Genomic DNA, 63,597 nt, shown 5'->3' with positions numbered 1-63,597 from the left:
AACAGGGGTCTCATACAATATTTGTCCTTTTGTGATTGACTTATTTCACTCAGCATAATGTCCTCCAGTTTCATCCATATTATGAGATGGTTCACAGATTCATTGCTGTTCTTTCTCATTGCATAATACTCCATTGTGTGTATGTACCATAGTTTGTTTATCCGGAAAAAGGGATTTTTAAGAGAAGGAGGACACTCACCTAGGAAACACTGTCAGCCCTAGAAGGAGAAGCAGGTGTCACCTGAGAACTCTAGGAAGGAACAGAAGGGATGTCTGCATGTCATGCCCTCCAGGACTTGGCCATTCTCCTGATTCCGGTCCAGGTATTGCATCAGCCCATATCATATAGTTCATTCCTGTAGGCACTTGTTAGCTGTTCCCTCTGCTGGAAATTTCCTTTTTGTCCCAACCCACTTCATCTAAGTCAATGTTTACTCATTTAAAAAAAAAAGAATGCCTGTGCCCCATTATCAAAATCTTCTCAAAATCTTTGTCAAAATCTTCCCAATCCTCTAAGGCCAACTGCCAACTTCTCTGTGTCATCTTTCATAGAAAGATGCTCATGATAATACAAGTAGAAAACAAAAAGCAAGTTATAAAACTGCGTATTACATCTCATTTGTCTACTAGGCAGCGAGTTTTTCTCAGCCTCTCTCATTCTCCCACATTTCTGCCTCTTCAAATTTTAACTGTATGCATTTAAAAAATTGGGGATGGTGAATACTCACTGAACTCTGCCTAGCTGTTATTACTAGAGTCTAGAGATATCTTGAATTATCTCTAGAGTATATGGATGAGGTTCAGGGGAACTTTCATGTGCTATGATTTATATCTGTAATATTTTTTATAATGGGCACATATTTTATAATCAGAAAAAAATAATAATGAAGAAACTGCAATGTTTTGGGGAGCTCTGAATAGCAAGGGGTTGAATACTTTCCTCACACACATTCTTTCCTTGATTCATTCAACAAATGCTCTCTAAGACCTTCTCTGCACCAGACTCCACGCTGGGCCTTGGGCTCATAGTGCTTAGTGAGGCATGGCCCCAGTTGTGAGGAGCTCCCAGGCGTCCGAGAAAACCTAGCATGATAAATGGTAGAACATAGGTAAGCCCAGGGGTGTGGAATCATAGCAAAGGGGCTTTCTGGAATCTTGAAGTAGAGTAGTGTCTGTCAGGCATAAAGGGCTTTCAGGTGTTTGAGAGCGGCCTGTGCAAAGGCCCAAAGGCAGGTGAAAGCTATTCTCTCTTCTGTCCACTCCTCCACCCTATTCTACCCTAGTCTAAGCTATCACTCCCTCACTGGTCCCCTGCTGCATTTGGCCTCTCCAATCTATTCTCCATGCAGCAGCCAGACTGATCTTTCAAAAACACAAATCCAACCATGTCACTCCCCTGTTTAAAACCCTGCTGTGGCTTCCTCTTTCTCATAGAATAAAGTCCAAAAATTCTTCACGTGACCCATCAGATCTTGCATCAGGAAGAAAATCCTATTGGCTGTGTCTTCAAAATATACCCAGAATCTGATCACCTCTCATTGTCTCCAGTGTTACCACACTGGTGCATGCCGCCTTCATTTCTCCCCAGGATTTTTGCAGAAGCCTCCTCATTGTCTCTCTGCTTCTGCTCCCCTGCATCCCATCTACCCTCACCCACTCCCAGGTGTTCACCTTTGTAATCTCTGACTCACATGCTTCACCCCAAATGGTAAATGTAGTTCATTGGATCTCTCAGTAAAAAAACAAGAGAAAGATAAACAAGATGCTTTAGATTACCCCGATGCACAGCCAGAGTGATCACGTCAATCCTGTGGTCAAAAACCTCCAGTGGCTCCCACCTCACCCAGAGTCAAAGCCAAAGGCCTTACAGTGGCCACAAAGCCTTGCACAGTCTGGCTCTTCATTGACTGTCTGACATCACCTCCTTCTGCTCTCTCGTGCCCACCCATCACCAGGTATACTGGCCTCCTTCTTGTCCCTCCAACACATCAGGCTTGCTCTGTCTCAAGGCCTGTTTCTCTGCCTGTAATGCTCCTCCCCCAGATTATCACATGGCTCTTTCCCTCACTTCCTTCAAAGTCACCTTCTCATTCTCTATCTACATATTCTCTGTTCTCTGTGTTCTCATCTCATCTGTCATTACTCTGAGTCTTTCTCTACTTGTGTCTCTCTCTTGTTCTATGGCAAGATGTGACTCACTAGGGCTTCTCACATTTGCCGCAGGTACAAAGCTGAAGCTTCCTGGGCCATTTGGGATGGTAGAAGGTGGCAAGAGTGTGAGGACTGGGGCTGTGGGTGTCACCTCTCAGGTTTCCTGAAGCAGAGGCTGTTGTTGGAAGTCCCATGAGGCAAGCTCAGGCGAGTGGAGATTGGAAACTGGGGCTATGCATAGCCTGGGTCAGGCCCAAGTCAAGGTCTAGCAATGAGGACACTGACCTAGATCCTGGGACAAGGTAGTGGAGGCTCAGACTGATGGGAAGGACACTTCAGAGGTTTGTATCTCTGGGGTTTGAATTCAAATTAAAAGCTACAGCATAAGTCAGATCAATGACCTGTGAGACCCTACATCATGTGCCATTTCCCCCCACTCTGCCCACACCTCTCTGGCCTCAACTCCTACCACTCCCATCCTTATTGTGTGCCAGCCACCCTGGCCTCCTTGATGTTCTTGGAACACTCCAGGCACACTGCTGCCTCAGGGCGTTTGTACTTGCTATTCTCTCTGCCTAAAACACTCTTTCTAGATATCTGCATGCTTATTTCTCACTTCATTCAGGCCTTTACTTCAAAGTCACCTTCTCAGTAAGGCTTTCACTGGCCACAAAGTCTAAAGTTTCAATTACACACATACACACTCAGATATCATACTTCCTAGCCTCCACCCCTCCAGACTTAATTCTCTCTCCTTGGCATCTATCCCTAACCAACAAATGATTGATCTTGTTTATTGCTGTCTCTCCCCAGTAGTATGTCAGCTCCGTTGACGGATTTTTGTCTGTTGTGTTCACTGCTGTATCTCCAGTGCCTAGCACGGTGAGCATCTATAACATGCCGGATATTTTTCAGTCTTTATCTCTTACTAGAAATAAATGGGATGATATCACTTTTGTAAAAATATATATACACATATACCAAAAAAAACAAAAACAAAACAAAACTCATTGCCATTGAGTCCATTCCAACTCATAACAACCCTATAGGGCAGAGTAGAACTGCCCCATAGGGTTTCCAAGGAGTTGCTGGTGGATTTGAACTGTCGACCTTTTGGTTAGCAGCCAAGCTCTTAACCACTGCGACACCAGGGCTCCATATAAATGTATACATACATACAAACGTATGCACTGCTCCACATGGGGTGGGGGCAATGGGGTGCTCCATGGAATTGAGTGTGAGGTGGTGGCCCTGCACACATATGAAGGAAAATGTCTTAAATACTATATGCTAAGGTGTCAATAGTACTACTTCTCTTTGGGACATGGATTTCAAGTGATTTTAACTTTCCTCCATTTTACTAAGCTGTATTTTGTAATTTTCCTACTGTGACTACAGACCACTTTTGTAGTAAGAAAAAAAATTACAGAAGATTGAACCCTAAAGGGTATTGTTATAACTCTAAATCATTATCATGATGGAAAAACAAAACACGGCTAGCCTCACTGCTTTTGCTGTGGGTGGAAAACCAACAAAAGGCCAGTACGTGGATCACGTTATTCTTTAAAACCTCACTCCTCTTTCTTCTCCTTGGCCTGCTTCCCCAGCCCCACCCCGGGGTTTTTAAACTTTGTAATCTCTGGCCCACATGCTTCACCCCCAAACGGTAAACATAGTTCAATGGATCTCTCAGTGAAAAACAAGCGGAAAGATAAACAGGATGCTTTGTATGCTCCTGCTGCATAGTCACTAGGATGCCCCTCTAGCAGTGGGCCAGGTGGATCGAATCGCTAGCACAAGTGCACATGAATTTGTCCTTCTGAACCCAGTGGGTTCATCACGGGCCTAGCAGTTATTACCACACAAATTGCTAGGGAAACAAAAGCGACCAAAACAAAGCAGCCCCTGCCCTGTGGAGCTTACGGACTAGTGGGCAGACAGATAGTCCGTGACATTATCACATGATTAAAGAAGTATAAATTGTGCTAAGTGTTAAGAGGGAAGGTCTAAAGAACTAAGAGAGCGTATAACCAGACGCACCTGATCTAATCACTTCTTAGTTGAGGTGATTACTGACATAATTCAGTGTTTTTGCTTTCTTCCTTAGCGATATGAGGATCCTTTACAAGTACAAATACGCTGAACATTTCGCAAAGAACTTTTCATGGGATTTCCATATGATCCTTAAACCAGATATAAGCAGAGGTTATGACACTCACTTTACAAAAGTGAAAACGAAGGTGCAGAGAGGTTAAACAGCTTCCTCAAGATCAGATAATCACTGCCACCAGACTCAGAGGTCAAACCTAGGTCTTAGCTTCCATATATATTTTTACTATATTATTTTTTCTTTTTTTAAAACAATTCTGAAATACAGCATACTTTCTTTTCTTAATGTTGAAATATCAGATACTTAACAAAAAGAATGTGGGGAAAATATATATGTACAGTTTAAAGAACAATAACCGTGTACCCACCACCTAGCCCAAGGAACAAATTTTAACATAGCCCCAAAGCCCCCTCTCCCCAGAAGTAATCACTATGCTAAATTTTGTACTAATCATTCTCTCTCTTTTTTTTTATATATAATTTATGTATCTCTTAACAATATGCTATTAAGTTTTGCCTTGTTTTGAATTTTCTATAAATGGAATCTCGGTTTATGTATTCTTCTAATTTACTTCTTATTCCCAACATTTTGTTTTTGAGATTATCCATACTGATAATGCCAATAGCTTTAATTCATTCATTTTCACAGATAAAGAATATTTCATTGTGTGATTATACTACAAGTTATTTATGCATTCCTCTGTTAATAGACATCTAGTTTGTTTCCAGTATTTTGATGTTACAGTCATTCTTGTACATATTTCCTGGGGCATGTGCAAGAGTTTCCCTAGGGCATTTTCTACAAGTGGAGTTGCTGGGTCGTTGGGTTTGTACCTGTTCAACTTGCTTAGCTAATGCCAAACTCTTTCCCAAAATGGTTGCACCAATTTACACTTCCATAAGCAATTACTTTTTAAGTAGGTAATGCATTCAAATGTTTAAAAATATTTTTTAAAAGTTCCCAAAGGGTAATACAATGAGAAATCTCCTGTCCTTCAACTATCTCATTCCCCTCCCCACAGGCAACCAGTATTACCACTTTCTGGTGATTATCTTTCCAGAAACATGCTAGGCATATATTTTTCCCTTTTACAACAAATGTTAGCATTCTATACATACTGCTCTGCAGCTTGCTTGTTTCACTTGATAAACATCATAGGTAGTATAACCTAGTGAGTAAGAATTTGGTCTCTGGAGAAGGTTGTTTGGGTTCATATCCCAGCTCCACTCTAAACTGACTGTGACTTAAACAGGTCATTTATACTCTCTGTGTCTCATATTCCTTATTTGTAAAATGGGGGGAAGAACTCTAACTCAAGGTTTTTATAAGAATTAAATTAGTTACTATATATAAAGTATTTACAACTGTGCCTGTTAAAACCATAACTACAATCATTAATATAATTTTGATAATAATGTTTTTTCATTATTTCTTACAGTTGCATGGTAGTCTGTATTATGTAGATGTATCACAAGTCTAATTTTAATCATAATTGATAAACATTTAAATTGTTTCCAGGATGTTGATATTACAAACAACACTGCAATAAATAACCTTGACATGTATCATTTCCCACACTGGTGATCACATCTGTAGCATAAAGACCTAGAATTGGAACTGCTGAGTCAAACATATTACGTGCGGTTGTAATTTTGATACACCACAGACTCTCATATATATTCATTTAGAGAGACATAGAAACTTTATAATAAAAGAGACTAGGGAAGCTACTCTGTTGTACAGATGAGTCAACTGATGCCCTGAGAGAGATAGTGACACAGTGGCAGAAACGGCAGCGGAACCCATGCAGGTGTCTGGACTTTGAGTCCTAAAGTTCTTTGAAGTCCATTTTAGAATTTCATTATTTTGATGCGGCAGTTTGCTTTCCTAACAGTAGCAACGTAATTTCTAATTTCTCATTGTTCCATCCGATTTTTCCATAGGCTGTTTTCCTACCCTAGATCGATCATGTGCGCTGTAAAATGACCCTTGGACAATTATAACCTTCATGAGTTTTGCCTTGGGCTGGGAGAATGCTGGACTTGGTAAACCGACTAGGTGAGGCGGGTTCTGCCAGCCAATCCCAAAACATCATTTAAATTAGAAGGGGAAACGAATCCCACAGCACGTGACGTTCCGCAGTATCGCTTGCACTAATTTTGCAAGCAGATAGTTGATTTGTAAGGTACCTTTTAGACTAAAGGAAGCCCGCCTCCCGGTGGCAAAGTGGTCATTGGATGGTTTGGCTGCCAATCATCAGGCTAGAAATTTAAGGGAGGCCGGCAGCTCCTGGCTCAGGAAGGCACAGAGTGGTGTGGCTTGTGCTGGCGAGAATCTGCGGGTAATTTCTGACTGTTACTTCATATTAACTTGAGCAGAAAATCAAAGAGGCCTCTCCTCTTATCGCTGCTCCTCCCTGTGGGACAGGCGTGATGGCAGAAGCCGCGGTCACGGGCGCCAGCGGAGAGGCTATGGCGGTGGCGGAAGGTTCCTCGGGCCCGGGGGGCTTGTCTCTGGTTCGCGGCTTCTCGGGCTACCGGCCCTTCGAACCGCAGGCGTTGGGCCTGAATCCGAGCTGGCGGCTGACGGGCTTCTCGGGCATGAAGGGCTGAGGCTGCAAGGTCCCCCGGGAGACGCTGCTCAAACTCCTGGCGGGACTGACGCGGCCCGACGTGCGGCCCCCACTGGGCCCGCCCCTGGTCGGAGGCCATGAGGAGGCCGCCCAGGAAGGGGGCCTGCCAGCTGGCGCGGGACCCAGCCCAACCTTTCCAGCCCTGGGCATTGGGATGGACTCCTGTGTTATACCTCTGAGGCACGGAGGTCTGTCGCTGGTGCAGACCACGGACTTCTTTTACCCCCTGGTGGAAGATCCTTACATGATGGGGCGCATAGCGTGTGCCAACGTGCTGAGTGACCTTTACGCCATGGGCATTACGGAATGTGACAACATGTTGATGTTACTCAGTGTCAGCCAGAATATGACTGAGGAGGAACGAGAAAAGGTAACACCACTCATGATCAAAGGCTTTCGAGATACTGCTGAGGAAGGAGGCACTGCAGTGACCGGTGGACAAACGGTGGTAAACCCTTGGATTATCATAGGTGGAGTTGCCACCGTAGTATGTCAGCCAAATGAGTTCATAATGCCTGACAGTGCAGTTGTTGGGGATGTGCTTGTGCTAACCAAACCCTTAGGAACCCAAGTTGCTGTCAATGCCCACCAATGGCTAGATAATCCTGAAAGATGGAACAAGATAAAGATGGTGGTCTCCAGAGAAGAGGTAGAGCTGGCCTATCAGGAAGCCATGTTCAATATGGCTACCCTAAACAGAACTGCTGCTGGATTAATGCACACATTTAACGCCCATGCGGCCACAGATATCACAGGCTTTGGCATTCTAGGACACTCTCAGAACCTTGCAAAACAGCAAAGAAATGAGGTGTCTTTTGTCATTCATAATCTGCCGATCATTGCCAAGATGGCTGCCATCAGTAAGGCCAGCGGAAGATTTGGGCTCCTTCAAGGAACTTCATCAGAAACCTCCGGAGGACTACTGATTTGTCTGCCAAGAGAACAGGCGGCTCGCTTTTGTTCCGAAATCAAATCTTCCAAGTACGGAGAGGGTCATCAAGCCTGGATCGTCGGCATTGTAGAAAAGGGAAACCGAACGGCGCGGATCATTGACAAGCCTCGAGTTATTGAGGTCCTACCTCGGGGAACCACTGCAACTACTCTTGTTCCTGACAGTTTCAATGCCTCCTCTGAGCCTACTTTATGAGATGGAATAGCAGAAGTTGTTTGGACCTTAGAGCCTTTATATACAATCATGGACGATTCTCAAGAGTTGATTTTAAGAAGAAAAAATTTCCAAAGAAGGCTGCCTGCATAGTAGTTCCAGCTGCCCTTTCTAAGTGATTTGAATCAGCTCATCAAAGGCTGCCTTTATGCACATTCCAAGGCCAGAAGTAACATTTTGGACTTTGGAGGGAGATTTGTTCATCTCTTGGGTAGAAGAGGAGCAGAAATAATCTGTTCCTTCTTTTCCAAGAACAAGATAAGGCTATTTAGTTTGAGGGACGTTTCTTTGCACTGGGTTGATTGATTTCTGCACAGGGAGTAAGATGATTTATTAAAAGTATATTACATGCACACAAAAAAAGTAAATTGCAAAGTGAAAAGAACATTTACATTAGAAGCAAATAAGTTTGGACCAATACTTTTGATAAAGTTAAATTGTTAAGTAGGAGATCTCATAATGCAATGTCAAATTCTTTATTAGATTCTCTGAAGAATGGTTCTTTCCAGCTCTGGACAAGAATTGAGCAGCTTGCCCAGAAAGGAGGATCTGTAACCATCTGACTTGGTCTCTGTTAATGACGTTTCTCCCTCTAAACCCCATTAGAGGTCTGGGAGAGACAGAGCAAGCCCCAGAGCCCAGGCCTTGGTGGTCATTGAGATGTTAAATCTTGTGTTGAAAATTAATTCCTGGTGATTTAATCAGTAAAGAGTAATTTCTGGCAAAAATAAATAAAACTTTGTTGCAAAATTCTTCTGGCTAATGTTTGGTTTCTTAGAGTGCTGAATCTTTCTTTTACAGTCTTATAAAATGAACCAATGGATACATGTAGAATCTGGTAAAGTGCAGTGTGAAAGTGTTTTTCCTGATCCTGGACCGGGCAATTTAACAAACATAGGTTTAGGTTTGCACCTTTCTCCTAAGGTGACAGCAAAGTACTCAAAACAGGTATAAACCCAAGGACTAGAGGGTTGACAACTCTCGGGTGGAAGATGATAACTGACTTAGCAGAATAGAGGAAGCCAAAAATGTAAATGCCTTCATTGTCAGAAGCAAGGTGCTATGCTCTGAAGGTACTAAGGAAGGTGGGGAGTGAGGGGTGGAGATAAAAAAAAAAAAAAAAACTGGTTCAGAGTTCATAACAGGGTGATTAGATCTTTGAAATCAGCCTTCCCGCGCTGCTACCGCCCTCCCTGCCCACCCGCTGCTACCGCCCTCCCTGCCCACCCGCCCCCCACCCACTGCCACCACATGTAGCCAGATGACTGCCTCTCACCGCTGCAGATAAAGGGAGGTTTTTTATTATCTAGAAAATGTGAATTATCACCAGGGGGTCCCAGGCAGAGCTGGAGAAAAATGTAGAACAAAATTCTAACAAAACAAAGCAAAACAAAAAAACAGACTTACTGGTCTGACAAGATACTGGAGAAACCCCGAGAGTATGGCCCCTGGACACCCTTACAGCTCAATAATGAAGTCACTATTGAGGGTCAACCTTCAGCCAAAGATTAGACAAGCCCATAAAACAAAGTGAGACTAAATGGGCACACCAGCCCAGGGGCAAGGACAAGAAGGCAGGAGGGGACAGGAAAGCTGGTAACAGGGAACCCAAGGTTGAGAAGGGGAGTGTGTTGACATGTTGTGGCGTTGGCAACTAATGTCACAAAACAATATGTGTATTAATTGTGTAGTGAGAAACTAGTTTGCTCTGTAAACCTTCATCTAAAGTACAATAAAAAAAAAAATGTGAATTAAAAATGACTTCAAAGTCAGGAACAGCAGGCCTAAGGAGCCTGACTGAAAACAGAAGAATAAAAACTGAAAAGAGACTGCCCTGGCTCCCTTCCTCAGCTTAGCTATTGAAAAAAACTGGCTGAAGCTTACACCTGCCCCTTCCTCACGCAGGAGAAGGATTGGAGAGTACAAATGTCCAGAAACAAAGACCTATAAATATGAACATTTAGGGGGGTCCAGTGTAACAGCCTGCTCACTACCTCTACTGTGAAGACTCTCAATTGAAAAGAGCATTAAGCTTTTCAATGCTTCCTTCTTACATATGAGCAGTGAAGGATCCAACTTGAAAGAAGCCAAATCAAAGAGAAAAAAGAAACTCAGGAAAGAGACAATACAGGGGGCAGAAGAAAACTTAAAAAAAAGAAATCTGTAAATATCCTAAAGAAGATAAGATAGCTATAAAAAGATAATAAAAGAACGAAACACTAAAAACCATAAAGAGATAGCTAACGTTAAATTCAGTAGAAGATTTAGAGGATAAAGTTGAGGAAATTTATCAGAAAGAACAGAGATACATACTAGAAGGAAAACAATGTGTGAAAATCAGACATGAGCCAGGAACTCTTTAAGAGGAGTTCCGGAAAGAGGGAATAAAGCAGATGGAAGAAAGAAAATTATTAAAAATAATAGAAGAAAGTTTTCTAAAACTTGAAGTTGTAATTCTCATGTACTTCTTGAATTCCCAGTGTAGTGAATGAAAAAAGACACTAATTTTAGTATGAAATTTCAAAATTCCAAGGATAAAGAGATGCAGATAATAATAAAAGCAAATGTGTGTATAGTGCTTACTCTTTGCCAGGCACTGTTCTAAGTGCTTTATATGGATCAACCCATTTAATCTAACTACCCTATTTTGCAAATGAGGAAACTGAGGTACAGTGAGATTAACAAATTCGTCCAAGGTCACACAAACTCCAGAATCCATGTTTCTAACCATTAGACTATCCTAAAATCTTCCAGAAAGGGGAGGAAATCCCCTGTAAAGATTTGTGGATAAGAATGGTAACATACTTCTCAACAGTAAATTGGAAGCTAAAAGACCATGAAGCAATGCCTCCAAAATTCTGAGGGGAAATTCTTTTCTTCATAGAATTCGTTAATCAGCCACAACTTTCAAACAAGTAGAATAAAGATATTTTTAGATATGCAAGGTAACAAAATGGTTTTATCCCATGCACTCTTTCTCATGAAACTAATGGAAGATGTGCTCCAGCAAAACAAGTAAAACAAGAAAGATAAAATCTAAGATCCAGGAAACAGGTGGCCCAGCCCAAGAGAGAGGTGAAGGGAGGTCTCAAGATAGCAGCTGTACAGAAGCTCTAAAGGACAACCAGTTCATACTGGAGCGGGAACCTAGAAGGCTTCCAGGAAAAAAAAAAAAAAAAAGGAATTGCTAGAGTACTGATACATTAAATTGTGAGGAAAATTGCACTGGAAGGTTAACGGAAGTTGTAAAAAGAATTAATGGTAACTATACAAAAAACTAGCAAAGGAAAATAAAATGAGGCAGTTATCAATTCCAGCCCAAAACCAAACCTTGCATAGCGAATGAAATGTAATCATGCCACAGTTAATACTGTAAAGAGTACTGATTTAACAATAATAGAAGTAAATTCAATCAGTTTTTCTCCTGCTCAAAGCTGTTTTGGCTTTCCATAACATCCCTACTCTTTCTCATGGCCTGTAAGACTCTGCATATTCCCACTCCGGCTACATATCTCTAACATTCTCTCATTGCACTCTCCCTAATCCTCTCATTAAACTCTAGTTCAATAGCTTTTCGTGGTGCTTTAAACAAATCAAGATCCTTTGTGCCTGGAACCTCACCTCAGGCTCTCTACTTGGCTGACTCATTCTCAGCCCTGTTTCAGCTCAGATAAAACCTCTTAATAAATGCCCTCCCTGACCTCCAAGCCAACACCTAGCTACTCTCCAATTTATCACCCTATCTACTAGCTTCATAGCTCTAATCCAAATCTGTAATTATTCTGAGGATTTGCTAGTTTACTTTATAATTGTCCCCTTCTGCTGGTATGTAAGCTCCAAGATGGCTGGGATATCCTGTATCCCCAGCACTTAGAACAGTGCCTGGTCCGTAGTTAGTGCTCAGAATATAGTGAATGAATGACAGAATGAATGAATGAGATACACACTGGGGGACCCTGGTACACTCTCTCTCCATACTTTCCTTGCTCTTTGTGTCTCCTAGCAGTGGAAGCTGGTACCAACCAATCTCTTAAAACTAGGCTTCAGAGAAGAAATTTGGCCCTTGGTCCTCATTGCCCACTTACGTAGCTCTCTGACTGGTTCATTCTCTAGCAGTAAAAAAAGGGAGGAGAATGATTGGATGCTTCCCTGACCTGGGTTCACTCAGTCAACCAAGAAGGAGTTAAAGTTGGGGCAAAGACTCTGACATCACTAACTGGTTGAGAACAAGGTAGGCACCCAACCCTGGGGAGAAGCTGGGCAGAAAAATGGAGGTAGCAGGTAGTGGAGGAAACAGGGCCTTGGGTGGGAATCAGAACAGAACCACAGGTACAAACAGGAGTAGGGAAGGTGATGGAGGAAAGGAAGAGGAAGAAAAAGAAAAGGGAGCCAAAGGAAGAAAAGAAAAAGAGGAAGCTGCAGCTAGAGGAAAAGAAAGGGGAAGATAAACAGGAAGGACAGAAGGAAGGCAGTGGCAAGGTGACTTCAGTGCTTCCCAAGCACATGTGAGCCCTCTCCTTTACTCCCTTGCAGTCCGGGAGACTTCTTTCATTTGCTGAGGAACACTGGGAGTGTGGTGAGCTCCAGCCTTCGCCCTTTTGGGTGGTCTCCTGATCACTCTTGGCCTCAGTTTCCTCATCTGTAAAATAGGCACAGCCATACCCACCTGTGACAGGGAAGTTCTGGGGGATCCCATGAGATGTGCTCCTATAAATAAACATTTATTGGATCTATTCAAGTACCAGGCCCTAGGGAAGAGAAGGCTGACACTGCTTCTGTTCTCTAGGAGACCCCAGTCTAGGAGGTCTAGGACAGGGGCACCGAATGCCCCCAAATCCGGGAAAAAGTTGTAAGTGCTATGGAAACTAGGGTGGATGAAGTGCTATAGAAGGCCAAATTATTTCCTTTTTTGAGGAAGTTTATGAAGGCTTTCCAGAGGACATGGCCTCTGGCCACCTGTAGGCTCTGCAGGATGCATGGAATTTGGATTTGGGTGTCCAGAGAAGGGTGATGGGCATTCCAAATGGAGAGAACTGTGTGAGCAAAGGCAGGGAGGGGAAATGGGGGGGAGGGGGGACATGTGACTAGATTTTAGCATGTGTGTAGGGGGATAAAGTTGGAAAAGTAGGTTGGGGAAAGACATCTAAAGGTGTTGGGTACTCTCTAGGCCTGAATGGGCTAAGCTAGAGATCCCTAAAGGCCTCCTTCATGACCCCCCCTGAAAAATTTAATAAGAACAAATATCATTTTTTATAATAGCAGCACTCTTTTTCCCATCCTCCACTTCAAAACTAACAAAGCTTATGATGGATTTACCTCCAATAATAACAGCAACTGTGGTAGGTGCTGGGGATACAACCATGAGCAAAAAATGTATTGTCCCTGTCCTCCCAGTACACCTATGCCAGATCCCCATTATATAGAGAGGGAAACTGAGGCTGAGGGAAGAGAAATATCCTTCCCAAGGGCACATTGATGGGAGGTTTCTCAATCACCTGACTTCCTGTTTCCTATCACACCCTGATCTCTCTGGGACCTGACTGGTTCAGCTTCCCCCAACCCCACACACTCTGCCAGGCTTATTTACCCCCCAGGCTTCTAGGCCTCTACTTTGTTTTCCAGTTGCAGCTACCTCCACTCCATAAATTCCCAAAGAAACCAGTTACACCAGCCTGGCTCTAGTGGAGAAGGTGGCCGAACTCTTGAGTAGCAGAAAGCATGTGTGCACATATGCATGTCTGCCTGTCCCAGTCCGTCCATTCTGGACTTAAAAACTTAAATATTTATAAGTCTGTTCTGGGGAAACAGAGACTAGCAGCTGTACAGCAGGCCTAGAGGGCACCCAGTCTCCTGGGGGTGGGGGGATAGCCTTATAAAAGGCTAAACACACTGAGGCCCTGATTAAAGCAGGGAGGTCGGATTGCCAAAAGTGTCTGAGGAGAATGGAAAAGACTGACTGGGTGTGGAGGGTGAGGGAGAGGGAAGAGTCTGTGGCGAGGAGTCCATATGTTCAGATCTGTTTCCCCTCCCCACTCCTACGGTGGCCTCTTCCCATTTACTCCTTAACCCTAATTCTGTGCTGTGCTGGAGCTGAATTTGGTAGGTCTTCAGAGGACAATGCTATGGAGCAAAGAATTTGGATGTCCCTGCAAGATGCTTTACAAGAACCTTACAGCTCAGCCAGGGAGGAGGGCATTGGCAGCCCCAGAAAGAGTACCTTCTCCTTCCCGTCAATCTTCAAGGAGCATCTGACCTATGGCCTCTAGAACTCCTAGTCCTGAGTCTTCCAAACATGAGATGCAGAGAACTCCTGAGAAGGGTGCTCTTCAAATGATGTTGTGTACTTCAGTAAGAGTTTGGGTTTTTTGTCTGGAGCAGCTCTGGCTGTAGCTCAGCAAATGCTAGGGAAGGTGCTGTGGGAGGTACTCGGCTGCTTCTATTTCCAGCTCCCAGATCCATAAGGCAGCCCAGAGCTCTGGACTTCAGACCTGTATGTCCACCTGGTGCTGGACATCTCCACCTGGATATCCTAGTGCCATCTTGGATTTAACATGTCCCAAACTGAAACAATTGTCTTCTCTCTTACCCCAACTCCCACCTCTGGTCTTCTGTATCTTCATTTCAGCAAATGGCAAAACTATCTATCCAGGTATTCAGGCCAGAAATCCAGGAATTACTCAAGACTCCCTCTTTTCTCCCAATTCCGCATATCCAACCTGCATTTTGCCGATGCAGTGGCTAATTCTGTGCTCTCATCTTACCCAGTAGCTCAGCAGTGTCCACACATTTTGGAGCACTTTCCTCTCTTCACCTCTGTAACATAACACTGCTGATTTTTCTCCTATCTCACCTGCTGCTTATCCTTTACTTAACCGCTAAATGTTACAGTATCCCAAATCAAGGTCTACTCTCCTCCAGTTCAATGCCTTTAAATACTGTCTAAATGACTAAGACTCCCAAATCTGAGTCTCTAGCCCTGATCTTTCCTCTAAATTTTAGGCTTATAAATCCACCTGCCAACTTGACATACACATTAACCAAACTCGTGATGCCATACGTTTGACCCTGCACCTCATTTTCCCCATCTGAGTATGAGTCACCATCCATCCGCCAAGTTGCTCAACACCCAAAGCTTATAGGCCATGCTTGATTCTACCCTTTTTCCTATTCCCCACTTGAAAACCAACAAGGTTTCCAAAATATGTCCCCAATACATCCACTTCTCTCCATCTTCACCCATCATCCCCTGGCCCAAGTCACCATCATCTCTTTATATATATATATATATATATATGTGTGTGTGTGTGTGTGTGTGTGTGTGTGTGTGTATAATTTATTTTATTTTTGTTGTTGTTGAGAATATAAACAGAATATACATCAATTCAACCGTTTCTACATGTACAATTCATTGACATTGATTACATTCTTCTAGTTGTGCAACCATTCTCACCCTTCTTTTCTAAATTGTTCCTCTCCATTAACATAAACTCATTGCCCCCTAAGTTTCCTATCTAATCTTTTTGAGTTGTTGTTGTCAATTTGATCTCATGAGATAAATCTTAAAAAAGCATAATACTCAAGGCAGACATTCTTTAGTAATTAAGCTAAACTATTGTTCAGTTTAGCTTTAGGGGTATTTTTGCTTTAAGGTTTAAAGATTATCTCAGGGCAATAGTTTCAGGAGTTCATTCAGTCTCCATTGCTCCAAGAAGTCTGAATTTCTAACTCACAAAAAACAGACCAGACTTACTGGCCTGACAGAGACTGAAAAACCTCGAGAGTATGGCTCCCGAACACCCTTTTAGCTCAGCAATGAAGTCACTCTTGAGGTTCACCCTTCAGCCAAAGATTAGACAGGCCCATAAAACAAAGCAAGACTAAAGGGGCACACCAGCCCAGGGGCAAGGATGAGAAGGCAGGAGGGGACAGGAAAGCTGGTAATGGGGAACCCAAGGTCGAGAAGGGAGAGTGTTGACATATCGCGGGATTGGTAACCAAAGTCACAAAATAATATGTGTACTAACTTTTTAATGAGAAGCTAGTTTGCTCTGTAGATCTTCATCTAAAGTACAACTAAAAAAAAAAAAAAAGAAGTCTGAATTCCATGAGAATTCAAATTCTTTTCTGCATTTTCCCCTTTTGATCAGGATTCTTCTATAGAATCTTTGACCAAAATGTTCAGTAATGGTAGCTGGGCACCATCCAGTTCTTCTAGTCTCAAAGCTGGACAATGAATAAGGAAAGCCAAAGAAGAATTGATACCTTTCAATTAAGGTGTTGAAGAAGAATATTGACTATACCATGGACTACCAGAAGAACAAACAAATCTGTCTTGGAAGAAATACAGCCAGAGTGTTTCTTGGAAGCGAGGATGGCAAAACTTCATCTTACGTAGTTTGGACATGTTATCAGGAGGGATCAGTCTCTGGAGAAGGGTACCATTCTTGGTAGAGTAGAGGGTCAGCAAAAAAGAGGAAGACCCTCAAAGAGATGGACTGACACAGCGGCTGCAACAATGGGCTCGAACACAGCAATGATTGTGGGGATGGCACAGGACCAGGCAGTATTTCATTCTGCTGTATGTAGAGTTGCTACGAGTCGGGACCAACTTGATGGCACCTAACAACAACATAGCATAGGAGGCAGTTGTTCATGGAGGCAATAGCCATACATCCATTTTCTCCTCCTGTTTTGGACTCTCCTCTGCCCCTGTTGCTCCAGGCGAATAGAGACCAATAGTACCTTGGGTGGACACTTATAAGCTTTTAAAACCCCAGGTACTATGCAACAAACTAGGAGATAGCACAGAAGCATTAAACACATTATTAGGCCAATTAACTGGGATGTCCCATGAAATCATGATCCTAAACCTCCAAACCAAGGAACCAAATCCCATGAGATGTTTGGTTGTACATAAGCAGCCTTAGCAGCTATTCTTTTTTGTTGTTATTGTTGTTTTGTTATAAATATATCTACCACACAGCTTTTTCCAGTTTAACTTTTTACAGGTGTACAACTTATTGACAGAAATTACATTAATTGGCTGTGTAAACCTACTCTTACTCAACTTGATTTTTCCATCACTGTAAACTGAAACTCAGTACTTCATAAGCAATAACCCCCCTCCCCCTCCCTACTGCCCCTGGTAACCACTAAAAAATTTTGGCCTCTATACATTTGCCTGTTTTTGTCTTTTTGTATAAGTGAGGTCACGCAGTGTTTGTCTTTTGTGATTGACTTATTTCACTAGCATAATGCCTTCAAGCTCCATCCACATTGTAGTATGTATCAAGATTTCATTTCTCTTCCCGGCTGAGTAGTATTCCATTACCATCATCTCTTGCCTGGACAGCTGTAATAACTTCCTTAACTGGTCTCCCTGCTTACTCTTACTCTCCTCCAATTCATTCTCAACACAGCAGCTAGAAAGCTCATAAATACAAAATACGATCACATCACTCCCCTGCTTAAAACCCTCCAGAGGGTTTTCATAATACTTCAAATAAAATCCAAATTAAAATAAAATCCATGGTTGACAAGGCCCTACCTGATCTGGCCTCTGTTTACTTCTCCAACACCATATGCAACCACTCTCCCCCTTACCACACTGGAATTCTTTTTGTCTTTAGAACATGCCAAGCCTTTCCACTGGTTGTTTTCTCTGTCTAGAACTCTATTCACCATGATTTTTGCTCAGCTGAAATACCACTTTCTCAAAGACAGGTATCAGAAAATCCAACTAAAAGTAGATTTGACCTATTAAGGGATTTATTATGTTCTATAACCAGAACCCCTGGTTCAGACGTTTCTGGAATTGTAAAGTAAGTGGCTTCACAATGTCATCAAGGATCCTTGCTGATCTGCCAGTCTCAGCCCGTGGCTAGCTCTCCTCACATTCCTATCCTCACATACCAACATCTAGAGGTAGAAACACCCTGACTCACACCAAGAATCTTTACCAGAAATCTCCAACAGACTTCCTCTTACTTATCATTGTCAAGAACTAGCTCAATGCTCACCCATAAACCAATGGCCAGGGCAATGAGACCACAATGATTGGTAGAACAATGAAATGGGGGAGAAGTTGACCGCAGAACAAAATCATGATTCTGTAAAAATGGAGAAGGGGAAAAGACAGTTAAGTAGGTAACCAACAGTATCTATCACATCTTCCCTGAACCATGCTATCTAAAGTTGCCCACAATCACTTTTCATAGTGTTTAAAATATGGTAACATTTAAAAATCTTTATAAATATACTTATCATTATCTGAGGCAATATAGTGTAGTGTGGTTAATAACACAAACTCTGAAGTCAAACTGCCTAGATTTGAAACCTGGCTCTACCACCTTATTACATATTGATTTTTTTGTTTGTTTAATGTTTATTTTTGGTGGCAATATACACAACCAAACATACAACCTTTCACAATTTCTACATAAACAGTTCAATAACATTGGTTACGTACTGCACATTGTGTCATCATCCTATTTCTATCCATATTGTTTCATCACCATTAATTTAGGCTTTCTGCCCCTTAAAGTTCTCATCTGTGCTTTAGATTAACTGTTATCAGTTCACACTCATGTATTCTTTATCAGAGCACTATGCTTGAGGCAAAACCCATTGCCATCGAGTCAATTCCGACTCATACTGGTTAAGAGTTACGGCTGCTAACCAAAAGGTTGGCAGTTCAAATCCATCAGCCGCTCCCTGGAAACCCTATGGGACAGTTCTACTCTGTCCTATACGGTCGCTTTGAGTCTTTGAGTCGGAATCGACCCGGACAGCAACTGGTATGCTTGAGACAAACATTATTAATTGGGCTAAACTGTTGTTTACTTTAACAATGGCTTCATGGAATAGTTCTGGATCTAGATATTGATCTTGAGTAAGTTGCTTAACCTCTTGTTTCCTATTTATAAAATGGAAATGATGATAATATTATCTAACTCATAGAGTTTCTAAAAGGACTGTAAGAATATATGCGAAATGCTTAAAGCAGCTACTCTAGTTCCAGTTCATTCCTGAGGCCCAGCTATATCCTGGGGGGACGCTCTTTCATCCTTATAATAAATTCTCCTTGCTTGCTTAAACCAGTTCAAACTTGTTTCTGTTGCTTGCATTCAATTTTAACTGAATTGTATAAATTTACCCCAGTATACCCATTGTTCTGTTGATGGCCATTTATTTTCGATTTTTCACCATTACAAACAAGACTGCAATGAACTTCTTGTATGCATAAACTTGTGTATGGAAACCCTGTTGGCATAGTGGTTAAGTGCTACAGCTACCAACCAAAAGGTCAGTAGTTTGAATCTACCTAGGCACTCTTTGGAAACTCTATGGGGCAGTTCTACCCTGTCCTATACGGTCGCTATGAGTCACAATCAAATTGACTCAACGGCAATGGGTTTGGTTTTTTTGGTTCCCTCGGGTATATACCTAGAAGTGGAACTGCCACACCTTGGGGATCTTGATTTCTAAAATCTGACTTTTCACCTTTTCCTCCACTCTCTTACTCTTTCGCTTCCACCAAACTCCAGGCCTGTTTAAACTCCTGGAGAGCCAAGATAGAGGCTCCTGGTAGACAATTATTTACATCACTAAACCTGTTCTTAGGTTTTATCTCTGTTCTTCCCATTGCCAATAACTCAGTGGTTCTTAGATTTGAAATAACAATTCCACGATTTGCCATCTCATAAATCCTCTAATGTAAATGAGCTTGGCGTCTTCAGAGAACCAGAAGAAGGCTTTGCTTGCCGTAATATGTGGGGGGCGGTCAGACAGTGACTCATGAGCTGGAAAGGTGGACAGAAGGCAGACCACAGCGGGCCATGTATTCCTGGGCCCTGTAATCTACGCTGAGGGCAGGGAGGAGGACTGACTGATTTCCTCCCTTTACGCCGGTGACGGCGCTAACTCCTTCCAGACAAAGAAAGCAGCTAGGGTAGGGAGCCGAAGTGGGACTAAAGACCTGGGTCATAGTCCTGTCTGACCCTGAGCCGCTCTTTCCCCTCAATCTCATCCAAATAGCGTGGTGGCAGGTCTAGAGCGTCCTCAGTGTCCGTAAACCCTGAGAGATCTAAAACCAAAACACCCGTAGCTGTCAAGTCGATTCCAACTCAGATTGACCCTATAAAGCAAAGCAGAACTGCCCTATAGCGTTTCTAAGCAGCGGCTTGTGGATTTGAACTGCTGACCTTTGGTTAGAGTTGCTCTTTATTTCTCAGGTTCTCCACAGAGCCCTTCATTTCTGGGTCCTGCATTTCTGGAGTTCCCCCCACACAGCCCCCTCCCCTTTCGCTTTGGCGCCATCTGGCGCTCACAGGGCAAGTAATGCGCCTGCGCTCTCCGGTCCCCCTGCCTTTTCTCTTTTGTCTGGTCCCTTGGTACCTGTATCTTTAAGATGCTTGGCCAACAGAGAAGGATTCGAGCGCAGAGCCGGGAAGCCTCTCTTGAAACTCCCTCAGATTGGTCCAGCCCGGGTAAGGGGCGTGCTGTAGCAAAGACCACATACGTGATTGGTCTTTCCTCTGGCTCCGCCCCATGAAGCAATCGACAACGCCCGTGATTGGTCAGGGGCTCTTTGGGCTTGGCCCTTGGCGCCGGGTTCTTCGGTGCTTTCAGAGCTGCAGCAGAGTGGGTGGCATGTCTGGTGTTGGTGGGGACATGCGTGGGGAAAAGGAAGGAGAGGGTGCTGTCTCTGCCGGCCCGTTCAGCTTCAGCCCGGAGCCCACGCTCGAGGACATGTAAGCCGTCCTTGCCCATCCTGGGCTGGGGAGAGCGCCTCCTTTCTCCCTCCTTTTGGGGGAGGATCCCTCCACGTGGTCAGAAAGAAGGCTAGCAGCGGCGCTCGAGTCTGCTGGCTCACCTCGGGCGAGCCTTCTAACCTCATTTGCAAAATGAGCGCAGCAGTACACACCTGAGGCAGGGGATATTGAGTGACCCCCGTGAGTCATACTAGGATCACCCTTCTGCCCAGCGCTGGGGAGATACTGGAAATGGACACTGCCTCTGCCCTCCGAGAGTAGGTGGTAGGACAGGGGCAAATGAAATGCTGCGAAGTGGGAGATATTATTTCTGCTGGAGAAAATCAAGAAGGCTTCTTAGGGGAAGTGGTCCTGGAGCTGCGCTGTGCAAGATAGGTAGAATTTAGAACGACATTCCAGCTGGAGAAGATGACAGAAGCAGCAGCAGGAGATGGAATAGTGGGGAAGAGGGTGAAGATTAGCTAGGGTTTAGGGTGTGTGTAGGGACGCACCGTTTTATAAATGAGGAAACTAAGCCCCATAGAGAAGAAATGACTTGCCCAAGTCTATCCAGGGAATTGGTTGCAGAATCCCCTGATACCTAGTCCCCATTACATATCACTGGGCTACCTGCCTTGGCTCTGTGTCGCCTCCCCACCCTCTAGCCCCGGGACCCTGGGCTTCCACCCCTTTGTCCTATTCCAGCCGCCGCCTCCATGCTGAGTTCGCTGCTGAACGAGACTGGGACCAGTTCCATCAGCCTCGGAACCTCCTCCTGGCCTTGGTGGGGGAAGTAGGGGAGCTGGCAGAGCTCTTGTAAGTAAATGGAAGGCTTCCTGGAAGAGGCTGTGGGGGAGGGGAGGGAAGCATTTATTTATCAAACATTCATGGATTCAGTTTTCCCTCCTCACCGCCAGGCTCTGTGCCTGGTACTAGGGATACAGAGATGACTCATTTGGTCCCTGCCCTCTAGGGGTGTTCAGTCTCCTGGGAAAGAAAAGTGTGAAAACAGCAAGGCTGATCCAGGTCTGAGAAGGGGTGGTGGCAACAGCTTTACCTCTTGCCTCTGGGTCGGGAAGGAAGGCACTCTCTAGAAGACCTGCCTATGGCATTCCAGAGAGGGGGAAGTACATCTGCAAAGGTAGTGAGGCGGGAAACGGCAAGGCAAGTTAAATTCCGGGAGAATTTGATACAACTTAAGGGTAAAGAAGAGCAAGGATTTGTATGTTTTGTTCCCTGGTGTGTCCCAAGTGTCCGGCATACAATAAGCACTCAGGTATCTATTGAATGAGTGATAGAGCTGTGGAGGAGAGGGGTAGGAGATGAACCCAGAAAGATAGGATTTGGCTAGTAAGTGATGGAGGTTGGGCAGGGACCTGACCCGATGTGGGTTGTAGAAAGACCACTGTGTCTGCACAGCACAGACTGGATCACAAAGAGAATGGGGTAGGGGATACCAGTGAGGAGGCTGGTGTAGACCAAGCAAGAAATGGTGAGTCCTAGACCAGGGCAGTTGCTGGGACTGGAAAAATGAGGACACATGGGGGGGTGGGGTAGAGCAAGCCATTTATTCGTTACAGATTTATGAGCATCACCTGTGTGCTAGGTGTCTAGCCTCGAGAGGGTCTTAAATTAGAGAGGCACAGTTCTACCTTCACACAACTGACATTTTAGTGGGAGGAGACTGATAATAATTCAACTAATTTTAAAAGATCTGGAATTATGACAAGTGCTATGAAGAAAATAATACAAGGTGATGAGAGAAGGTAACTGGGAGGAAGAAGGCTTTTCTGAGGAGGTGACATCTGACCTGAGACCTGAGTAACAGGAAGGAGCCAGTCATGGAAAAGATTTGTTGGGGGGCATTCAAAGTGGAGGGAGCAGTAAGTGCAAAGGCCCTGCGACAGCTTGGAATGTTTGTGAGACTGAAAAGAGTGGCTTTAGGTGGGGAGGGAGAGTGGGGGACAATGACATTGGAAGAGGCAGGGGGTCAGTCACGCAGGGCCTGGAGGGCATGGTCAGGGGTTTGGATTTTATTCTAAGCACACTTAGGGGTGGGGGTTTAGCAGAAGAGGGATAAAATGTAATTTGTGCTTTTAAAAGATGGCACAGTGCAAGAATAGAAGTAGGGAGATAAGTTTTGTGGTAGTCCAGACCTGAAGTTTGGTCATGCTGACAGTGGTAGGGCTGGAAAGCAGTGGAATTGGGTCTCAAAGCTGTGTCTGAACAAGTGAAATCTCTTGTCTGCTTCTTGGCTCAGGTAGGGACACAGAGGTCTGGGTGAATCATCTCTTGGGGTCTCTTCCCCATCCTGACTTGGCCCAGATGGGTTGGATTGCCTTGGAGAAACTTCTTGGGGGGTGACTGAGTTCATCCCTGCAAGGACTGAGGTACTCCTGAGAGAGGAACCCATTGTCCATCTTTGTGTGTCTGTCTGTTCTGCCCCCAGTCAGTGGAAGCCTGATGAGGAGCTTGGACCCCAAGCCTGGCCTACCAGGGAGCGAGCAGCCCTTCAGGAGGAGCTTAGTGACGTCCTCATCTATCTGGTGGCATTGGCAGCCCGCTGCCGGGTGGATCTGCCCCAAGCAGTGCTCTCCAAGATGGACACAAACCGGCGACGTTACCCAGTCCATCTGTCCCGTGGCTCTGCTAGCAAGTATACGGACTTGCCCCATGGGGCTGCCTCTGAAGACCAGGTGGTGGGGCCTGCAGACCTAGCCACGGGCCAGGCCTCCACCTAGAGACAAGGGCTCAGGACCTGCAACTCAGCACAGAATCTGAGGAACAGAGGGTAGCCTGGTCACAGAACTTCTTTCTGGTCCTTTCCTAACAGATCGTGGGCTTGGAGGCCCCACTTCCTGAGGTCTGAGGCCCAGGGACCTCTGGAAAACAGCCTCCTGTTTTCTCTCCCAATAAAAGTTTCACCAGCAACCTCTGGTTTCTTCCTGGGGTGGCCAGGGAGGCTGTGTTTTCAGCACGTGCTGGAGAGGGGCACTAGGGATGCCTTAGCCCCTCAATCCCTGTGTTTCTCCATTGTTCCTCCTACCTGCAGGGCAGAGAAACCTAGTTTCTAGCAAATTCTAGTGCCTTCCGAGTTCTGGGCCTATAATGGAGGCTGTATGTAGTATTGGTTAAGAGCCCAGATTCTGGAGCCAGGCAGTTTGGGTTCAAATGCCATCTTTGACACTCATCTTGCTGTGCCTCGGTTTTCTCATCTGTAAAATGAAAATAACACCTACATGATAGGATTGTAAGGCTTAAGTGAGTTACTACATGTAGAGTGTATAGGATATGCCTGGCGTATAGTAGGTACTTTGTGAGTTTGCAGTAATTGTTATCATCTGTTTGCCTTTTCAACTCACCTTTCAGGGGCCCAGAGCGGGAAATGCCAACAGTTAACGCAGATCTGGCCCCCCAGACCTCAGCCTTGTCCTTCAGGATCCCAGTCCTGTACGATCCCTCTACCCTTCTCCCTTGGTTCCCAGCAACAACTGGGGCCAGGTTTCTGAGGTAGAACAGAACAGGAATTCCTCTTTCCTTGGGCCCCTTTGAAAAAGTGAAGACCCCCTGCCAAGGCCAATTTCTTATTCCTCCTCTTGGCCTAAAGATAGTGTTGGGTGTGATAGTTTACCCACTGTGTGACCTCAGGCATATCACTTCCTTTTCTGAGACTTCTGTAGCCTGCGTCCTTCACAGGGTGCGGTGATGCAGGGGAAAAGGCCTCTAAAATACTTCCAGGACTCACATGGTCACTGACTTGCTGCCAGTCTGTTTCCACATTAGTAAAATGAGGCCTTCCCCTTTACTAGCCTCGCTCTTCTTACCTCTCTTAACCAATGACCTCTGTTCTTCCTTCCCAGGTACAACAGAATCCATCAGATCGGAAGTGTTTCAACTTTGTGTCCCCAAACCTACATTTCCTCTTCCTCTTGTGATAAGAGAAGCCTGTTCCTGCTGATGTCTGATTTCATTCCCTATGCCTTAATCACCTTCTTTCCCTTTCCATTTAGGCATTCTCACCAGCACATAAAGCATGTTCGAAGTTTCTTCTCTACCAACAAGACCAACAAATGCTCTCTGTGGTTTTCACAGCCCTACTTCATGAAAGGCTTGTCTACACTCACACTGCTTCCTCATATCCCCATTTATGCCCTAACCTACTCCAGGCTGGCTTTCAGCCACATCCCTCCATTGAAACTATTGCCATCACTTTCCCTGTACACATGACAAATGCAGGGACACCAAAGCAGCATTTGACCAAGATGACCGCTCATGTGAGACACTTTCCACTCTACATTTCCTACCTCTGGCTGTTCTTCACAGGTCATGCACTGCAGACCTGATTATGTCCAAGCTGTTATTTCCAGTCACTTCCTTGGCCCATTCGTCTCACACCCAGCATGTTCAGACAGGGGTCTAACAATTGCCCACGCTTCAGCTCCAGTCCTGCCCCTCCTCCTGTGCTCCTATCTCAGTCATACAGTCCTGCAATTACCCAAGCTCAGCAGTGAAGTCAGCCCCATCTCCTTTCCCTCATCCCCAGATACACTCTTAACTCCTGTGGGTTCTAGCTTCTTAATTGGACAAATCCATCACCTCCTCTCTAATCCCTTGGATCCTTTAACTTGGCTTCCAGGCCTCTAGTGGTTTATCTCCTGCCAACCTCCCTGCTTTGTCTCCACATCCCACCCCAGGTGATGGCTGCAAGTTGTTTCAGGGGCTGTCTCCATACTCCCCCAATCCTAATTTTCTGGACCTTCAAGACCCAGCTTAAACATTTTCTTTGAGAAAAGCCTCCCTAAACTCCAAAACTGCATTGGAGACCCTCCTATTCACTAACTTCCCCCATCATAGCTCCAATGCACTCGACTGCAGTTGCCCCTTTACTTGTCCCTGCTCTGCCATTCATGTTTGTGAAAATGGAGATAAAAGATATACCTAACTTGGGATGTTTTGAGGATGAAGATGAGCAAGTATATTTACATAATGAAGCGCTTAAAGCCTTTAATATAGTTCTATAAAGTTTCAACTATTGTGTCACGATCATAGGCAGCTCAGTAAGGTTCAAGCCTCGCAGAAGGCCGTGCCTGTTTAATCATATTCGTGCGGTATTTATGGGCCCGTCAGGGTCTCAAGTTATAACTTCATAACCAAGGGCCAAGTGTGGGATGACCCCCCCACCCCCAGAAATCCTTTTGGCCTCCATAACAACTCACTTAAGTCCCCTAAGCCTGGGGAAAAGGCCAACCTGCCTCCTTTTCTCCCCACCCAACCTCACTCACAGGCACGGGTGGGGTGACGATATAATACTTTATTCACTAACACGGCCGAGGGAATGTAGTGAGGGGGAGATGGGCAGTTCCCGGGGGCCCGTCAGGGATTCTCCCTCTCTCAGTTCCAGGGCAGCCAGGCCCCTCCCTAGGACTGTCCAAGTTAATGCAGCCTCCTAGTCGGGCTCCATCGTGCCCCTTCCCAGCCGGACGCTCGCAGCCCTGCTTAACAGGAACAGCGGCTCAGCTGCTCTCGCACTTGGGACAGCGCTCTGTGGCAGTACCAGCCGTAGCGCCAGCGGGTAGCTTGAAGTCCCGGCCGCATCCGGCGCAGATATACAGGCGGCGACGCATGTGCGCGCGCCGATGCCGGATGAAGTGCGAGCTCAGGCGGAAACGGCGGCCGCACTCAGAGCACGGGTAGGGCCGCTCGCCAGTGTGCGTGCGCGCATGCTCCGCCAGGTTTGAACGGTGGCCGAAGCCGCGGCCGCAAACAGCGCAGCGGTGCGGCTTCTCGCCCGTGTGCACCCGCTTGTGCTTGGCCAGCGCCGAGCTCTGCGCAAAGCGCGTGCCACAGTCGGCGCATTCGTACGGCCGCTCGCCCGTGTGCGTGCGTCGGTGACGCGCCAGGCACGAACTGCCGCCGAAGGCGCGCCCGCAGTCCGGGCACGCGTACGGCTTCTCGCCCGTGTGCACGCGCAGATGCTGAGCGTAATTGGAGCTCTGCGCGAAGCGACGCCCGCAATGCGCGCATGCGTACGGCTTCTCGCCAGTGTGGCGCCGCCGGTGCTGCCGCAGGTTCGAGGCCGCCGAAAAGCGCTTGTCGCACTCGGGGCACTCGTAGGGCCGCTCGCCCGTGTGTGTGCGGCTGTGTTTAGTCAGCGCCGACTTCTGCGAGAAGCGACGGCCGCACTCGGTACACCCGAAGGGCCGCTCGCCCGTATGGATGCGTGCGTGCTTGGCCAGCGTAGAGCGGCGCGCGAAGGCGCGGCCGCAGTCCGGGCACGCGTGTGGTCGTGTCGGGTCGGCGGACGGCGCGGGCGCCTCGCCCGGGACCTGCAGGGAGAAGGGGGGACAGATCAGCCCTGAAGGATAGGCCCCGGAACCGGAGATCTCCGACTCTGCAAGGAGCAACCTCTCTGAGCCTCAGTTCCCATTTGTAAAACAGTAAAAGGAATGCCTGCTCCATAGGCATTGCATTAAATGAGATAATACAATGCCAGGGGGTACTGGGTGTTCTAAGATTAGCTATTCTTTATTAATTCAACCAATATTTATTGAGCCCGTATGGTGGCCAGACCCTGTTCTAGGCACTGGGAATTCCGCATTGAATAAGAAGAAGAAAGTACCTGCTTTCAGGAAAGGTGGATAGGAAGCGGTGGGTTTGGGGCATGCTGTAAATTTAAATAGCGTTGTCAAGAAACCTTACCGATACGGTAACATGAGCAAAGACCAAAAGGAGGTGAGAGACCAGACTACAGGAAAATCCCCGAGAACAGAGGGAGCAGCAAGGAGCTAAGGCAGGACTTTTCTGTTGAGTTCCAGGAGTGGCAAGAGAAAGTGGCTAAAGCACAGTGCATCAGGGGAGAGTAATCCACGGGAGGTGTGGGGGAATCGCTTAGTTTAGGGGCTTGCTGACCACAGTAAGAGCTTTGGTTTTTACTATGAATGAGATGGGGAGACATTAAGAGGGTTTTGAGCAAGGAAATGACCACATCAGACTTACACTTTAAAAGGCTCCCTCAGGCTGCTGGGCTGCTTGAGAACACAATGAAGGAAGGGAGAGACCAGAAACAGGAGTCTGGCAAGAGAAGACAGTCACTTCGACCCAGGTGACAGAGGTGGAAATAGAGGTGGTGGGAAGTGGTTGGCGTTGGGATATATTTTGGTTTAAGACAACAGATTTAATAGAGATTAGCCATAGGGCAAAGAAAGGAGTTAAGATGACTCCAAGGTTTTTGATCTTAGCAACTGAATGGATGGGGGTGCCATTTACAGAGATGAGGATGAGAGTGGGAGGAGCAAGTTGGGGGCAAGATCTGTTTTGGGCTTGTACCTCCAATTCTCTGACACACATGGAGCTCAGGGAAGAGGCCTAGGCTGGAGATGTAAACTGGGGAACCATCAGGCTGGAGATGGTTTGTGAAGCCCTGAGACTGGTTGAGACCACCCAGGGAATGCGCACAGAGAACCTGGGACTGCAAGAGGAGACTGAGCAGGGGCAGGCAGGAGAGTGGAGAGTCACGGAAGCCAGCCAGTACCAAGTCCAGGCTCTTAAACTTTTAAGCGCAAGCATCTACCATTTTTTAAACTGTGAAGTAAAAAAGGCAAGGGCAAAACCCGAATGTTATTCTGAGGCCTGAAATGAAAAATTATGAAAATGAGCCAGTTTCATGAGGCCTGGGCTTCTACAAAATGGAGATAAAATCAGAAAAAGGAAAAGAAATGCTTTGTAAACACACACACCACACAAAAAAAAAAAAACAAGCAGCAGCTGGTGGATTCGAACTGCCGTCCTTTTAGTTAGCAGCCGAGCTTTTAACCACTGTGTCACCAGGACTCCTGTGAGAGCCAGGTGAAGGGAAAATATTTTGTACTAACAGAGTGAAGAGGAATATTGAGGGCACACTGCTCCCTTCTTAGGAAAAGGAACACTCATCCCAGCAAAACTGATGCTGAGTTATCTACTGTGGGCCAAACAAGTACACTAATCTACAACCAAATGCCTGCCACATATTAGGGACAAGACAGTGTTAGCTTCTCCAGATGTTCGATCTTCACTATCCCCATTTTACACATACGGAAACAGGTTCAGAGAGGGTAAGTGACAGCTAGGGAGCAGTAGGGCCAGAATGCAAACCACACTAATGGCAAGAACTGAGCGGGGAGTTCAGGTTGGGGGAGGGGAAAGTGTCCTGGGAATCCTTTCAGGCCTGAGGGAGCTGTGAGGAATTACAGGCAGACCCTGATTTATGACATATTCAAGTTACAACAAACCGCACTTAAGACGTCTGTTTCTGGACATCTTATTGTTTATATGTACCTCATACAGTGTTGCAGCATGTCATTTCCTGGTGTTATCATTCTCATATATTCACTCACAGATGTTCAAAGATCGGATTTATAAAGATACTGCCATTAAAGGCAGTAATAATGAAAACTGAAAAAAAAAAAAGAAAAAAAGAGGTATTCTACTTACGTCAAAACCAACTTACAAGAGAGTCCTCAGAACAGAACTCTGTCGTAAGTCGGGAACTACCTGTATTGCCTTCTGCTTCTGAGGCTGCGAGGAGGAAAGGGTGACCATAGCTTCAAGGATCTTTGTAAAAAGGTAGTGGCTTGGTAGTAACCACCTGATAACTGGAAAACAGGGCAACTGGGAAATTAGAGACCAGCCAAGGGAGCCCCCGTTGAAACAGTACATCTAACGATAACAGAAATAATCAACATTCCAGTGTTAAGCTTTGACAACACTATTCGATGTACATTATTATAGTAAATCCTCCTGTCACCCCTTTGAATCAGGTGGTGTTACCCGTTTTGATGGTTGAGAAATACGAGGCTAAGAGATTAAATTCATGTCGCCAGTGGGACTCAGGGCTGACTCTAGAGTGTAACCTTAACCAGTAGGCTATAATGCTTCCCTGTACTAACAGCCAAGACGTGACAGAGGCTGGACTCCAAGTCCCCAACTCTCTCCATGAGAGTTCAAGGTTAAAATACAACTTGATACTTTAAATCAAGAAACTCCCCACAGCTGGTTGGTTGGATTCAAGGTCACACTTTCCAGTCTTGCCCTGGTTTTGACATCTGTTGGATTTATTTCAAGACATCAACCATTGCAGAGACAACTTCTGTCATTATATATACATTTTCGTGGCCCATTTTCCCTTGGCACCCTTCTTTAAGATGACTTTGGCCAGGCTGAGGACTTCCTCATGCCTGAGTTCACTGACTTCTGAAAAAGAAATTATTCACACAAGTACCCTTTGTGTCTCCAGCTCCAGGAAGAGGGGGCCTTGGGCACCTGGGGAAGAATCTTTGGTGGAGGGGCTAAGTCTAGCTCATTAAGTCCTTGGGCAAGTCACTTCCTTCCCTGCCTCAGTGTCCTCAGGCTAGACAAGATCAGCATTTCCCAACTTGAGGTATGCACACTACAACATGCAAGAGGATTCTAGGTAGTATATGGGCAAATTTTTTATCTTCTTATAATCACTGTGTATTTATTTTCATGGATATTAGAAAAACATTAGATCACATCAAACCCAGAATTTCATTAATGTTATTTTTTAGATGAAGGTAAATTTATTTAACAAAACAATGTGAATCTATTAGAAGCATTAAATAAATAAATACAACATATCAGCAATATACATGTGCGATGCAGTGAATTACTTAATATAGCCCTTTTAGCTATTGTCTTTGTAACTCCCACCAAATGACTGGATGGGACTTTGCAAACGAGGTGCTTACAGCCCACCAAGGGGATTGGATAGGTTGCTAATAATGTAAATAAGATGCATGGCACCCTTGTGGGGGTAGAACCATGCAAATAAGGTGTATGGAACCCTAATGATGGGATTGGTCAGTTTTGCCATCCTGCTAGCCTTAAAATAGAGTCAATCCCAGAGCAGAGGGGGACCTACTACCATCAAGAAAGAAGAGCTGGGAGTGGAGGACATCCATCAGACCCAGGATCCCTTTGCTAAGACCTCCTAGACCCCGGAGACAGAGAAAGAGAGCTGTAACACCAGAGACAGTGAAACACAGCAAGAAGCAGTGGCAGAAAAATGGTGGCAGCAGAGGCAGCTGAACCAGGAGATGGCACAATGGGCTTCCTGGCCCACAGAGCAAGGTGGTTACTATAGGTATGCCAACCCACGGACAAAGACAGCTTACTGATGGAGTAGGGTGCTTCTAGGCACTTAGCAGCAGAGCTAAAAGAGCTTTGTAACACTTGCCCAAGCTGGGCAGAGGCCTGGGGGCCAGAGAGAGGCGTGCCTGTAGGCATGGCTGAGAAGAGGCTGTCCTGATCAAAGAACTGTATCCTGAGTTGTTTCTGATTCTGAATTGTACCCTGTTACTTCCCTAATAAACCCAACAATTATGAGTATTGTCTGTGAGTTCTGTGTGGCTACTGCAACAAATTATTGAACCCAGCAGAAAAGCAGAGAGTATAGTGGGAGGGATGGTTGGTATCAGAACTGGTAAAAATGTTGGACGGTGAAGGTATGTGAAGGTACGTTTGATCTCTGCCTCATAGGAATCAGCCTTGAGCTGTTGATCTTGATTCTCCTTCCCCCTCTTGAAGTTAGAGGAAGTCAGATGGTGCCCCCATGCCATTTTTACAACATGTGACTGAAACTTGGCAAATACCACATTACATGATCATTAAAGGCCCTTCCCATTGTCATGGAATCGATTCCAACTCATAGTGACCCTCTAGGACAGAGTAGAACTGGCCCATAGGGTTTCTAAAGCTGTAAATCTCTACGGGAACAGTCTTTCTCCCACAAAGCAGCTGGTAGATTCCAACTATCAACGTACTGTTTAGCAGCCGAGCACTTAACCACTGCGCCACCAGGGCACCTTCTTAAAGGCCCTTACATGTCTCAAATTCTACAACTATTTGATTTAAAAATTAGAATAAATGGCATTTGTACCGTAACAAGAAGGTACTGTGGGGGACACAAAATTTGTAATCTTGTCTTCCTGCTTAAGTATTTTTTTAAACTTAGCTTCCTCCTCTGCTATTACTTTTGTAATAATAATAAAAAATAATAGCAACAACTACAATTTCTCGGGCACTTACCATGGGCCAGGAACTGTGCTAATTGCTTTTTCACACATGCTCTCATTTTAAATTGTTTGGGTTAAGTATCATTAGCCCCATTTTATAGATAAGGAAGTAAAGTTACTGTCCAAGGCCACACATCTAATTAATGGCAAAGCCAGGGTTTGAACCAAAAGTCTGTCATTGTCCAAAAAACCCCAGGTCTTAACCATGATGCAGTTCTATCATGCTGACTAGAGTTTGAGGTCACCTGCACAGCTTGTCTCCCTCTCCCTGGATCCTCTTAGCAGTCAGAATCTCCCTTCTTTTTGGAACAAAATATAAAAAATGTACTCCCTTGCTAGAGGAACTGTGGTCCAAAGACCAGCAACATTAGCATCACTTGTTAGAAAATAGAGAATCTTGGGCCCCATCCCAGACCTACCAATCTTCATTTTAACAAGATTCCCCCAAGTGATATGCAGATTCCCCCAAGTGATATGCATACATGTTAAAAATTAAGGAACATTGATCTAGAAAAGAGAAGAGCTACCAGTTGAGTGCAGAACAGCTTGCACCACCAGGGGTCCTTACTCCTGGAGAATGCAAGTAGAAAATGTGAAGAGGGTCTTACAGGCTGGGAAACCGCATGGGATGGGTGTTGAGTGATTAGAGACGAAGCTGGAATGGCATAGGGTCAGATGGTGAAGAGCTTTGAATGCCAGGCTTGGGAGCTGAGATTTTATCCTGAGGGAGACAGAAAACCACTGAAGGGTCTCGGGGGAGACACAAGATTGCATGTGCATAGAGCCCTCTGAGAAAATCTTTTCTACTCCTTAAAGATCAATTGGATTTTGAGAAGCAGAGAGAGAATACTCCAGGCCTATTTCTGAACATAGACTGGCCGTGGGACTGGATGATGGCTAAGAGTCACAGAATGTTAGCACTGGAGGGGCCTTTATAGACCACCATTTCATCAACGGGAAACTGAGGCTCACAGAGGTCACACAGCAAATTAATGAGCTATCTGTAGGCACCCTGCTAAACGCTCATAGGATATGTGTATGTAATCCTCAACTCTACCCTCCTCCTCCAAATCCAATCACCCAGATGACACTTCTCAGGCTGGCATTCAAGGATCTTATTTTCATGATCCCATTTTACAAATGAGAAAGCTGAGGCAAAGCTAGTAAATTTGGTAGACTTAGAATTTACAGTCTGGCCCTGTATATCTTTTATGACTAGCCATGCCCATCCCATCCATGCCCCACCCTCCAACACACACATCCTCAGCTCTAGTCAGCCTACTCAGGGTTCCTAGTACATGTCTCCCAAATTAACTGCTTCTCTCCAACCCCACTGCCACTACCTTAGAGCAGGCCACCAGCTTCCTCTGGCCTCCATGTCTTCCCATAGCAGCCACTGATTCTTCTAAATAGAAAATCTAATCATGCCCCTTCCCCTGCTTAAGGCTCCTGACGGCACCATATAACCTAACCTGAGGCGTCTCTGGATGGACTCAAACCTCCAATCTTTCGGTTAGCAGCTAAGTGCTTAACCATTTGCACCACCCAAGGACTCCATAACCTCATACCAAATAACAAACAGTAGGTCCCAATTCCTGCCCTGGGTTTTAGGGCCTACTGCTCTCTGGCCCCACCTACCTTTCTAGCCTCATCTCCTCTGAGCCGTTGCTTTTGCTATTTCTTCCTCCTGGAATGCCCTTCTTCCTCCTCTTCTCCATTTGCCAAATTCCCACTAAGCCTTCAAGGCCCAAGTCAAAAATCATCCCCATGAAGCCGTCCCCATTGCCTTGATTTGTTTGCCCTCAATCCTCTGCTGAGGTCTCCATGTTGATTTCCCTATTCACCACTAGTCCTCAGGGTTCAGCCCAGAAAGATCTTTGATACAAATGAGTTGAAAAATCTCTAGAAGGATGACCTAGGCTAAAGTCCTGAACTTTAGGGAGAACAATAAATAATAGTAGTAAACATTTACATAATGCTTACTATGTGCCAGACACAGTTCTAAGCGCTTTACATGTATTAGCAAATCCTCACAACCCCAAGAAGTGGGTGCAGTTATGATTTCCCTTTTATACATGAGGAAACTGAGACACAAAGAGGTCAAGAAACTTGCCCAAGGTCACAGCTAGTAAGTGATGGAGTTGGAAGTCTACGCTAAGCTGTGGAGTCTGTGTTCTTAACACAGATGGAGATGGGGTCAGAAGAGGCAGGCTGGGCTAGGATGATGATCAGGGAGGCCTGAGACAAACAGAACTAGATAGTTATTTAGGCTGGAACAGGAGGTCTATGGAGCCAGTTCCCTCCTCTAGGGCCTGACACGCCCACTAGGGACAGTAAAACTTTCTTTCCCTGGGAACTGGCCCCTGTGCAGGAAGAAATCACAGGGAGCTTGGGCCAGAAACTTGGCCCAGTGGGAGCCCTCCAGCTGGACTCAGGGCTGCTTTGGCTGGGGGTAGCCAGAGTCTTGTGGGAGTGGAAATATACCTGGTGACACTTAGGGCCTAGAAGGGGAAATCTAACTCATATTCTAATCTCTTTAAACTCTTCTCCTTAAAACCTCAAACACCCTCAGGAGAAAACCCAGACTCCCTCAGTGGCCTGCCAATCTCTCCACTCTCATGCTTGCAAGGGGGACTGAACCACCTGCCCTCCCTTTTTCACATGCAACAATCACTCCTCTGAGCCTCTGAAAGTGCTGCTCCCTCTGCCTAGAGCAGTCACCCCACCTTACCCCTCAGACTCCTCCTGGTCTCCAATAAGCCATGCCTTTACTAGTTGTGAGACCTTAAGCCAGTTACCAAACCTCTTCAGGCCTGTTTCCTCACTTGTAAAGTGACAAATACTACCTCCATCATAGAACTGAGGTGTTTAGACCAGTGTCTGGCACATAATATATGCTATGCAACAGTTAGCTGTTATGGTCATCACCTCTTCTGGAAGCCTAACCTGGCCTCCCCCACACCCGTAAGTCTGAATTAAGCCCACTTCTGGCCTTCCACACACCCTGCCCCATGCCTGCACATCAAGCTCCATGAGGAACCAAGGGAACCAAGGATATAGTTTACTCTACAGCACTTAGCACAATTGCTGGCACAGGAGACATGACATTGTATAGCAGCAGCATGGACAATAGGGCAGAAGGATGGGCCAACCCTGAAATTCTAGGTTTGAGATTCAGGGGGAAGTAGGGGAAGGATCTCTGGCTTCTGTCTGAGGGAGGGTGGGCGTGGACCACGTTTGGGGGCAATGTGACACATACCTCCTTGTTGTCCATGGGGATCTTGAGTTTCACCACCTCATACTTCTCCTCGCCCTCACCCTCCTCACCCTTCACCAGCAGCACCATCTCTTCCTGCATCTCTTCCTCCTCCTCTTCCTCTGCCTGTTGTTCACCAGGCATCTTGCTGTCCTGGGGGGGGGAGCTGGGTCAGAAGCTCAAGACCCCTCCCCCCCATCCCCCCACCCCCACGGCCCTGGCCCAGGCAAGGCAGTGCAGCCGTGGCTCCTCCCGCCCTGCCCTAGACTCCTTTCTCTCCCATAGCCGGGCCCCACGCCTCGGCACTGCCGGGGGATCAGCTCCGGAGTCACCCTTTCACCCTCACTCATCCCAGCACTCAAGGCCCTGAACAGTTCGAATCCCCAGCCCCCGAGAGTCGTCACTCTGCCCGCGCTGAGTCACTCCCAGGCTCCCGGGTCGGCGACCCTGAGCTCTGGGACACAAGCTAGCGGCGGGATCAAGGCAGAGACCCTGGGGGGAGGGGGGGGTGCACTCACCAGCCGCACGCTCGGCGTTCGTGCACCCCCAGGCCCGGGCGCCCGGCGCTTGAGCACTCTGCGAGGCCGCGGCTCCCGGGGAGGGGAGGGGGCGGGGCTCCAGGAGCGGCCGGTCATTGGCCCGAATACCGAACCCGCCCCCGAGTGGGAGGGGCCTAGAGGACCAAGGCGTCTGGTCCCGAACTGCGGGGGGAGGGCCGCGAGCCCAGATCTAGCGCCCCCAAGCTCTCCCCCAACTCTTGGGGACCCCAGGCCGCTCCGGTCCGGGGTTTAAGGTCCTCGCAGCCCAGTTCTAACCTACCCCTACGGTTCGTCTCCTGCGGCCGGCTCAGAGGTCTCCGCTGTGACTAGGCGCGTCTGCTCCGCGTGAAATAGGCCACGTGCGCTCCAGCCCCTGCCTGGGCCTCTCGCTGGCGCCCCGCCTGGAAGGCGGACCCTGTGCCTCCTCTTCCCTTCCCTTCCTTCTTTTCTCCTCCCCTTCTCTCCTTTTTCCTTCCCCAGGCTTCGCCTTTTCTGTCTCCTGTCTTCTGGGAAATACTGCTTCTTGTCTGCATCCTTCCCAAATCAACAACCATCCAAGCTACCGCTCCCGTTTATTGTGTGGTGTGATTACTACGAGCCAGTGTTTTGCTAAGCGTTTTACACAATTGGTTTCATTTGATCTGCATAACGACAGATCAAGGCCCCATTTTTACAGATGAGCGAATGAGCTGAATGAAGTTCTGGGAGGTAAACTGATTTGCCTAAGTTACACAGTAAGGGTTATCACAGCATCCCTGACAACCTGTAGCCTAGGTGGGAAACTAGTGACCCACGGACCGAATCCAGTCCACAGAACTATCTTGTTTGGCCCTCAGGGTATTTTTACCTTTAAAAATTAGTTTATGTTGACAGGGCAAATGTTTTGTTACCTATATGTTTACCACAATTTTAAAAAATAGTTTAAAAAGAAAGGGAAGAAAGGTCTATGTTAAAAAAATTAATTTGCAACATTTAAAAATTGAGATATTTCATATAAAAGTCTGTATTCCCACTTCTTTTGAAAAAGATGTCTAATTCTCCCATTTTATGGATGGGCAACTAAGATTCAAAAATGATAAAGGAAAAGAGAAATAATATTTAATGAGTGCTTAAATAAATAGGAGCTCTGGTGGCACAGTGGTTAAGAGCTCAGCTGCTAACCAAAAGGTTGGCAGTTCGAATCCACCAGCTCTCCCTGGAAACCCTATGGGGCAGTTCCACTGTGTCCTGTAGGGTCGCTATGAGTTGGAATCCACTCGATTGCAACAGGTTTGGTTTTTGTTGTAAATAAATACATTGTCTCTTTCAATCAAATATACTGTCTCTTTCGATCTTTCCAACAGCCCTATGGGGCTCAAAATTATCTCCATTTGACAGATGAGGAAACGAGTTCAGAGAGCTTAAGTAATTTTCTCAAAGTCACACAGCCAGTAAGTAGCAGATTCCAAAGCCCATGCTCTTTCTATTAAACTAAATTACCTCTCAGAAATGCGGTTGCAGAGGAAATTGGTGGCAGAGCCTGGGCTCAAACCTGAGCCTCAGTCTAGAGAGCCCAGGGCATAATTCAGTTGTTGGGATTACATCCAGCCAAATTTTTGCCCTTCCCCAGAGCTGGAAGAGAGGAGCAAATGCCTAGATACTCACACTCAAATCCCCAAAAGCCACTTTGTGTTCATTCCCTCATCAAGTATTTATTGAGTCCTACTATGTGCCTGGTACCATTCTAGGTATTAAAAGATGCACTAGTTAACAAAACAGACAAATCTTGGCTCCTGTGGTACTTTTATTGTGGTTGTTTTTAGTTGCCATGGAGTTGACTCTGACTCATGGCGACCCCATATGTGTCAGAGTGGAACTGTGCTTCATAGGGTTTTCAAGGCTGTAATCTTTTGGAAGCAGATCACCAGGCCTGTCTTCCAAGGAACCTCTGGGTGGGTTTGAACCACCAACCTTTTGACTAGCAGTCCAGCACTTAATCATTTGTGCCACCCAGGGATTGCAGTGGTACTTCTAAGTGTGTAAAATACGTAAAAAATAACAACAAAAAGGTAAATAACTAAATAAACAAGATACGGTAGGGAATGGCTATGGTTTGGGGGCTTCATGAAGTGGCTGTGGTTGGGGACTTCTCTAATGTAGGCAGCGAAGACATCTTGGAGGAAGAATAGAGATGAACCTTGAATGATGAGAAAGGTCAGCCATTTGAAAATCTGGAGGGAAGAGGCTTTGAGACATAACTGCAAAGGCCCTGAAGTGAGAATAAGCTTGGCATGTTTCAGGAACAGAAAGAACATCTGTGTGGCTGGAGCCAAGGGGAAACATAGCGTGGGAGATAGAAAAGAGGTAGGTAGGGGCCTGATTATAGTTTGAGCTCCACCTTTAGCAAAAGCCAAGGCTTGCTCACCCTGATTCAGAAAGAATCATTGAGAAGACACCTTGGCACCGCCTCAAGATGGCTCAGCTAGGGGCCTGCCTTTGGGGGCAGGCTACTTCCCTACTGGAAGAAGCTTCGCTCTGTGGGAGGACTTTGTAAAGGTGCTTGCAAAAAGAGGAAAAGTGCTCCATCTATTAGAGAGATACAAATCAAAACTACAATGAGACACCTCCTCACGCTACTAGAATGGCAATGATTATAAATAAATAAATATAACAAATGTTGGTGAGGATGTGGGGAGATTGGAACCCTTATCCACTGCTGGTGGGAATGTAAAATGGTACAACCATTGTAGAAAAGTCTGGCGGTTCCTCAAAAAATTAGAAATAGAGCTACCAAATGACCCAGCAGTTGTACTCCTAGGTAGCTAAAAGTGACACGAACAGACACATGTACACCAATGTTCACTGCAGCACTATTCACAATAGCCAAAAAAGTGGAAACAACCCAAGTGTCCATTAGCAGATGGATGGATAAACAAAATATGGTACATAAACAGTATGGAATACTACTTAACCTTAAAGAAAAATGAAGTCCTGATACATGCTACAACATGGATGAACCTTGAAGACATTATGTTGAATTGAATAAGTCAATCACAAAGGACAAATATTATATGGTCTTACTTATATGAAAGGACAAGAATAAGTAAATATATGAAAACCAATGGTTGCTAGTGGTTACCAGGGCAGGAGGGGAGAGGGTGAGTGGGAATCTTTTTTCAGGAAGTACTGGATTTTCCTCTATGGTGATGGGAAAATTGGCATCGATTAAGGGTAATGATTACACAACTTGACAATTGTAACTGATATTATTAACCTGTACACCAGAAAAAAAAATGGGGAGGGGGCAATATGGCAAATAGAATATTATATATAATTTTACAACAAAAACAGCAGTCCCCCCCCAAAAAAAAAGGCTGCGAAGTGTTGATAAATAAACACTTTATGGGATTAATTTTCTTGGTTCAAAGTTTTAGAGTCATGGTTTCATGAGTCTGTCCAGTCAATTGGCCTAAAACAGTTTTTAGAATTTCTGCTCTACCTCCTAGTTCAGTTGAGTAGTGCCTTGGGTCTTAAAAGCTTGCTAGCAGCCACCCAACCAAACCAACCAAACCCACTGCCATAGAATTGACTCCAACTCACAGCAAACCTACAAGACAGAGTAGTTCTGCCCCATACAGTTTCCAAGGCTGTACTCTTTACAGAAGCAGACTGCCACATCTTTCTTCCATGGAGCTGCTGGTGCGTTTAAACCACCAACCTTTTGGTTAGCAGCCAAGCGCTTTAACCACTGTGCCACCAGGGCTCAGCTAGAGGCCACCCAAGGTACAACAATTGGTCTCTATCTGGCTGGAGCAATACAGGAAGAAGGAGAATCGGGAATCAGAGAACGAAATGGACTGCAGGCCTAATTGTCTCCATGAACTACTACCGCCTTTGCCATGAGACCAGGAGAAATGGATGATGTCTGGCTACCATTATTGAGTGTTTTGATCAAGGACCCAATAGATGGATCTTGATCAAAAGGAAAAATGTGGAACAGAACTTCAAATTCTTATGAAAACCAGGCTTACTGGATACATTGAGACTGGAGGAACCCCTAAATCTATTGCCTGGAAACAACTTTTAAACTTTGAACTGAAGGTATCCCGTGACTAAACAACAGTTTAGCTCAATTAATAAAGACTGCTTGCCTTGAGCATTGCACACTTTTAAAGAATTATCTATATGAGATCAAATTGACAACAGTAACTCTAAAGCACAGATGAGAACTTTAAGGGGCAGGGAGTTTAATAGTGGTGAACCAATACAGGCAGAGAGAGTGAGAATGATGACAATGTGAAGAACGTAACCATTGTCATTGAGCTATCCATGTAAAAATTGTTGAATGAGTGTATGTTTTGTTGTGTATATTTTCACCAAAAAGAAAAAGAAAACTATGAAGCTCAGTTCTACTCTGAGGCACATGGTATCGCCATGATTCCGACTGGACGGCAACTGTTTTTTCATAGTGTGCCAGGCCCGTTAGGAGCGAGAGGCAGAAAGTTCAATTTGGAAGTCTTTGCCTTACTCCTCATTACTCTGACTTTCACTTCAGGCTTACTAGAACGTTATTTCAGTTCTTGAATCTCCAAGGACTTGGCACATACTAGAACACGCTCCCTCCCATCCCATATCCCACTTCCTCCCTTCTTAGCTTACTCCAACTCTACCTTCAGGTCTAAACACAAAAGCCACTTCTTTGGAGAGGTTTTTGGATCAGTAGGGTTCTCTCCTGTTGTATGCTTCCTGCCCATCTTCATAGCTCTTAGTACACTTGTAATTATTTGTTCAGGGTCTATCTCCTGCCTAGAAACTGAGGGCAGAGCTTTGTCTTATTCATCCTTCTATCCCCAGTAGCCAGTACACAGTAGATATTACTGTTAAGTGAATACCTGATTATCCTCAAGAAGCTCTCGATGCTCTAAAAGGAGAGGTTAACACGTAGCAGGGGAAGCCTTCCAAGGAAACAGCATATTTAAGAAGTGAAGGGCTGAAATCACACAAGTGGAACGACTTGAATGCCAGCTAACGAGTAACGCTTTACAGAGAGGGAACCAGGGCGTTATGGCAGGGTTTTGTTTGAACAGTGTTGTCACATGGTCTGATGTAATTTTAGAAAGTTCACCTCACGCCGGCTTGGAGGCCAAAGTGGTAGGGAGGGGGATAAAAGAAACCAGCACGGAAGGCATTCCAAAAACTCAAAAAGGTTTCCATTCAGAGCTACATATGTGTGCGCGCGTGTGCGGTCGCGCAAAGAACCCCAGGTCGGAACTACATACGCGTGCGCGAGTGTGAGGTCGCGCGAAGAACCCCACGTCGGAACGCAAAAACCTAGGGTTCGGAACCTGCAGACAATTTGCGTGAGGTGAGAGGCTCAGAAGTAGCCGTACTGCAGCGGGTTCTCATTGGTTTCTAGGGAAGCCAGTCCTTAGGTTAAGATCTCGCGAGAACTTCCCTCAGAGCCCATTCTCTTTCGATGATTAGTTGAAATGCTCGAAGAGGCGGGAGTTGCAAAACAATCATGTACTTCATTGATTAGACAGTTGAACCTCTCTAGTCTTTTTTATTCTTAGCCAATCAGACCAGTTCCTCTTTCCCTTTTCTTCCAATTGGCGTCCTCCTCGGAAAAGGCTAGGAATTGGAATCCCGCTTCTGATGACGCGTGGGACGCTGGGAAATACGGTTGCTTTTTGTAGTGGGGAAAAAGGTATCTTTACCCTTCCTTAATGATCTGTTCCTCGGTATCTAAAAAACTGTCTCCGGGGACCGGGTCTGGGTGTTTCCCAGTGTCCCCGTAGGAGGTCTATCCTAGTCCGGGCCTTTTGCGCCTGCGCCAGCCCGGTTCGCAGCATTTCGCCGGGTACTTGTCGCCATAGCAACAGTGCTCCCTGAACTTACACACCCGAGTCGCGTGCCACACCCACACCCGTGTCGTCGTGTGCCCTCTTTCTGCGGCGTCGGGTACTTTTCCTTTTAAGGGTCGCGCTCGACGCTGTGGTGTAAGTGGCGCCTGTGGGCAGTCAGACATCAGGCCTGGGGCATCATTTGATGGGCCTGGCAGACATTTCTGAACTAGATGTTGGACCTAGAAAACTACTATGCCAAGCCAACCTATTTATTTAACAGGCATAAAGAGGGCACGGAACCACACAATTTTACACATGGCTTGAGGGCCTGTGGCGGCCCCTCGACCTTTTCCAACCCCCAAACATGCGAGGCACACGCACATGTGCGCACACACACATGTGCGCACACACACACACACACAGAGTCCAGGCCTCAGACAAGAAGCAGTTTACTGGCAACAAGACAGATGGAGATGAGATTGTTGGGCCTTCAGGGCTCCCTGGCCTCTCCTAGCACCAGTCTTGCACTTCTCCCAGCCAGCTTATCGGTTGTGGGTGTCCATCAGAAGGGCTTGCCATCCAGACCAGATGCCATGAGTGCTCCTTCTATCTCTGGTCAAATCTGCCAGTGTCCAGCCTTACTGTGTCTCCCCTTATCTGTCAGGGTGGGTTGTGGTCCTCGAAGACAGGTAAGTCTGGGCTTTGTCCAAGAGCGCCCTTCCTGGCTAAGACCATGTCCAATGGCTGGAATTGGGGATGGGTACTGCCTACCTCACAGCAGTCTCTCCCCATCGGGATGGTCAGGATGTTCCTGCCTCCCGTTCTGTCACTTTAAACTACAGAAGTCTCACTGCTGCAGCTCATGAGGTCAAACAAACTGTGGTTCAGCGTGCTGGTCTCCCAGGGGCAAGGTTGGGAGGGGTCAGTTTTCAGCAGGTAAGAGCCGAAATTTAGGATTAAGAATCCACAGGATAAGGCCAGTTTATTCGTTCAACAAGTATTTATTGAGTGCCTACTGTATGCCAGGCAGTGTTCTAGAAGCTGGGGGTACAGCCCATACTGGCAAGGTCCTGACAGCCCAGCCAGGACAGTTTCCTGAGCTTCAAGGTCATTGTCTCCAACCTCCATTTCTATCTATGCACTCCTTCTCCTGTTTCTTCCCCTCCTTCTCCCTCCCGCCACCTCCCAGGCCCTTTCTTCTCTTAAGCAGCAGATACCCTCCCTTTGGCCTCCTGGGCCTCTACCCTTTCTGGACTTTTATCATTCCGGTTCTGTTGGTGGCTCCTCTTTGAGGGGCCTTGCCTGACCATCCCTTGTCCCAAAGGGCCTCAGAACCAGGTGCCCACGCTGGTGTTTGATACGGGCAGAGCTGTCACCAAAACCCTTGCCGCACTCCGCACACTTGTATGGCTTCTCCCCAGTGTGTGTGCGCCGATGTTTGACCAGATCTGAGCTCCGTGGGAATTCCTTCCCACAGAAGCCACACACATGGGGTTGGCTGGGTCCAGAGGGCTGGGCCCGGACTCGGGATCGAGGGGCAGTGGGTGCTGGGCCAGGTGGGTTATGGGGCCACAGAAGAGTGGATGGTGGTGGTGGCCGAGCCCGTTCACCACGGTGGGTACGCAGGTGCTTGACTCGGGCTGAGCTGTCAGCAAAACCCTTACCACATTCAGGGCAGAGGTAAGGTTTCTCCCCCGTATGCACACGATGGTGTTTCACCAGGTCCGAGCTTCGGCGGAAGCCTTTGCCACAATCAGGGCACTTATGGGGCTTGTCGCCTGCCAGTGGTGGTGGTGGCTCCCCAGCCTGTGGGCCCCCAGGCTCTGGCTCCAAGCCAGGCAGGCCAAAAGGCCCATCACCTGAGTGTGGAGGGCTACGAGGTGTCAGTGGGGGGCTGGTGCCAAGAGGAGGTGGAGGTGGACTTGAGCTGGGGGGTGGGCTAGGGATCAGGGGTGCCAGGGGATAGCCTGGGAAGCCAAAGTCCTGGGGCTCCATGTGGGTGAGGCGGTGGCGGAGGAGGGTGGAGCTGAGGCTGAAGGTGCGGTCACATTCTGGGCAGGCATGAGGCCTCTCACCACTATGGGTGCGGAGATGCTTGACCCGGGCTGAGCTGTCAGCAAAGCCCTTGCCACACTCAGGACATAAGTAGGGCTTCTCTCCCGTGTGCACCCGCAGGTGCTTCACCAGGTCTGAGCCCCGGGCAAATTCCTTCCCACACACATCACAACCAAAGGGCTTGGGCCCCAGGTGACTGCGCTGGTGGCTTAGGAGGCTACAGCTGAGCACAAACCTCTTGCCACAATCAGTGCAGATATATGGCTTGTCCTGGACCTTGGGTCCCTGTGCTGCTGCTGTGGTTGCCCGAGACGGCCGCCGTCGGGGTACCACTGGCCGGGGGGGCTGCTCCCCACGGTGCGTCCGCTGGTGCTTTATACGGGCAGAACTGTCACCAAAGCCCTTCCCACAGATGCCACACTTGTAGGGCTTCTCACCGGTGTGTGTCCGCTGGTGCTTCACCAGATCAGAGCTCTGACGGAAGCTCTTGCCACATTCACCACAGATAGTGGGGCGTTCACCAGCAGGGATCCGGGGCCGAGGAATCTTCGGGGGACCCTGGGCTGGTGGCCGGGCTCTGTAAGGCTTCTCACCACTATGAGTTCGCTGGTGTTTGATACGGGCAGAGCTATCTCCAAAGCCTTTGCCACAAACCCCACACTTGTAGGGTTTCTCCCCTGTGTGGGTCCGCTGGTGTTTCACCAGATCCGACATCTGTCGGAAACTCTTGCCACACTCACCACACACAGCAGCCCGATCACTAGCCTGGCCCCAGCGTGGTTCTCCCAAGAGCCGGGGGCCTCTGTCCTGAAGCTGAGGCTTTCCTGTCCCCTCTCTCTGGACCCACAAGTCATCCCAAGTCTGGATGCCTTCAGGTTTGAGAGAGGAATTTCCTACTTCATGATCTGGGGCCAATTCTTCCTCATCCTTGAATTCCAACTCATTCTCCTGTGGAGTATGTTCAAAGTCATCCTGCTTGGAAATCTCGACATTCTCACTCCCTAGACCTGGGGAAAGAAAGGGAAGTTGTAGACCCTGCCCTTTGACTCAACCTCTATCTTGGATAGCAGTCTCCCAGGAAGACTTCCTTGACAACTGGTGGCCATAAGGATCTCTCTCTCCTCTGAACTTCTGGAGAACTTATTATTGTTCGTGCCTCTCAATAATAGTAATTTCCTTTTACTATGTCCTTGATATATACCAAGGAACCCTGGTGGCACAGCGCTTAAGAGCTTGGCTGCTAACCAAAGGTTCGGCAGTTCGAATCCACTAGCCGCTCCTTGAAAACCCCGTGGGGCAGGTCTACTTTATCCTATAGGGCCACTATGAGTTGGAATCAACTCAATGGCAACGAGTTTGGTTTGGTAATATATACCAAGCGCTATACTAAGCATTGTTGAATCCTTGTAATAATCCTATGAGATAATACTATTACTATTCTCATTTTACAAATGAGAGCATGAGACTCAGAGGCTTTAAGTCACTTGCTCAAGGTTATAAAGGTTATAAAATAGCAAAACCAGGTCTGTCTGACTCCCAAGCCTGTGTTTTTAACCACTACATTATATAGTCTCTATTTGGAAAACCTAGTATATGCTATTTCTATTCTATTTTTTTATATTAGCTCATTCTGTTATTTATTATTTTGATCATTCTTCAGTGAGCATCTACTGTATGTACCCGAGGAGACCCAGACACACACATCTTTCCCTTTAAGATGCTTAGGGTTGGTAGAGAGATAAGATAAAGCATCTAAACCAAACCCACTGCCTTCGAGAGTGGATTCCAACTCATAGTGACTCTATAGGACAGAGTAGAACTGCCCCATAGGGTTTCCGAGACTGTAAATCTTAACCGAAGCAGACCGCCACATCTTTCTCCCACGGAGCAGCCGGTGGGTTCAAACCGCCACCTTTCTTTGGCAGCGTAGCGCTTTAACCGCTACGCCACCTGGGCTCCTCAGATAAAGCATAAATAATTATAATTATGGGTTCAGAATGATAGCTGTACTGCCGCAAGAGAGCAGCAGGTAAGGAAATAGGGACCGGCATTCACAGCAGAGGAAAGTAAACTATGGGGAGGAATGGAAGATAAAGCTGGAAAAGGGTATTGGGACTAGACTGAACACTAGGCTAAGGACTTTAAATAGAAGGCAGAGAGGAGCTAGGGAAGGTTTTTGAAAGAGGAGACAGGATTAGATCTCGACTTAAAAAGATCAATCTGGCTGCAGAGTGCACCAGTGTAGAGAAAGGAGCAGCGGGAAGGCTGTTGCAACTGCCGGGATAAGACATAATGAGGCCTGAAGTAGGGCAGAAGCAATGAGGATGGAGATGGCTGTGGGGGAGGGGAAGAGACTCTTTGAGATGATGCCCCTCGCTGCATGGCACACAGTAGGTTCTCAGAAACGTTGGCTCCCTCCCTGGAATTTTTCTCCCCTTCCCGTCTCTCCCTGGAGGCACAATCCAGGTTCGATTTTTCTGAGTGTCGGTCAGGCAGAGCACAGCACCGGAGTCCCCATCAGGCCTTTACCGGCCCATGGCAGCCGGCCGCCGCGGCCCTCACCTGTGCGAGCGCCTCTCAGCTGCTCCCTCTCCTCCCGGGCTGGAAGATCCGGGCCCCAGGGCTCCACCGCGCGCTCCATCGTCGGCACGCCGTCCTGAGCAAGGAGACAGACATACAATCCCACGGTCACACGGCCATGTGCGGCCCGGGGGCGCGGCCGCTGCCCTCTGCCGGTCGGCACAGGCACCGGGCAGCGTCCAGGTCCGAGAAGCCGGGTGCGGCTCCCGCTGATCCCGGTCCGCGCCGGCGGTCGCCCCTGCACCTGCTGCTCCTCCCCGGCACGCAGCCGCCGGCCCTCTCACCTCGCCGGCCGCCTCCGCCTCCGCCTGCGTTACGCCAGCACCTTCCGAAGCTCTTCAGCGGGGTGCGGTTCCCGAGCCGCCCGCGGCTCCGGGATGCGGGCTCAGCGCCAAACACGGAGGGGAGGGGGCTCGGACCCAGGCGTCCCGGGGGCGTCCGCCGGGGGCGGGGACGGGAAGCGGAAGCGCTGGCCTTACGGAGCCGCTCTAGGATGTTGGAGGAGCTGCACGCTTTTGGGGACTGCTGGCGTCCGCCGAAGCTCGGTGGTCGGCGGGCAGCCGCGTGCCGCCGAGAGGGTTACTCTAAGCAGAGGACAGTGTCCCGAACTCAGTGGTATTAACTGTGTGCCTTCTGGACTGGCGCTGGGTGACGACGGCCGAAGACTTCCTAATTGTCGCCGTGTCTCGAGCCACCTGCGCCGACCTCTGGGGCCAGCCGACAGCACCAGCCACCCCGGAGATACAAAGAGAGAGGGCTCCAAAGACGGACCTAGGGAAAGGACTCGGGGAGAGACCGAGGCAGACAAAGGGCGGCGGAGACCCCAGACAGGGCGGGGGCGGGGCGCCGAGACTCGGGAAACAAAGCCGGGCAGGTCTGTGAGGCCGAGGGCTGGGAACTGACGGCCCGCGGTGGGGGCTGGGCTGGGTAGACCGAGGCAGGTTACAGAGGCGTGAAGCGGCTGCCAGATAAATGCTGGGAGAGACAGGCATGTAGAAGCCGACCTGGGGCCGGGGCCCAGAACAGAGACCCTGAGTCAGAGACTCAGAGACAAAGTCATAACAATATGAGCCCTGAATAAGACGCTATGGCAGAGAGAGCTGGAGTCAGTGGCCGGTCAAAAAGCAGGGAGGAAAAGATTGGCCATCAGAGACAAAAAGATGCAGAAACAGATAAAGTCGATGGAGCAGAGTTGGAGGAGCAATAAGAAAAACAGTCAGGGAGCCTGGAAAGAGAAACTGGCCCAGAGGCAGAGGAACAAAGGACATCAGTCAGTGAAACAGGCAGATACAAAGAGACAGAGACACAAAGGAGGCTAGAGGAGAAGGACAAGCGGACAGCCCTACAAAGGCCTGGCCTAGGAAGAGGCTGAAAAATTAAACCATGTTTCCCAGAGTGGTGAGGCTCTGCCTGGGGCTGTCTTCCAGGGGAGCCCTGGAACTTAAACTCCAGTATCTGTATTCTGGGCAAGCTTGCCTTTGGGGAGGGTGCAGGGCCTAGAGGTGTCTGCAGCTTGTCTGCTAATGATCCAGAGGGATCACCATGGTTTATAGATTAATTAATGTGTTCGGGATAAAAAGATGAAACATGCAAGATTTGTTCTTGGGCTGCTACTAGTTTAAATGGGCAAACATAATTTAAATTGAGAAATGTAAGGGCATAAAAAGGTGCCCTGGTGGCACAAACATTTAAGCGCTCGGCTGCTAACCAAAAGGTTGGTGGTTTGAACCCACCCAGCCTGCTGCTGTTTGGGAGAAAGACCTATGGATCTGCTTCAGTAAAGATTACAGCCACGAAAACCCTATGGGGCAGTTCTACTCTGTCACATGGGGCCACTATGAGTTGAAAGAACATGAGCATGAGAGAGTTATATGGACCAATTCAAGAAAGTGGAAGAGCAGGAAGAGTTCTAATCTCTGTGAGAATGAGTATGCATGGGTCTGTGTGCCTGGTGTGCAAGAATGCTAGACACTGATAGAAACGGGGACCACAAATCAATCAACACATACTGATCACTAACCATATCTAGACACTGCCAGGCCCTGAAAATACAAAGAAACTTCTTTTTATGGATATGTGAAGCCAATGTGACAGGTTCTATATTGACCTTATGAACAAGATATTATGAGAATATAGTGCAGAGAGAAATATCTTTTGTTGTGTTTATGGGGGTGGACACTGTCTTAATGTTATTCATGACGAGTTTGATCCCTGGCCTTGGCACTACTGTTTGTCCTTAAGGAAGTTACAGAAGCCTCTGTTTCCTGAACTGTAAAACGGGGATGATAATACCTAATTTGGATGTTTGAGGATTCATATGTGTAAAATACTTAGCAAAAAATACCAGCTATTACTATTTTTGCTTGAGTGACCAAAGAAGGAAAAGGTAGCCTTTTAGCTGATCGTTTCAGCAAAGGATTTCCTAAGCCTGTTGGAGTAGGGGCTGAATGAAGAACTCCAGGTAGAGGGAATGAAATGAACAGTGGCCCACACACTGACTGAAAACCTACTCTGTGTTAGAAGCTTGAGATCCAAAGGTGATTAAGACATCCTCAGCAAAATAGAAAACAGTGTTGTTTTAATGTGCCATAAGTGTACATAGTAGTAGAAGCTCAAGATAGAATGGTAAGTTTATTCATTTGTTCCACACACATTTCCTGGATGTCCACTGTGTGCCAGGCATTTGTGCTGGGAAACAGAGGTAAGAGGGTATAGCCAGCCCGTCCTGAGGGAACCTTCCCCTAAAGACTGGCCAGCCTGCACACTGTGGTTAACTCACTTGCAGAGCCAGCTGTGGCAGAAGACAAATGTCTGAACCTGTCCTCTGGTCTAAAGACACAGAAGCCCCTCTAGGGATGCCTCGTGGGGCCATAGGTAACTATGAAGACATCAGTGACACATGATGTTGAGATGAAAAAGAACTAATCCAGCTGAAGGTGGAACCTTCCTTACTCTAAGCAAACAGGTCCCAAACCTTAACACATGAACGATCGGGCATATTTGTTGGAGTTAATAAGCATGTAAATGGGACATTGTGTCACTATTAATTCATATCAACTCTACAGTAAACACAGCAACCAGGCAAGAGCCTTTTCCACAGGGCAAGTTGTCAATATGCGCAAATGCCTTAAATACGTGATTTCCTTTGACTCAGTAATTCCCCTTACAGAAATCAAGCAAAAGGAAATGGTCAGATAAGCATGCGATGATAGCACCACAAACATGTTCATCCCAGCTCAACATTGTCCGTCACAGGGAAGAATGGGAATGAACCTAAATACTAAGCATCTATGAAAATAATAATGTAGATGTATATTATCATAGAAAGATGTACAAAACAAGTGACAAAAGCACAACATGGGTGTCACCCTACTTTTTGTAAATATATATATATATATATATATATATATATATATATGTCTACATATAGGAAAAAATGAGGAAGGATAAACACCAAAATGGGAATATATCAGGGTAGTGATACTAGATTTAATTGTTTTCCTTATTCATCTGCGTTTTCTAGTTTTTCTATGAGGAACACGTATTGATTGTATAATAAATGAATATACATATTATTTTTTAAATGGCTGTTGAAATAACTCAGGGGAGAGCTGATCAGAGTTTGAACCCAGGGCAGGGGCAATGGTGTGCAGAGAAAGAGACCAGTTTTTTTGATTAACAGGCAGGGCTTGCAAATGAGTTGGATATATTTGTGGAGAGAGAGGGAGGGAGTCAGACCATAGGGCTGCCTAGCTTGATGGGAAATGCAGGAGGAAGGGCTGCGGTGGAGTGGAGAGGAGTATAATTATCCCTTCCCTTTTGCTTATCTCTAAGTACTCTGTTTATCCCCCTATTACACTTTTAGCACATATGCTGTGTGCTACACTTACTTGTGGCTGTTTCTGTCTCCCCAGAGAGCAGCAACCCTGACTGATTCACCCCATCTGGCTCCTCAGCAACTAATCCAGAAGAGGAGTCAGTAAATTTGAGCTGGTGACATCGTCACACTCCTCAGCTCATATAATAATAATAACTAATATTTCTGTGTGAGCTCATCTAATGTGCCAGGGATTGTACTTTGTGTACAGAGCTTTATGTGTATTAACCCACATAATCCTCACCATGACCCTGTAACGTAAGCATTGTTAAGGTGCCACTTAACTCATAAAGAGCTCTTAATCCCTATATGTGTCTATAATCATATAATCTTTGCACAACCTCTGAGTTCAGTGTGGCTGGAGTTTCGAATCTCATGTGAGAGGAAAGTGAGGCCCAGAAAAGTGACTGTCCCAAAGTTGCACGAGGGGAACAGTACTAGGAATGAGGTTGAAGTAAGGATAGGATATACATACGGCAATATGGATGGGGGGGGTCTTAAAAAATAGTGTTGAACAAAAAAGTTAAACAGAATGATATATATACACACATATATATGTCACATACATTTACATGTATATATATATATGTATATATATCCATTTGTGTAAACATATATTGTTTATATACATTAAAGTATACCCTCAAAACACAGTACACATTTTTCAAAACACATAGAAACCAAAAAAATACACATTAAGCACGTTACAGAGCCCTGGTGGCACAGTGGTTAAGCACTGGGCTGCTAACCAAAGGGTCGGGTCGGCTGTTTGAATACACCAAGCCATTCCTTGGAAACCCTATGGGACAGTTCTACTGTGCCCTATAGAGTCGCTATGAATTTGAATCAGTGGCAATGGGTTTTTTTGGTTTAAGCACATTACAAGGAGCTCTGATGGTGCAAATGGTTAAGTACTTGGCTGCTAACTGAAAGGCTGGCAGTTCCAACCCACTCAGTGGCTTCATGGGAGAAAGACCTGGAGATTTGCTTCCATAAAGATTACAGCGAAGAAAACCCTGTGGGGCAGTTCTACTCTGTCACGTGTGGTCACTATGAGTTGGAATCGACTCAAAGGAAACTAACAACAACAAGGAGCACATTACAGTGGTTGTCTTACTGTGGGGAGGGGAAGGGGAATGAGCTATGGTGATAAAATGGAAATAATAAATAAAACCAAATGGAGCTGAGAAAGAAAATGGGCTTGGGAAGGTAGTTAGGATTCAGATTAAGGAGGGGCTTGTTGGCCGTGGTAAGACTTGCTTTAAAGGCTCAGGTTAATTTACTTGCCCAAGGTCAACCAAGTCATAAATGCTAAAGCAAGGGTTTGTATCTATATCTATATATCTGGTGAACTCCAAAACCCATGTAATTAACCACTCTGAGTGTTGATAACAAAGCTGAAATGTGTGTATTTAATTTTATTATGAGGAAATTGGGGCTCAGAGAGGTCAAATGACTTGCCCAAGGTCACATAGCAAGTAAGTTGGTAAAGCTGGGATTTGAGTTCATTCTGAATCCAAAGCAAGGCTCCTTTGACATGTTCTGCAGCTTCCCAGCCTTTCATGCATTTATTTATCCAGCATATTATTTAGTGGCATCTTCTTTGTGCCAGGCTCTATATGAAACACTGGGGATATAGAAATTAGGAAGACATAGTCCCTGCCCTCAAAAAGCTTAGCCAGGAGCAGAAGAGGGAATGCAGGAGACAGTCAGGTAAGCAAATATAGGCATTGGAGGGGTCTGTGAAAGGTGCTGGGGAGCCCAGAGGAGGGACGATGACTCTGCTTGGGGTGGTTGGGGAAGGTGTCATAGACGAGGAAGAGCCCTTTGAATCAAACCTTGTAGGATAAATAGGAGTTCACCTGGTGCAGAAGAAAGAAAATCTCAATGTAGACAGACCCAAGGATGTTTGGGGAAGTGAGAGATGGGGTGATGAGGCCAGATCGGGGAGGTTTTGGTTGCCAGGCCAGAACTTGAACTTGATTTTGTGGTCACTGGGGAGCCCTTGAAGGGTTTTTGAGCCAGGATTCTGAAAAGTCTCTCTGGTGGAGGTGTCCAAAGTCCAAAGACCTGGAGCCACCCTCCCTTTGTTTTAATAACATTTTTTTTGTGTTTTTGGTGAAAGTTTACACAGCAGATTAGGTTCCTGTTTAACAATAACTACACAAATTGTCCAGTGACATTGGTTACATTTTTTACAATATGTCAACTGTCAATATTCTCATGAATTCCTTTCTGGATGTTTTGTTTCCAGTAATCTTGTTTCCCTGTCCCCTTACATCTTTGCTTTAGAGTAATTGTTGACCATTTGGTCCCATATAGATAATTTTTTAAAGGTGCGCAGTACTCACAGGTAATATTTTTTATTTTATGAGCCAATCTGTTATTTAGCTAAAAGGTGACCTCGGGGTAGTTTTGGTCAAAAGTTTAAGGAGTATCTCAGGGTGATAGTCTCAGGGAGTCCTCTAGTTTCAACTGGTCCAGTAAGTCTGGACTTTTTAAGAATTTGAGTTCTGTTCCACATTTTTATCCCATTCAATCAGGATCCATCTATTGTAGCCCTGGTCAGAATGGTTGTTAGTGGTAGCCAGGCACTGTCTTGTTCTTCTGGTCTCAGGGCAGAGGAGGCCATGGTTTGTGTAAACTGTTAGTCCTGTAGCTTAGTTTCTTCTCTGAGTCTTTGGTTTCCTTCTTTCTCTTTTGCTCCAGAAGTGAAGAGACCGATAGTTGTATCTTAGATGGCCGCTTGCAAGCTTTTAATACTTCAGACATTACTCACCGAATTAGGATGTATAACATAAATCTTATGAACTATATTATGCCAGTTGACCCTGTTGTCCCATGAGACTATGGTCCTAAGCCTTCAAAGCCAGAAAACCAATCCCGAGAGGTGTTTGGTTATGTCTGAGAAGTATCTATAGCCCTGGAGTCCTTTTAAGAATCCACTGCACGATTTGGCAAGGAAAATTGATGGTCCCTCCTCCTCCCACCCCCAATCCCATTGCCTGTGGCTTCTGGTCCACGCAGACCCTGGGAGTTTTGTGTTTTTTTTTTTTTTTTTTTAACCATCCCTGTCAAAGCCTTCAGGAGCCCTGGTGGTGCAGTGGTTAACAGCTCAGCTGCTAACCAAAAGGTCGGCAGTTCGAAGCCACCAGCTGCTCCTTGGAAACCCTATGGGGCAGTTCTACTCCGTCGTATAGGGTCGCTTTGAGTTGGAATAGACTAGACAGCAGCGGGTTTTTTGGTTTTTTTGCATCTCACCTGTCAGGAAGAGCAGCCTGCTTCCTTCCGCTTTGCCTACCCTCTACTTCCAGTGGGGGTGATGGGGCTACAGTGGGGCTTGAAATAAAGGTGTTGAAGGAGCTGAAGCTGATTCTAGGAGTGATAGGTAAAGGGATCCAGGAGGTGGGGACTTTCCCCATCTTTCTGGGCCTGGCCAGTTTCAGCATTTCAGCTTCCTTCACTGCCCGCCCCCTTGTTTGCCACGGCACTCAACTTCCTGCCCCTACCAGAGGAAGTGGAGAGCGACAGCAGGTGCTGCGACAGCCAACAGGGCCATGGTGAGTCCTGATGCCCAGGAACCTAGGCATCTCTGCCCGCAAACCCCTGCCCTCAGGGTCCCCATGCCCAGGCCTCAACCCACAGTAGGCTGACTTCTAGCCTCCAAGCTCGAGTGATACTGGGAGCCCTGCTTGCTGCTCCCAACAGCCTCATATTGCCTCCCCTCCACCTGCCCCAACAGGACAAAGAGTATGTGGGTTTTGCCGCCCTCCCCAACCAGCTCCACCGCAAGTCTGTCAAGAAGGGGTTTGACTTCACATTGATGGTGGCAGGTCGGGAAGGTTTGGAGAGAGGAGTTGGGGGAGAGGAGGCCCTTCAGGAACCCTAACTGTCCTCTCATCTGACCAGCTGCACTTCTCCTGTCCACAGGGGAGTCAGGCCTGGGAAAATCCACCCTTATCAACAGCCTGTTCCTTACCAACCTCTATGAGGACCGGCAGCTGCCAGCAGCCAGTGGTAAGATCCTCCCCATTCTCCCCAGGCACTGCCCTCCACCCCCTCGTATGTCCCCAGGCTGCACTCTTTTCTTTGCCATCTGGGTCTCCCATGGCTTTCTGAGTGACTCAGGCAGCTCCTGCTTTTCTCTGAGACTGCTGCCTCTCCTGGAATATGGGTGGGGGCATACTGTGATACTGAGAAAGCAAATTAATCCTGCCTCAGACCTCTACACAGCTTCCAGACCTCTTACTGTCCCCATAGCTCGCTTGACACAGACACTGACCATCGAGCGCCGGGGCGTAGAGATCGAGGAGGGGGGTATTAAAGTGAAGCTGACCCTGGTGGACACACCTGGCTTTGGGGACTCAGTGGACTGCTCCGACTGGTAAGGAGGAGGGGAGGGGGCAGGGGCTAAGACCCTCAAAATGGCTACTCTGACGAAAGTGGGGCTTCAGGTACAGGGCTGGTCTGTCCTGACTCCCCACCTACCCTCACCCAAGAGGCCCAAATTGTCCCTGTGGTCAGTATGTGCTACTTGATGTCTCACCTACACCCCTGCCAGTTGCCCTTGATGCCTTTGGGTGGAGCCAAAGAAACTACCTGCCACCCCCACAGTTCTGGCTAACCTTGCCCTCAGGCCTCACATGTCTGACCACATGCCCTCTCCCACACTCCAGCTGGCTGCCTGTGGTGCACTTCATCGAGGAACAATTTGAGCAGTATCTTAGGGATGAGAGTGGCCTGAACCGGAAGAATATCCAGGATTCTCGGGTCCACTGCTGCCTCTATTTCATCTCACCCTTCGGCCGGGGGTCTGGGGGACACCCTGGGGGGTGGGCCTTTGGGGACGGTCTTCAAGCCCTGGGGCTGGGTTCTGACCAATTCCTGGACGCAGGCTCCGGCCCCTAGATGTGGCCTTCCTACGGGCTGTGCATGAGAAGGTCAACATCATCCCAGTCATTGGCAAAGCAGATGCCCTGATGCCTAAGGAAGCCCAGGCCCTCAAGCAGAAGGTGTGGATTTCCTGAACCTCTGAGCTCTGGCCCCATGTAAAACCAAAGGCCATGTCCAAACTTGATCTCATTTCTTCTTTAATCTTGGGGTGGCCTTTTTGGAGCATGGTGTCAGGCCAGGCTGTGGGAGAAACTTTCTGAGGGACGTGGGTAGTAAGTTGCCAGAGTGAGCCTTATCTCTGGAAGTTTATAAAAGGATAGGTGTACAGCCCCTGGGCTAAGGCCTGTCTGAGGGCAAGGGCATAGACAGACACAATGACATCTGACATCCTTTGGCCCCAGGATGCTGATGACTGTTCCCCTTACCCCTTCAGAGCCCATTCCCACTGTTCCTGTCTCTCCCACTCTCTTGGTGGCTGCCCCAGCTTAGAATCTTTCCAGGCCTTCACTGTTAGTGTCTTTGCCTCAGTTTCTTATCAGCTATGTCTCTGTCTCTTACTGTCTCTGAGATTTTGTTTTTGATCATCCTTTATGTCCAGCTGTCACCATTTCTGTCATTCATGTATCTCTGTGTCTCACTGTCTCTGGCCAGGCAATATCTGTCTCTCATGCTCTGTCTCTGACTGTCCATGCTTCTCACTCTCTCTGCATCTGTCTCCTCGGAGATCCGGGACCAGCTGAAGGAGGAGGAGATCAACATCTACCAGTTCCCTGACTGTGATTCTGATGAGGATGAAGACTTTAAGAGGCAGGATGCAGAGATGAAGGTGAGAGGGACAGAGGAGGAAGGGGTAGAGAAGCAGAGGAGGCTGATGTGAAGGTGGTGGCTGAGAAAGAAGTTTCGGCAAGGAGTAGGGGAGGGGGCAGAGGCCCAACCCTTGATCCCTGCCCTCTAGGAAAGCATCCCCTTCGCAGTTGTGGGTTCGTGCGAGGTAGTGAGGGATGGTGAGACCCGGCCGGTGAGGGGACGCCGCTACTCCTGGGGTACCGTGGAGGGTGAGTAAGGCCAGGCCCGCGAGCAGGGAGCCAGGCCACTTCCGAACCAACCGCACCCAACATGCAAGTTGGGGGTGTGCTCTAACCCCGGGGGACCCAGGAGCCCAAAGAGGGGATCCTTGGGCTGCAGACCGCGGACCCTCCCAGAGGGCGGCAACAGGACCCTCGGCCGGCCCGCCTCTGGAGTGAGACTGAACCCGAGGCTCCCTGACGCTCGCTGGTCCGCCCCCAGTGGAGAACCCACATCACTGCGATTTCCTGAACCTGCGACGGATGCTGGTGCAGACACATCTGCAGGACCTAAAGGAGGTGACGCACGATCTGCTCTATGAGGGCTACCGGGCCCGCTGCCTGCAGAGCCTGACCCGGCCGGGGCCGCGAGCCAGCCGCAGGTGAGAGCCGGAGCCGACTATCTTGGTGTGGCCAAGGCGCTGCCACCCAGGCCAGGCCACGCCCCCACCACCCATGACCCCATCTTCAAGACCAGGCCCTGCCCTCACCACCAGACTTCTCTCCCGGACCCTTTTCCCACCCACTTTGTCTTTGGCCTTTTCCTTTCGGGCAGGGCTCCGCCTCCTAGACCCCAACCCTGCTCCAGGCCCTACCTTCCCGCCCGACCCACAACCTCCGACCCCGCCCCTGATTGCTGCCCCTTTCCCACCACCCCCAGTAAGCTTTCCCGCCAGAGCGCCACGGAGATCCCGCTGCCCATGCTTCCTTTGGCCGAGACTGAGAAGTTGATCCGCGAGAAAGACGAAGAGGTGAGCAAGCACCTCGCTCCCCCTTGACCAAGACCCCAGGTCCTCTGCGAGGCCCCTCTCTGGCCTCGCCAGGTCCGACCGCCTGCAATCTTGTCCCGCACAGCTGCGCCGCATGCAAGAGATGCTGGAGAAGATGCAGGCCCAGATGCAACAGAGCCAGGCCCCGGGCGAGCAGTCGGACACCCTCTGAGGCCCCCGTCTCGGCCCTACCTTACTTCGGCTCCGCCTTCAGTCTGTCTCTTGCCCAATCCCCGAGGCCCAGCCAGCCCAGCGCCTAATCACGGAGCCCCAGCCGGTAGGCCGGCCCTTGCCCTGGCTTTGAAGATTCTCCCCTCGGACCGTTCCTCCCCAAATCCGGAGTTGGGAGCCCCGCCTCTCGTTCCGCCTGGACTCTACCACTGCCCGCCCTCCAGTTCGCTGTCCGCCCACTTCCTGAGCAGGCGTCTCCGGCACCATCAAGACCCTGTTCTCCATCTTCGGGCGTCACCCCTCTTCACCCACGCTGTATCTTCAATAAACGCTGAGCTGCCCTGGGGCCACGCGAGTCTTCTCTTTCCCAGTGGGAGTAAGTGGCGGGCGTAGCCGATGGAGCCGTCCCACTCAGTCTCCAGCGCACCCGCTTGGTGCTCGACCGTGTTTCAGCTCTCCTTCCGGGACCCACGCCAGGCCTCCCTCACACAAACACACTGAAGGCGCCGCCGATAAGAAACAAAGACCAGTTCAATTTTATTGGGGGTCGGGGTGGCGGTGTCCGACTGGCCAGAGGGTAGTGGTCAGCAGAGGCCTAAAAGAGTCCTCTACTCCTGGTCCTTGGCGTCGCCGTGCGTGATGACGTAGCAGATGTTCTTGTAGTCTACATTGCCACCCACGTCGGGGGGGAAGGCCGCCCACATGTTCCTGATCTAGGGGAGACATAGGGGCAGCTCCTACCGGTTTCTTATTCCCCACTCCCTGTCCCCTCCCTTCTCCCAGCCCCTACCCCACTCACCTCCTCCTGGGAGAAGCGGTCACACTGCGTGGTAAGCAGCTCCTCCAGGCTGGAGAGAGGTGACATACAGGGAGTTGAGCCTGGTGTTCGTGGTTCCCTTCCACTCCCTCCCACCTCATCCTCCTTGCCACCCCCAGCATCTCTCTGAAAACGGTCACTCTAGAGCCATCTTCGATTTCCAAACACTCTGGCCTCCCGGCTTTTCCCCTTCCCCCCATATTTGCATGAAAATTTAATCCTCCTTCAGATCGCCTGTTTCCACAGGCCTAATTTCTCCCTTACCCTTGACAGTGCCTAACCCTTGGTAGGGATTTAAAGAGGTTTCTTGGGGCGGGCGGGGGCAACTTACAACTGTTTCTTTATGGTACCCTTCCCTTCAGGGTCCAGGACCTTGAAGGCTCCGGTGATGACGTCCTCAGGGTCAGCACCTGGGGAGTCAGAGGGCACATGAGGCTGAAGGGTCCCTGAAAGGTTCAGTGAAGGGCACCTGGGAGCTTGGACGAAGGACCCTTCACTCACCCTTGAGCTTCTCCCCAAACATGGTCAGGAAGACCGTGAAGTTGATGGGACCGCTGGCTTCTTTCATCATGGCATCCAGCTCCTCATTTTTCACATTCAGGCGGCCTGGAGCGGGGAGCATGGGCTACAGCGAGGCCCTAAGGCCAGGGCCATGCTTCCTGTAAGTTTGGATCACCCCCCCACCCCCAATTTTCAGTTAGGTAGACTGAGGCCTGGGGTGGAGCAGACAGGACTGGAACCCAAGGCTGCTGTGTTCCCAGGACTCTGCAGCCTTGATGCCTGAGACTTTACGGGTGGGGGCTCACCCATGGCTGCGAAGGTGTCCCGCAGATCCTCCTTGTCGATGATGCCATCTCGGTTCTGATCAATTACAGTGAAGGCCTGTGGGAAGTGGGGGACGGGATGGGGGTTAGGTCCCCCATGGCCAGGCATCTGCCCTCCCATCACGGGCAGATCATATTCTGGCCCCCAGCCAGCTGTCGCCTTCTACTTCAAGCAAAGAGGGGAGGAAGGAATGCTACACTCTTCCCCTCCCCCACAAACAGGTGCACATTCTAGGGAGAGGGTGTGGGAGGGGGAAGGGACAGCAGGGGGGTGCCTTTGGTCTTGGCCTTCAGTCTTCCCCCTCCCCTCACTTACCTCCTTGAACTCCTGGATCTGAGTCTGGTCGAACATGGAGAAGACACTGGAGCTTCCACTCTCTACTGCCCTTCTCTTGGCCTTTTTGGGTGCCTGGGAGATGAGGGTTGGGCAAAGGGGTTCATGAGCCAGTCGCTACTCCTTTCTGAGGACAGTGGATTAGATTCAAGGCTCTTTGAGCTTCTTCCTTCTGAAGAAACTCTTCTGGCTCTAGGCCTCCCCCTCTTAGGGACCTCTTTGCTAAGGGGGTTTGCTTCAGTTGCATCCCCTAAACTCCCATCTGTGACTCCTGGATCTCCATCTCTCCATTCTACCCAACCAGTGGAAGTTTCCTTCCTTCCTCAGTGCTTTGAGCCTACTTCCTCTGAGCTCCAGACTTGCTGTATGACCCTGATCTACTCATTCACCCTGTCTGATTCTCTACTTTCTCATTTATGAATTGGGAGTGGGAATCCTTACCTGGCTGATCCCAGAGGACTTTAGGAAGATGGAGTGCAAGAAGGGATGGAGCAGGCTTTCAGAGGGGTTGGACCCCTGTGAGTGGAGTATCTGGGCAGATTTCCCTTGGTTGGATCCTTTAGGCCATCACTTTTGCCTGTCTGCTCCCCATTAGTAATACCAAGAAAGGGAGGATTCATCTGTTTTTTTCTTGCTGGACTGGGAACCAGCTATTTTCTCTCAAAGGGTGCGGCTGCTCTGAGGTCTGAAGGATCTTGGGCAGGGGCTAGAGAATTCTCACTCACCATGTTTTCGGTCTCCTGGGGACAAAGTAGTGGCTCAGGCTGGAAAGGAGTGGAGTCAGCCTAGGGCAATCCCTCTGGGGTTATATAGTCCTGCCCCAGGGAGCCCTTAACATACCGTGTGGTAACCTTAGCCTTTTGGGTACCCACCCCAGATACCAAAATAGCCCAGCTCAGGGCCTCTCCTTTCTTGGAGGGAGCAGCTGGAGCCAAGGGAGGGAGGGAGGGAGGAGGGAGGTCTCGGGATGCATATCTCGCTAGGACCTGGGCAGGAGGGATGTTCTCTCTCCCAAATTGGACTGGATATGACAGAGTTCAGAGGGGGCCCAGGCCTAGGCACAGTTCCAGGCGAGAGATGAACCAGGCCACCCCTGTACCCTTGAGTGGGGTGGGCCCAGAATTAAATCCAGTAAACATTTATTGAGCACCTAGAATGTGTAAGGTGCTGGCCTGGGCTTTGTGGATGCACTTCAGCAAACACCCCCCACCCTATCGTAGAGGTCACAGTTGAGTGTGTGTATGTGTGTGGGTGGTGGCAGTGGTGGTGACAGAGCTTAGAAGTGGGAGAGAGAGGCTTGTGGAAGTTGGGGGATCAATGAAATTTCCTACATCTCCTTCCAGGGAGGGGGGTTTTGTGAGGAAAGATGTAGAGCATGAAATCACTAGGTATGAAGAGACTAGACAGCCTAGAGCAGAGGGCCTGCTCTGTGATCTTGGACATTGTGCTTCAACTCCCTGGGCCTGTATAAAATCGGAATGTAATTCCCATCCTATAGAACTATTGTGGATGTGAACACTTTTTGGAAACAGTTTAGTGAACTCTAATTATTATAATTAATAATAATTAGTTCCTGCCCTGGTGAAACAGTCTAGCCACGGAGACAGGAATAAATGCAGAAAATAACACACCCACTGGTCAGAAGCTCAGAAGTAGAAAGCACAACAGTCATGTTTAGGGGTATGGGAATGGCTTTATTAAGGCTAATGGAAGTGAGTCAGGTGAAGGTGGATGGGCAGGCACCCTAGGTTGAGGGCACAGCATGGGTAAAGGCCCAGAGAAGTGTAAGATCAGAGGTGTTCAGGTTGCCATATTGTGATGAAGCTAGAGCAGAGGATGTAAGGAGCTGGAGAACAGACAATGGAGGGCCCTGAATGCCAGGCTGAGGGCTAGGACCTTGGAGAGGCTGGGAAAGGTGTGAAGCAGGAGAAGGACATGGTTCGATGTGAGTCTAGAATCATTTCTCTGGTTACTGGTGTACAGGCTGGAACTTAGAGGAGGAGAGGCAAAGACACCAGGAGGGAAGCTAGCTGGTTACCACCTTCTGGGTGGCTGGGATGGCCAGTCGCTTCTCTCTCTATATTCTGGGCAGAACCCACCCTCCTCCACCCCTCTGGGCCCCAGTGCCCCAGTCCCTTCCATAGAGTGGAGGTCTGGGAAGATGGTGCCTAAGGAAGCCTGGGAGGCCCAAAGTTGGCAAGGATGCCCATCTCCTTTTCCCTCTAGCACCCGATGTCCTGAGGTAGGTGCCTTTTCTACTCCCCTCCTCTAGCCTCATGCCAATGCTTCTAAGACATTTTCTTTTCTGGGCACTGGGGCCTGGCCACCTGTTGTCTCTAAGAAGAGAGAAGGAGCTACCTAAACTTAGCAGCTGCCCTTGGCCTCCTACGGTGGCCCCTCCCCGCTTCGGTCTGCAGCTGCCTCGCCTTATACGGTTACCATGGGGGTCCAGGCCCAGGGAGGAGCCCATTTATTACTGGGCTGGGGGGGGACCCCAAAGAGGGGAATGGGAGGAGCTCAGGAAGCCTGGGCCAAGAAGAAAATGGGGAGGTTGAGGAGATGGAGATCAGGGGTGTTATATGTCAGATACTGAGTGGGAGTTCACAGGATTTGAGTCTGAGCAGGAACTGAGGTACCTCACAGAACTCAAAGGCCAAGGAGGAACTGGGAAGTTGGGAGTTAGTTCTCAGAGGTAGACTGCAACTTCAGAATGGTGGGCTCTTGTGTGGAAATTGGGGCCCTCTAACCCTGGAGCCCGGAACCCTGGTGGGACAGTGGTTAAGAGCTTGGCTGCTAACCAAAAGGTTGGCAGTTCGAAACTACCAGCTGCTCCTTGGAAAGCCTATGGGGAAGTTGTATTCTGTCCTATAGGGTCTCTATCAATTGGAACTGACTCCATGGCAACTGGTTTGGTTTTTGGTTTTTTAACCCCGGGGCCCAGGAGACTAGGGGCCAGAGAAAGGAGGGAGTGTTTAGGAGCTGGAAGGTTGGGGCTTATGATGTGAGGATTTTGTGCTCTAGGGCAGTTTGAGGGGCTCATGAGATTGGTGTCTAGGTTCTTAGCAGGAAATGAGGAGTACACAGAGATGTGGCACTGAGAATAAGAGTTGATGGGACTGGAGTCCTGGATCCTGAAAAAAAAAGGAACACAGATATGGGGAGTTCATGGTGTTGGGGATTCATGAATTTAGAGTAGGGGATTCCTTTGAGAATGGGAGAGGACTCACAGGGATGAGGTCTAATAGATGGGGGCTGAATAGAGGGACTGGGGATTCTTGCAAGAAATGAGGGATCCAGAGAAATTGGTTGCTTAGAGGATTTGGGGGCACTAGTTATAATTTCCTGGGCTTGGAATGTTGGGGTTGGATGGGGGCCAGCTTTAGGAGAATCAGAGACAGTGTGAAGGCTGAGAGTTTTGGATCAGGCTTCAGAGCACGGGTTCTGTGGTGGGGCTTAGGGTTCTAGAGACCACCGGAGTGGGCAGGGCTCAGCAGGTAGATGGGGAAAGTAGGCTCAGAGAAAGCTCAGGAGGGCAGCGCGGCGCTTTTATTGGCTAAGGGCTGTGCTAATCTCCCTGGCCCTCGGACCCTCTCCGCGCTGTCCCCAACTGTCACCTCCCTCCGCGCTTGTCGCCGAGTGTCACTGACTATCCCTGGGCTGGCACTGCCGGCTGGCAGCACCCTTGCCATTTCTAAGCTGCCATTGGCTGAGATAGTTTCCGCCTCTGTTGCTGAAGGGGGAGAACGAGATCATTGGCTGACGAGGCAAATCAATCGCAATCTTGGCCCGCCCCCCACCTGTCATTCCTTCCTGACAATTTTGGGAGACCTAAAGAATTCCTCAGTTCTTCCTATTGACTGCAGATGCTGTCTGTCACCGCCCAACTAGACAACACTGTCTATCAATTTTACCCTGGTGGCACAGTGGTTAAAGTGCTTGGCTGCTAACCGAAAGGTCTGCCGTTCGAACCCACTAGCCCCTCCGCGGGAGAAAGATGTGGCACTCAGCTTCCGTAAAGATTTACAGCCTTAGGGCAGTTTTACTCTGTCCAGTAGGATCGCTATGACTCGGAATCGACTCACGGCAGGAGGTTTGGTTTTTTTTTTTTGGTTTACTCCCCTTTTCATTGGCTCCCTTTTCGCCGTTTCTGTCAGCCAGGGAGCTCCTAGGCTCCGCCTCCTACCCGCAGAGTACCACCTCCCTCCCTGCCCTTCCGCAGTCATTCACTTTTCAGTCATCTTTATTGGCCAAGAGGTCCAGGTTCCCGCTTTTCTATTAGATACTTCCTTCGTTCCGCCTCCTCCTGCCTTCAGTCGCCCTCTGATTGGCTTTATCGCCCTCCGCCCTCTCCGCTTCCTCTTCCCAGATTACCCATGCCCTTCCCACCGCCAACCCCACCCATCCTTCCAGCGATTGGCAGAAACCCAGTTCCCTCTCTTCTATTATTCGTCCAAGCCCTCTGTGAGGGCGGGAGAAAAAAAAAGGAGCGCGAGGGGACGGCGGCGCGCAGGCGTGAAACGTCTGAACGCTGGCTGCTGAGCCCGGCACCGGGACGTGTGCGCAAGCGCTAGGTCGGCAGCTCGCCCGAAGCAGGAGGGAGGGGGGCGGCGGTGGCGAGAGAGCGCGAGGTCTGGAGAGGGCACTGGCGAGACCCCGGCGTAAGGCGCCCCTGGCCCCCGCTCCACCCCCGCGCGCCCAACGGCGGCCCGAGCT

General features: G+C 48.0%; 6 protein-coding genes across 9 annotated transcripts; 3 read left to right on the top strand and 3 right to left on the bottom strand.

Annotated features, from left to right (window-relative positions):
• The first annotated feature begins 6,523 nt into the window (after window positions 1-6,523).
• SEPHS2 (selenophosphate synthetase 2) lies at window positions 6,524-8,414 on the top strand. The gene has a single exon (XM_004391294.2). It carries the CDS (start codon window positions 6,694-6,696, stop codon window positions 8,038-8,040), a length of 1,347 nt encoding a protein of 448 aa, XP_004391351.2. The 5' UTR covers window positions 6,524-6,693; the 3' UTR covers window positions 8,041-8,414.
• Window positions 8,415-20,530: 12,116 nt separating this feature from the next.
• On the top strand, window positions 20,531-23,735 carry DCTPP1 (dCTP pyrophosphatase 1). Its single transcript, XM_004386665.2, has 3 exons — window positions 20,531-20,810; window positions 21,516-21,626; window positions 23,260-23,735. Exons 1-3 carry the CDS (start codon window positions 20,608-20,610, stop codon window positions 23,549-23,551), a joined length of 606 nt encoding a protein of 201 aa, XP_004386722.2. The 5' UTR covers window positions 20,531-20,607; the 3' UTR covers window positions 23,552-23,735.
• Window positions 23,736-25,657: 1,922 nt separating this feature from the next.
• ZNF771 (zinc finger protein 771) lies at window positions 25,658-36,253 on the bottom strand. 3 transcript variants are annotated; one of them, XM_004386664.3, is made up of 3 exons: window positions 35,654-35,713; window positions 35,139-35,288; window positions 25,658-27,136 (listed from the first exon to the last, which is right to left on the bottom strand). In XM_004386664.3, the coding sequence occupies exons 2-3, from the start codon at window positions 35,277-35,279 to the stop codon at window positions 26,324-26,326; spliced, it is 954 nt and encodes a 317-aa protein (XP_004386721.2). In that variant the 5' UTR covers window positions 35,280-35,288; window positions 35,654-35,713; the 3' UTR covers window positions 25,658-26,323. The 3 variants fall into 3 exon arrangements, 1 of the variants encoding a protein (XP_004386721.2); XR_002825664.1 differs by lacking the exons at window positions 25,658-27,136; window positions 35,654-35,713 and adding exons at window positions 29,114-29,240; window positions 35,955-36,253; XR_002825663.1 differs by lacking the exon at window positions 25,658-27,136 and adding an exon at window positions 29,114-29,240 and having other exon boundaries at window positions 35,654-35,719.
• A 6,214-nt stretch (window positions 36,254-42,467) lies between these two features.
• Window positions 42,468-46,443, bottom strand: ZNF48 (zinc finger protein 48). The gene is made up of 3 exons (XM_004386663.2): window positions 46,419-46,443; window positions 46,117-46,210; window positions 42,468-44,561 (listed from the first exon to the last, which is right to left on the bottom strand). Exons 2-3 carry the CDS (start codon window positions 46,193-46,195, stop codon window positions 42,760-42,762), a joined length of 1,881 nt encoding a protein of 626 aa, XP_004386720.1. The 5' UTR covers window positions 46,196-46,210; window positions 46,419-46,443; the 3' UTR covers window positions 42,468-42,759.
• Window positions 46,444-53,323: 6,880 nt separating this feature from the next.
• Window positions 53,324-57,247, top strand: SEPTIN1 (septin 1). 2 transcript variants are annotated; one of them, XM_012558454.2, is made up of 11 exons: window positions 53,324-53,571; window positions 53,754-53,844; window positions 53,942-54,028; window positions 54,272-54,395; window positions 54,688-54,822; window positions 54,906-55,023; window positions 55,629-55,730; window positions 55,860-55,959; window positions 56,192-56,351; window positions 56,630-56,720; window positions 56,824-57,247. In XM_012558454.2, the coding sequence occupies exons 1-11, from the start codon at window positions 53,569-53,571 to the stop codon at window positions 56,908-56,910; spliced, it is 1,098 nt and encodes a 365-aa protein (XP_012413908.1). In that variant the 5' UTR covers window positions 53,324-53,568; the 3' UTR covers window positions 56,911-57,247. The 2 variants fall into 2 exon arrangements, with proteins under 2 accessions (XP_012413908.1, XP_023596805.1); XM_023741037.1 differs by having other exon boundaries at window positions 56,646-56,720; window positions 56,824-56,878.
• Window positions 57,248-57,422: 175 nt separating this feature from the next.
• On the bottom strand, window positions 57,423-59,691 carry MYL11 (myosin light chain 11). Its single transcript, XM_004386662.3, has 7 exons — window positions 59,610-59,691; window positions 58,867-58,959; window positions 58,533-58,608; window positions 58,228-58,332; window positions 58,058-58,136; window positions 57,709-57,757; window positions 57,423-57,622 (listed from the first exon to the last, which is right to left on the bottom strand). Exons 1-7 carry the CDS (start codon window positions 59,610-59,612, stop codon window positions 57,518-57,520), a joined length of 510 nt encoding a protein of 169 aa, XP_004386719.1. The 5' UTR covers window positions 59,613-59,691; the 3' UTR covers window positions 57,423-57,517.
• Between the last annotated feature and the right edge of the window lie 3,906 nt (window positions 59,692-63,597).

The sequence above is a fragment of the Trichechus manatus genome, unplaced genomic scaffold, assembly GCF_000243295.1.
Source record: "Trichechus manatus latirostris isolate Lorelei unplaced genomic scaffold, TriManLat1.0 scaffold00170, whole genome shotgun sequence".
Taxonomy (NCBI): domain Eukaryota; kingdom Metazoa; phylum Chordata; class Mammalia; order Sirenia; family Trichechidae; genus Trichechus; species Trichechus manatus.
Note: the sequence above shows the minus strand (reverse complement) of the source record. Positions and strands in the feature narration are given on the sequence as shown.

Excerpts from the sequence above, each read along its gene's own strand:
- DCTPP1 (XM_004386665.2), top strand. The coding sequence starts at position 20,608 with ATGAAGCAATCGACAACGCCCGTGATTGGTCAGGGGCTCTTTGGGCTT. Across the intron at positions 20,811-21,515 it reads GAGCCCACGCTCGAGGACAT|CCGCCGCCTCCATGCTGAGT; the intron begins GTAAGCCGTCCT and ends GTCCTATTCCAG. Across the intron at positions 21,627-23,259 it reads GGGGAGCTGGCAGAGCTCTT|TCAGTGGAAGCCTGATGAGG; the intron begins GTAAGTAAATGG and ends TTCTGCCCCCAG.
- MYL11 (XM_004386662.3), bottom strand. Across the intron at positions 58,137-58,227 it reads GTTTGGGGAGAAGCTCAAGG|GTGCTGACCCTGAGGACGTC; the intron begins GTGAGTGAAGGG and ends CTGACTCCCCAG. Across the intron at positions 57,623-57,708 it reads ACCGCTTCTCCCAGGAGGAG|ATCAGGAACATGTGGGCGGC; the intron begins GTGAGTGGGGTA and ends TGTCTCCCCTAG.
- ZNF48 (XM_004386663.2), bottom strand. The coding sequence starts at position 46,195 with ATGGAGCGCGCGGTGGAGCCCTGGGGCCCGGATCTTCCAGCCCGGGAG. Across the intron at positions 44,562-46,116 it reads GCTGAGAGGCGCTCGCACAG|GTCTAGGGAGTGAGAATGTC; the intron begins GTGAGGGCCGCG and ends TTCTTTCCCCAG.
- SEPTIN1 (XM_012558454.2), top strand. Across the intron at positions 54,029-54,271 it reads GCAGCTGCCAGCAGCCAGTG|CTCGCTTGACACAGACACTG; the intron begins GTAAGATCCTCC and ends CTGTCCCCATAG. Across the intron at positions 54,823-54,905 it reads ATCTCACCCTTCGGCCGGGG|GCTCCGGCCCCTAGATGTGG; the intron begins GTCTGGGGGACA and ends TCCTGGACGCAG.
- ZNF771 (XM_004386664.3), bottom strand. The coding sequence starts at position 35,279 with ATGCCTGGTGAACAACAGGCAGAGGAAGAGGAGGAGGAAGAGATGCAG. Across the intron at positions 27,137-35,138 it reads TCCCCATGGACAACAAGGAG|GTCCCGGGCGAGGCGCCCGC; the intron begins GTATGTGTCACA and ends TTCTCCCTGCAG.